Source organism: Chenopodium album, chromosome 14 (genome assembly GCF_948465745.1).
Source record: "Chenopodium album chromosome 14, dcCheAlbu1.1, whole genome shotgun sequence".
NCBI classification, from domain to species: Eukaryota; Viridiplantae; Streptophyta; class Magnoliopsida; order Caryophyllales; family Amaranthaceae; genus Chenopodium; species Chenopodium album.
The window spans coordinates 9260105-9332193 of NC_137847.1; the positions used below are offsets into that span (position 1 = coordinate 9260105).

At 33.0% G+C, this 72089-nt stretch overlaps 8 protein-coding genes across 8 annotated transcripts; 5 read left to right on the plus strand and 3 right to left on the minus strand.

The window, feature by feature from the left end:
* Positions 1 to 4534: 4534 nt before the first annotated feature.
* LOC145577738 (uncharacterized) lies at positions 4535 to 6911 on the minus strand. The gene is made up of 3 exons (XM_081635195.1): positions 5689 to 6911; positions 5319 to 5389; positions 4535 to 5007 (listed from the first exon to the last, which is right to left on the minus strand). Exons 1-3 carry the CDS (start codon positions 6909 to 6911, stop codon positions 4535 to 4537), a joined length of 1767 nt encoding a protein of 588 aa, XP_081491321.1.
* Positions 6912 to 14719: 7808 nt separating this feature from the next.
* LOC145577740 (germin-like protein subfamily 3 member 3) lies at positions 14720 to 17075 on the plus strand. The gene is made up of 3 exons (XM_081635196.1): positions 14720 to 15014; positions 15205 to 15238; positions 16368 to 17075. Exons 1-3 carry the CDS (start codon positions 14815 to 14817, stop codon positions 16983 to 16985), a joined length of 852 nt encoding a protein of 283 aa, XP_081491322.1. The 5' UTR covers positions 14720 to 14814; the 3' UTR covers positions 16986 to 17075.
* Positions 17076 to 20541: 3466 nt separating this feature from the next.
* LOC145578836 (germin-like protein subfamily 3 member 3) lies at positions 20542 to 21216 on the plus strand. Its single transcript, XM_081636136.1, has one exon. It carries the CDS (start codon positions 20571 to 20573, stop codon positions 21195 to 21197), a length of 627 nt encoding a protein of 208 aa, XP_081492262.1. The 5' UTR covers positions 20542 to 20570; the 3' UTR covers positions 21198 to 21216.
* Positions 21217 to 33001: 11785 nt separating this feature from the next.
* LOC145578837 (germin-like protein subfamily 3 member 3) lies at positions 33002 to 33737 on the plus strand. The gene has a single exon (XM_081636137.1). The coding sequence runs from the start codon at positions 33008 to 33010 to the stop codon at positions 33632 to 33634; it is 627 nt and encodes a 208-aa protein (XP_081492263.1). The 5' UTR covers positions 33002 to 33007; the 3' UTR covers positions 33635 to 33737.
* Positions 33738 to 40376: 6639 nt separating this feature from the next.
* On the plus strand, positions 40377 to 41003 carry LOC145577741 (auxin-binding protein ABP19a-like). The gene has a single exon (XM_081635197.1). The coding sequence runs from the start codon at positions 40377 to 40379 to the stop codon at positions 41001 to 41003; it is 627 nt and encodes a 208-aa protein (XP_081491323.1).
* An 8315-nt stretch (positions 41004 to 49318) lies between these two features.
* Positions 49319 to 50346, minus strand: LOC145578838 (MLP-like protein 43). Its single transcript, XM_081636138.1, has 2 exons — positions 50106 to 50346; positions 49319 to 49750 (listed from the first exon to the last, which is right to left on the minus strand). The coding sequence occupies exons 1-2, from the start codon at positions 50293 to 50295 to the stop codon at positions 49620 to 49622; spliced, it is 321 nt and encodes a 106-aa protein (XP_081492264.1). The 5' UTR covers positions 50296 to 50346; the 3' UTR covers positions 49319 to 49619.
* Positions 50347 to 51185: 839 nt separating this feature from the next.
* Positions 51186 to 52861, minus strand: LOC145578839 (MLP-like protein 43). The gene is made up of 2 exons (XM_081636139.1): positions 52633 to 52861; positions 51186 to 51723 (listed from the first exon to the last, which is right to left on the minus strand). Exons 1-2 carry the CDS (start codon positions 52820 to 52822, stop codon positions 51446 to 51448), a joined length of 468 nt encoding a protein of 155 aa, XP_081492265.1. The 5' UTR covers positions 52823 to 52861; the 3' UTR covers positions 51186 to 51445.
* A 13538-nt stretch (positions 52862 to 66399) lies between these two features.
* Positions 66400 to 67153, plus strand: LOC145578840 (germin-like protein subfamily 3 member 3). Its single transcript, XM_081636140.1, has one exon. The coding sequence runs from the start codon at positions 66408 to 66410 to the stop codon at positions 67032 to 67034; it is 627 nt and encodes a 208-aa protein (XP_081492266.1). The 5' UTR covers positions 66400 to 66407; the 3' UTR covers positions 67035 to 67153.
* Positions 67154 to 72089: the final 4936 nt, after the last annotated feature.

Here is a 72089-nt window from a genome sequence, read left to right on the forward strand (position 1 = left end):
TATTGGATTGGCTCAGACCTTTTTCTCTCTCAGACTCTGAATATTTGATGTTATGTCAATTGTGCTTTGAGAACGAACTTGCACTATTTTTTCCTGTTTATCTAAAAGTTGTTGAGTATGAACCTTTGCCCTGCACAGACCATTATGCATACAATCAGGACTATATCCAGTATTCGTAAACAATATATATGTGTATATGACATACCATTCACGAAGGATATCTGCTTTTTCTCCTTTTGGATCATGAATAATTTGAGTCGACATACCAGTAGACAATGAGAAACCTCAATTGGTAACAATAGATGTTAGTTATTGAATATAGATAGAACAATATTATCCATGACAACGTATTATATGTAATGACGAACATACACCTTTATGCAAAGACGGTCTTAACGCTGTAAAACCAACTACAGCAAAGATCTTGACACATACACTTAGAGCATCACAAGCAATCTCAGCCAAATCATTCCAAGCAGTTACAGTAAGAGGTTGCGCGTTCCTGAAAGTGAATGTAAAACCAACTACAGCAAAGATCTTGACACATACACTTAGAGCATCACAAGCAATCTCAGCCAAATCATTCCAAGCAGTTACAGTAAGAGGTTGCGCGTTCCTGAAAGTGAAGGCATAAATATGATGGAGTATTGAGTAATGTATTCTTCCTGTAAAGGTTTTTAATTGAAAGGATAAATAGTTAAGCTTACGTGTGATCTGTTAGCACTATTTCTCTGACCCGAAATCCCGACCTTGGCTAGTATTGATCATTCGTAATGTGTCTTCTACAAATAGGACTATACCTAGAACATCTACAAAGAAGAGAGCATACTCTAAACAAAGTACACAGAAATTCAAAGCAAAACCTACTCTTGAAATATGAATAAAGGCAAGAAGCATGTATTTCTGCTTACCATATTTAGATTCTGGTATCATTATTCGAGGTATAGTATGTATAGACTGGAATACTGGACCAGCCACTGGCATTTCATAATTTACCGGGCGTACAACTGTTTGACCTCCAAAGGTCATTTGATAAGGCAACTCACTAGAGTTTGAACACCACTGTTCTGCTATAAGCTTAATAGGTGCATTTGATATCATATACTCACCATTGTAGACTATTACGTCATTGAAACTTTCAACTTGATCCCCAAATAACGCTCCTCTCATTTTATTACCCTAAAATGAATATGCATAAACCAGGGTAAATCTATATTTATGATAAGCACATAACACTACATTCATCTCCAATTAGGTACAATAGCTAACAAAAATGGAAAAGAATAAGAATAATGCTCCTCTGATTGTATTACCCTAAAATTAATATGTATAAACCAGGGTAAATTTGTGTTCATAATAGGCACATAACACTACATTGATTTCCGAATAGGTATAATAGCTAACAAAGAAGAGTAAAAATAAAAAGAGATGTCATTTAGTCCATTGCACAGAACAACCTAATGGTAAAATCAAGATTTTGGGCATATATAATTCGAATTCAGTAAGAGATGAAACAAATTTATTTTGCTTTAAAAAGAATCAAAGTATACGAAAAGACCACAGAATTTTAAGAACACATAGACATGATTCTCGAGTATATTCATAAGCTTAAAAATCCAATTTTTATACTTTGCACTATTAAGTTCGCATATCAAGCAGATGTACGCATAATCATTTAGAATTGCAAATTTGCTGTACCTTATCATCAGAAAGCAGAAGACCCTGATACAGGATTCCTCTTTTAGAAGTTGGCCTTGCCCTTGCCTTTTCTACAACTTTAACCTTCACACTATAAGCCTTAGTGTTGCTGTTCAGTTTATGAAGGTAAATATACCCGGACTCCATATTTATAACCCTACAGAAATTCAAAGAAGTATATGAGCATCAAATCTATACCAGTATTATATTCTTCATAAGATTTGGGTATTACACTGGATAACAAGTAATATACAAAATGATTTAAGTTATTCTAAAGTAAAAGTAGCACTGCTGAAGTATAATTTTACATGGATCCATTCTGCCTTTGCATAGACCATGCACAGATGTCTGAATTTTGGTTTTCTAATTTAAAACACTACATTTTATACTTAATAGTACTTTGAAACATATGTGGTCAAGCAAATACGCTACAGCTCTACAAGCATACGGGAATTTGTATACTAACAATTTTAATCAAACAGCAGGCACATATAAATTGTAAGAACTTCAATGAACAGACATATAAAATAAAGTGTAAGGGAAAACCTATTATGATGGAGAGAAGTTTGAGGTGTGAGAATGTCTTCTTCTTATGGATGGAATGAATGATGAATAAAACATGGTAGCATAATTATATATATATATATATATATATATATATATATATATATATATATATATATATATATATATATATAGAGTTGAAATAGACAGAAGGCCTCACGTAAGAACAAAAATGCTGTTTCATTTCTGATCACAGATAAAAAAAAGAAGTTTATTTCTTGAGCTTCACGGTATAAGCCATTGATGTCAGTATAGTATAAAGTATGCCTACACTCCATTTTACAGCCATATGATTGAATAGGACAATCTGTAGTATATATAGACACTTAAATATACCTTATTTTTATATTCTATATGCATATTACCTGGCATAATCTTATAACATAAGTTGAATATTTTATTATTATATTTTATCTACATATTTAATTTTGTTATCATTATTCAGTATTCCGTTTATAATAGAAAGTTTAGTAACTCTCAAGGAGAGAAATAAGCCTACAATTTAAGCAGAATTAAAATGAAATGTGTAATCTGTAGTTTAATAAATTTAAACAAAAATTGTTCATCCATAGTCGTTTATCATGATGTTCTTTGGTTTGCCTAGCTAGTGAAACAACTACATAACTCTAAAAAATAGAAATTCTTAGCCATAGCAAATATGAGTGTTGCAATAGGTCGTTAAAGCAACAGATATGTAATTCAATCAAAAGACATACAGTGCACTACTTATCCTGAGTAAAGTTACAGATGTTTAACTAATTCCTGCCAACCGTAGCACATCATAACAGACCACATTCCTTGTACATGTCGAACCAAATGGTTCTGGAGGTATGGTTGAAAACACAGTGACATCTTCTTTTTTTTTGCTCGTGAAAGAGCAACATATAACTGGCCATGCGAGAAACAAGGTTTTGGCAGGTATACTGACACTCGGTTTAGTTTTTGTCCTTAAGCTTTATTTATTTTCATAGCAAAACTAAGTTTCAAAGGGAATTGCTTTCGCTCAAACTGAAACGGATATCTAGCTGAAGTAGAAGGTCGTAAATTAATACGTGGTATAAACACACAGTTACCTTTGTACTGTCCAACAGAAATAGCACAATGCACAACATTTGGAAAGAAACCCTTACATATGAGACGCGTTCCATTACATAGACCAGCAGATGGAAGTAAATTCCGCAGTAAAATCACCGGACAATCTTTTTTAAGCACAAGTTCATGAGGACTTAATCCACCTGGACAAAGTGTATTCAAGAACTCTGTTGGATACACATCACATGTGTCATTCAACATTGTATCAAAACTTTTGTACACTACTGGATCTCCAGGGAAGTGATTGATAAGTATACTGTTTATAGAATCGACATTATCATTCAAAGGAGTTAATATAGCTCTTTCTGTAAATAAAGTGGAACTGAAGTCTCTCTGTAGAATTCTGGAAAAACTGCCCGTGTTACCTCTGACACTGGGTTTTCATTAATCGAGAAAGGCCTCGATATATCTCCAGGTAATTGTACATATACATTTTCAGATTGTTATAACTCACCATTTCCAAGTGCAAGTAGAAACGAACAAAACTCTGGATCTTCTTTGGCCCTTTGATTTTTGGTTAATCTAAATTTTATGAGTTGAGGCCACACATATGATGTTACTATGCTAGCTTGGACAACTTCTCTTTGAGTTTTGAGAGGTACAACTGGTAAGACTTGCCGAAAATCACCTCCTAAAACAACCAATTTCCCACTAAACAATTTCTGATTCCCACATATATCTTGCAGTAAAAGATCTAAAGACTCAAAGTTGCTCTTATTAGCCATTGAAGCTTCATCCCAAATGATGAGTGTGGTCTCTTTTAAAAGAGCGGCTAAACTGCCTTATTTCGGAACATCACATACCAAGGAGTTCTCAACATCAATTGGTATTTTAAATCTTGAATGAGCAGTTCTGCCAGAAGGGATATTAGCCGCTGCAATACCTGAAGTAGTTGTTGGCAAGAAAATTTTATTCATCAGCCTAATTTCTGCATATAGAGCATTGTATAGGAACGTTTTTCCTGTACCACCAGGCCCATCTATGAAAAAAGCACCAGGTTTCCCTGACCGTACATGGTCCATTGTGCAAAATTGAGCTTATCTATACAATCAATACATGATTGCGGAATAAGGGCATCCAAAGCATCAATTATATCTTTAATTAGTTTGCTGAAAACCATCTTCTTCACCATAACACAATTCACTCAAACCTACACTGTTCAATGATTTCCCCATGGCTTCTAAATATTGTTCAATGGAACGGATAGTGAGCTTCTTGACTTTGTCAGGATGTGCTGGAAATCTTCGGACAAATCAACAAAAAATTTATTCCATAAAGCATAAAGGTCCTTGGGTTGACAGAATATCAGAATTGTGGCAAATAAACGCCGCAAGGCAACAGGTAACTGGCTTTCCTTTGCCTCTAACATACACAAATCATCTATGGCTTCATCTTCAAGCAAGCCTAATTTCAAAGCAGCTTCTTGGAATGTTGCAAATACATGGCCATGCACAGTCCGCAGATCTTGAAAAGATGTAGGACTCCGAACATTAATCAAAAGCAATCGAAGAAAGAAACGTTCTCCTTCGCCTGGATAAACAAATGCTAATCTACCAACCACAATCCTTTTCGTCTGTCGTTCAACCCATTGCTTTTTAGATGCATTCCATCTAAACCGTTCGCAAAATTCTCCATATAAATACCCTGTCCCACCTGTACGCATTACTCACACCAAAAAAATTAAGAAGTGAGTCTGTGAATGAACTATTAGTGAACGTGTGCATGGACAACCATGCCTTCCACAATGCATGTATAATCCTAGTTTATATGTACTATACTAACATCAACATGTACCTGTTCAACAAACTAAGGATGCAGTTATGAAAAGTTTATCCATAATACATAGGGAGGACATACAATTGTACTACATAGAGATGGCATACAACCTGTATAATAGATATTTCCAACTGCACCTTTCAAAACTCATCAAAAAGTTTATTATCTGTAGCTAGAAGAAAAATCACAAGTTCCATATAGCACTGCTGATCTACCAGGTTCAGCATTCCATATTAAATAACTATATCTGAAGTCCTGCCTGACAAAGATCAGTATAAGAAATATACAAATAAGCACAACCAATGTACACAACCCAATCATCACCATTTCTAATTCATATGTCTAAGGTGTTGACCTAGTGAATAGTGAAATGTTCATCATAATGTAAATCTAAGTCAGCATAAAACAGTACGCATTGGCTATTAATTAATAAAATGAAAATGATAGGCATAGTGCTGACGCATAGACTTCTGGGTAAGATAACAATCCTACATACATGCACAGTGAGAGAAATTTCAATTCAGATAATGAATACCAGTAAGAATGAAAAAAACATACAAAACACTCTTATCAATAAAATCTTTATCTATGACATTGGCAGGGCAGGTAATACCTGGTACAGCAGCATTAGCTGCAAAGAATTCGATTGATGGAGTTTTACTCCGTTTATCATCTGAAACAACATTGTTGAGTCGTTCATCAGACCTAAGTAAAATGGTCTGCATATTCGGCAAATGTACTGGCAGTGGGAACACTAATGGATACATTTCAAACAAATCGAAACTAAAAATTCGCCAGGCAGCTTCACACGGAGATACCCATCTCCCAGATTGATATTCTTTAATTTCATCCACTATGTTGTCCTTTTGAGACAGAATATTATATTGGATACGATCATGACCCTTATATACATATTTGTATAAATATTTCACTGCTTTAATAGTCGAACACACCTCAACATTAATATGAGAATCAAACAGTAATGATAGATACGGGTTATACGGAATTACCCAACAATTGTCAAGTTGAGCCCCCCGTATTTTCACACTTTCCCCTGTATTGCTCCTTCTATATAGAGGATACCCATCTTTATTAACATTGGTTTCATCACAGAACTGTCTAGGATAACCATACTTGCAAGACACTTGCATTCCAGATCTTCTCATGCATGAACATTTAGGATCCAAACTTCCACACGGACCGTGCATCATATACCGAAGTACAATCTTTCGTAAAACAGGTGAAGTAACAGGAGGAATTTCTGCGCAGACAAATTTATCATAATCTTCAACACACTTCATCTTGTATTCTGGTTTCAAAATTATTAAGAAGTGAGCATGTGGAAGTTCACGTTTCTTAAATTCAACTACATATATCATAGCAGCAACCTCACCGAAACATTTTGTTTCCATAATTTGTTTTTTAAAAGCAATTAATTTAGCATGGAAAATACGTGCCACTAAATCAGGACGATCTTGTGCTTGTTCCCGGCCACTCAATTCATTTTTGATCTCTGGCCAATTAACATTACATGTCATGGTCACAAAGAGATCTGGTTTACCAAACCTTTGAACCAAAGCCATAGCATTGTAATATCGCCTCTTCATATCACGTGGGCCACCAATATATGTAGGAGGTAAGATTACTCTCCGACCAACATTAGCTGCTAGAGTTTCACCGCAGTCCAGAGAATCAAGCACACCTTGGTATAAATCAGCTCGTATAGTACTCTGGTTGTTACGGAAGAAATCAAGATGGGTGTTCTCTATTTTTACATACATATCAACAATATATTGCTTAAAACACCGCCCAGCCCGAAGAAGCAAATTATTCAGTCTAATCTGTAACTTATAGGCATAATACTCCCTTGGTGACACATATTTATCCGCCCTTGTATTTTTCCTTATAGAGCCAACATTATACAAAGGGAAAGTATTCAGATGTATCTCAAGACTCTAACAATATAATCATGCAAATAGATACATATACCATTTAATTGAACTTACGAGATTTTTCTACTGTAAGTAGCTCCTCTGTAGTGTGAACAACACAAGACATCACAAGATCCACTTCCATGCTAGCTTGTTGCCTCCCACCCCATGTTTTTTTCTTAAGCCCTTGAGTCCATCCACACTCGCCTCTTGGGAATAGAAGTGGATATTGCAACGGATCATAACACCCATAATAATGCTGAATTTGATGTGACTCAGATGACTTCCCTCGAACAATAACATGAGGGCTAATGCTTTCGCTAGAAGACGCACTATCTGGCCAAATTCCAGCAACCTCATCAGTAGATGGAGCATTATATACTCGCTGATTTGGTACTGTATTCTTTTTCAGCACTATGTTGTGGTTTCATCGATAGGGATCTCTTGTAAAGTTCTGAAAAACCTTGCATATGGATTATTCACACTTACATTCATCAACATAACAACAATATCTTCCCTTACCTCTGAAAAACTTTCCGTGCGTTTAGTAGATTCATGCAATCCATCGTAAAAATACAGCTGCAGATATTTTGCATTCCCATCAACTGGGACATTACGATACATCTGACCCTGCACCTTAAATACAAATATTCCTTTATGACTCCCAACATCAAACTTACCACCTAATGAACTAAAGGCAAATAAATTATTGTATAACCGCGCATATTTCTTAAAGTGCAAAGCATCTTCCTCATCACTTGTAAAAAGTCTTTGTAGTTCTACAGGGTATTCATTCAAGGCTATTTCAATTTCACCATTACCATAACAAAAATGTAAGCTTTCAAATGCAAATCTCTTTGCATTGCATTTTCCACAATGATAAGGACTGGGTAGCTGAATAGGACAAGGAGGCAACTGCAACCCAATAGTTGCTACTGGTACAGCTGCATCAAACATAATCTCTTAACTACTGTCTAGCCAATGTCATAACATAACGAACAATTTAATCTATACACATAAGTAGAACGAAATCAGCAAATACCTATGCTGCTTTTAGTCTGGCAAGTCCGTCGTTCCCTAGGTATTATAGGTCTGTTCTCAAAGAACATAGAATGTAAATATCTGTACATGTAACTGATAAATATATATGTATACACAGAGCTAGTGTAAGATACTTGATGACAGGATTACCTCACAAGTTCTGAGTTAGACATCTCTTCAATTGATCTCAGACGTGTACTCTTTCGTACTCCGATGTTGCTTTCAGCTTGATGTGTTCGTCGTTCCCTAGCTACTCTGGATCTGTTTGTATAGATGACAATATGTAAATAAACATACGTATGAAACTATCAGATATACATATAAACACATTGAATCTGACCAAGTTTAATGTCAAGATTACCTCACAGGTTCTGAATTAGATACTGATTCAGTTGTTCTCCTCCTTGTGCTCGTCCGTTGTCTAGATATTATGGGCCTGTATCCAAACAAGATAATAATATATACATATAACAAAAACATAAACACATACACACATTTAGGCTAAACATGTATCACATGAAGATTACATCATAGGTTGTAAATCAAACATTCCTTCAATTATTCTCATGCGTCTACTCTTCCGTTCTCCATGCTGTGATATTACAGTTGGGTTAGGTACCGAAGGCAGATCAACAGCTGCCTTTGCTTCATCTGCAGCAAGAAGAACTCTATATAGTCAAAACTATTCTAATAATATAGGAACTATGCATTCCTACATACCAAGTATTCAACTTCAACACACCATTACCAATATTAGTCAGAGACTGATGCTTCAATTCACTATGCATCCTAGTTCTACAGTTATAATCCATAATACATTAGGAATGCCTCAGTCAATATAGAAAAACCTCTAGACTTTCACATCTAAACTACAATACACGAATACATACATTGAAGCAGTCCTTCTCAATGACACATCCATCTGAATATCAGGTCCCGCTGTATCTACATCATATATATATATAAGTACAATAACATGTCATATTCAAAATTTGCATCATGCCCCATTTCACAATTAGTAGAGCTGAATATTACTAGTGATATTAGCCAACGATTCAGCACGCAGTTGCCTAAACATTATACCGTTCCTACCGTTTCCACGTCTACCCACAGACATCAATAACAATATATCTCAACACCTCATGTATGTACCACAATCAACACAATAATTAATAACTATCAGAACTCAACACCACATATAACCTCAAAACTGCAGATTGAGACATAGCTTCTATTCCACGTCTACGCGCACTCGTACTTGGTAATGATCTTGACATCTTGTTAAAAGCAACAGCTATCAAATCAAACAATATTAAATAATGCTAACAGGTTAATTGATTACTTCGACATAGTACCATCTTACACCACACAACAAAAGTAGTGCATAAATAGCATAGTATATCTAAACTACATCACTAAACCATAAACTTTACAAAAGCCTTAGTATCCAAAAACAAAAGTATAATGACAACAACAAACACAACATCGTGTCACAAATGGAGAACATAAGCAATACACAGGCTAAAGAAAAGTAGCACCAATTACCACTTATGCCTACAAGCCCACTATTGTAATGAATCAATTTATTCATGTTATTTTTTACCTAACAATACTAACCAAACCAAATACATGAATTTTAAAGTCCCAAATATCAATTCCCAAAAACAAAGAAACAACATTACTTTCCAATTGACCACTCCATAATAATATATCTCTAAACCTCCAAAAAAAACCCAACACCGTCAGTAAAATCAACAAAATTGATTAGTGCAGTAACGATTACTCCCAAAAACCAACAACATTTAATAACACTGATAATGAACTAATAACTAATCTCCCTAAAATCAACCACTAATGTATCTAAAATCAAACACTCGTCGTAAGATTGGTGGCTTAATTAACTAATAATGATTGGTAATTGACATACTAATTTATTAGCACTTGCTTCCCCCTTTCTCTTAATTTTAATTTTAATTAATGCAATTGTTGTTTCAATACGGAGTACCATAATAAGAAACCTGGGTCATTTGCTTTTTCAACAAAATAATTTTTGTGTCTCCCTTATACTATCTACATTAAATCAATTCCAAAAAAAAGTAAAACCGAAGAATAAATCAAATCCATACACATCACTAACCTCATGTTTCGCTCCTTAAATCGACCTTTCGCAATCCAGAGACAATCTTCTTAATTGTGGTATTGTATATAATCTAAGAATTAACAAAAGAGAAAACCAATTGAATGACCAGCTCCTCAGATCGACTTTCACATAAAGGCAATTGGAAGAACCGTTCCTCAGATCCACCCTCACAAACCAGAGACCAGCCAATAAAGCTTACTGTTGTTTCATTTTAAAATCAAGGGCAGAAAGGGGAACTAACTATTCATTTTCAACAGTGTTTATGCGCACTGTTCATAAGCACAGTGTTCAGCGCGGTACTGTTCATAAGAATAGTAGCAATTGTTTGCATTTTTAAGAAAAGAGTTTTAGATTAGTACTCCGTACAATAATAGTAATAGTAGTATTTTAAGCTCTTTTCAACAATTATTGTATTGATTTAGCATGGATTTGATGATCATCAACTAATTTTTGCGTTGAGATGGGAACGTTTTACACTACTTAGCTTAAAACAAATCATATGGAAGATCAATTATTCTCAGTAAATCATGTAAATGGCCGAATACAAAACAATCAGTAATGTTCCTAAGGAAGCAACAAAAAAGAAAAGTTTTAAAGGGTGAATGGAAAATTTGAGTTTGAATCCCAAATGGATTGGGGTTTTTCTTCTTTTGGGTGCAACACTAGATCAAGGCACTGAGACAGTTACGGGGACGGGAACGGAAACGGCAAAATTAAAAATGTAAAAAACGGATACGGCAAAAAATAATCTAAAAATTCAGAAATTTAAATCCATACTTAAGTCATTACCACAAATTCAAAGGCAATTCAGATTTTAGTGTTGTATGATATGTTAAACGAGCCCCTACCCGTGCTAGTGTGCTGCTACCTATATTGTGAGAGTCCATTTAGGTAGCTACTTTATTATTTTTAAAAAAATAAAAAATCTTAAGCTGAAAAAAAAATTAAAAAAACGGTTTTTTCACCAAATGTCCTTGATCTTTCTAAAAATTCACCAAATACCCTTAAGTTTTTCAAAATTCACCAAATACCACTGACGTTTGTTATTATTTATACCATGATCTCAAAATGCCCCTGATGTTTAAGGTCCGTTAGCAATAAAATTTAATTAACCAAATGCCCTAACTTTGTTAAATAATTCACCAAATGTCCTAACTTTGTTAAATAAAATTTAATTCACCAAATATTGAATGACTAGTTTGAAATTTAGAAAACTAATCATTAGTTTTGGTTTTTACCCTTTTTTACATAAATACTCATACATAGCAGCCCTCTTATTTTCTTAACCACAAATTTTAATACCATGACTTATATGTCTAAATCCTCTTCCTTAATGTATGAGTGCGTCAGAGTTGCAAACAACCTCTATTTATAAAAAGAAGTGTTGGAGACCAAGCAAACAGAGGAAAAAAAGAGGTCAAATGAAGTAGAGATGATAATTTTGCAGGCTTGGGCAGGAAACGGACCGGGCTTATAGTTCATATATTTTCCAACGGGATTAATATAGCAAACTCAAGCCCCTTTTATGCGGGCTTGACAATTTGTTCATACCCGCCCTAGTAAACGGTCTAGGCTTGTCCGCGAGCTAACGGACTTAGAGCTTCTAAGAGTACTCATACATTAAGGAAGATGATTTGGACATATAACTCATGATGTTAAAATTGTGGTTAAGCAAATAAGAGGATTGTTATGTGTTGAGTATTTATGCAAAAAAGAGTGAGAATCAAAATTAACAGCTAATTTCCTAAATTTCAAACTAGCTAGTCGTTGTACCTCAAAAAATAGAGGGTATTTTGTGTAATTATTCAATAAATTTAGGGAATTTGGTGAATTAAATTTTATTGCTAACGGACCTTTAACGTCAGGGGTATTTTAAGGTAACGGTGTGAATGATAACAAATGTCGGTGGTATTTGGTGAATTTTGAAAAACTTGAGGGTACGTATTTGGTGAATTTTGCAAAAGATCAAGGGCATTTGGTGAAAAAGAAAGTAGTTTTCGCAAAAATAAAATAAATAAGAAAGTAAAAACAAAAGAAAAACAAAAGCAAGAAATCAAGAAGCAGAAGAAAAAGAAAGAGACTATGAATTGCCGAAGACGGAAGATCTGACCGGTGTTTTGTCCTGGACTAAATTGCGTGCCCTAATTAAAATTTTCAAGTAAAGTAACTAATATTAGGCCCTTCTTTATTGTTTTGAATTGGGATTGGCGTCTTGAAATTGCTCTTAAGGGGACGTCTGAAAAGAGGTGAACCGTACCCAAGATGTCCCTAAATTTGCACAGGTCGTACCCAACTTTTATTGTCCTACCCAATTTTTTGGAAACGTCCCAGGGACGTATTTTTCCCGTCCCCTAGTCGTCCCCGGTACGAGAAACGGCCATAAAGTGCCGTACCTGAGTTTCCTAGGTCCAACAATTTAAGTTTCCATGTAAAATCTATCATTTACTGTTACTAGTTCAATTCCTTCGTTACATTATAATTTCCACATAAAAATTTAGAACACCTGTTCCTAGTTCTTACTACCGTTTACCCTAACCCATGGCCTCTTCCCTCTTGTAAAGCCCTAGTTCAGTTCACCTTAAGAAAATAATATTTAGCAAAAAATAAGTTCAGTTTAAAAAAATAAGTTCAGTTCAGTAAAAATAATTTCAATTCAGTAAAATTAAATTCAGTTCAGTAAAAATCAGTAACTCGATCTAAAGAAGAAATATAATAGAGACTTAGTAAAAATAATTTCAGTTCAGTAAAAATAATTCCAGTTCAGCAAAATAATTTAAGTTTAGCAAAAATAATTTAAATTTAATAAAAATATTCTAATTCAGCAAAAATAAGATAAAGTGAATGGGGCCTAAATATTTCATCTAAAAACTAAAGATGGGCAACGGGCCGTGCCGTGTCGGCTCCACAGCGGGCCATGCCGTGCCTAAATTTGGCACACCCCAGCCCACGGCACGGCCCACGTGCTTGGCGGGCCGTGCCGTGCCAGGCCGCGAGCCAGACCGTGCCACTTTTTTTTATTTTTTTTAATATATATATATATAAAATGTAAATTAAAAACGATATATATATATATATTAGTACAACTTAATTTTATATAAATAATGTTATTAATTTATGTTTATGTTAATGTTAATTTATTTTGTTTTGAACAACTTTATTTTAATTAAGGTTATATAAATTATTTATCTAATTATGTTTAAGTTTATATAAATAATTCTATTAATTTAGCAAAAAAACAATACATATAATAAAAAAAAATTATGAGTGTCGTGCCAGACCGTGCCCGACCATGCCACATGCCGTGCCGGCGTGCCGACCCACGGGCCAGCCACCGTGCCGCCCGCCGTGCCTCGTGCCGTGCCCGTGCCGATTCCCAGATTTTTGTTCACGGCACGGCCCACGGCCCACAGGTGGGCCGCCGTGCCGTGCCGGAATCGTGCCGCCCGCGTGCCGGCACGGCCCGTGCCCATCTTTACTAAAAACCAAATCTATTTGCATACACATGTTATAACAGTATAATTGTTGAAGATTATGCTTGGGAAGCTTTAACTGCTAGAAAGTATTTGCATTTTTTACTGTTTTGTAATAATAAAGAAAACTCTTTCTCAAAAAAAATAAATAAATAAATAAATAAAAAATCTAGGAAATATTGCAAGCAATTGTAATTTTAACAGACCACATGCATCAATCACTTTTATTTGGTTGGAGCTACATACCTCATGTTTTGAGAGAAATCTTTCAAAATTTTACTATTTTATTTACTACATATATATCCCCACATATATATAAATTAAATATCCCCACGACAAGTTCATAATACGGAGTAATAATCTAACAAGCTATCCTAAATTATTTATTATTAACTAGTTTTATTGGTTAACTACGAAATTTTTTCTTTTTTAAAAAAAAAAATCCTACATACTGATGCAGGTTACTACACCATATGTAGATATGGACCATATTTAACTCTCTATAACCCAAATCAAGTCATCATGCAATTTGGTAATTGGTAGTCTCGTCAACTTGACTTGGTCTTATATACATGCTTGCAAATTAATGTAATAAAATACGAAATGCAGGCAAGAATTCCTGAGCCCTAGAAGCTTGAATGTGGTATTTGAAGACAAAATTTTAATTTATAATGAGTATCCTAAAGTCCTAATCAAACCCATACAATTTAATTGAAGATAATACAGTACCATTTTATTAAACTCATACATACCATTTCGAGAAAGTTTAATTGAAGATAATATAATATTCAAGACAATAAAACAACAACGCTGACAAAAATTAGAGTTGAAAAAAGATTTTCAGCCGCATCTTAAATACAAACACGTATTTCTTTGACTTTCATACCAAATAAAGAATATCACATCCATTATGAATTGAACAAAACAAGCAATATTGACCAAATAATGTTTCCTCTATATAAAGGGTACCAATTGCCTCTAAGAAAATAAAACAAACCAATCTACAACATTATATCTACACTTCAATACTTACATTAGTATCAAGTTAACGATCTAACACCACCATACACCACCACCTTTTTAGCTATTAAAAGCTTTCACAATGAACAATCTTTCATATTTTGTCGTCTTTTGTCTCTTAGCCACTCTGTCTTATGCCATAGAGCTTGACTTTTGTGTTGGGGATCCTAGTCTTCCTAGAGGACCTCAAGGATATGCTTGCAAAGATCCCGCTAAAGTCACACACTACAAGAAAACGCTCATTTACCGATGGGATTTACCGATGGCTAGAAAAATCCATCGGTAAAAAAATAATTTACCGATGGTTTTACTTAGCCATCGGTATTTTGAGAATTACCGATGGCCTGGCTATCGGTATATTTTTTCCGATGGCTTTCTTCCATCGGTAAAATATTATATTTTAAAACAAAATTTAAAATTTTTACCGATGGCTAAAAACCATCGGTATAAAATAAATACCGATGGCTTTTAGCTATCGGTATTTTACCGATGGTTACAAGCCATCGGTAATTTTTAAAAAAAAAATTAAAAAAAAATGAAGTAAAACCCTTTTCTATTTTTCTATCTTCTTATCATCTTCTTTTTCTCACGCCTCTCTCATCTCTTTCTCTCTCCTCTCTCTCTCCTCCTTCCCCCCTTTTGCTCTTTTCGTTCTCCTCTCACTCTTCCATTCCCTTGTTTCTTTTTTTCTTTTCCTCATCACTCATCTCACTTCTCTACCCTCCCTCTAAGTTTTGTTCTTTCTCATGGTGTTTGTGGCTTTGTTCGACGGTGTTCATGGGCTATTTGTGGGTTTTTCGGCGGCAATGTGGTTTTTTTTGTCAAATTCGACCATAAAAACTCCAGATCTGGAGTTTTGATGGTCGAATTAGACCATTTAAACCTTGAGAAGTGAAAAGAAAATCTAAAGGTATGTTATTTGTGGTTGAATATTCGTTGGTTTTTTTTGTTTTTCGTGGGTTTTGTTGTTGATGTTCGTGGGTTTTGTGGTTAATTTCATGGGTTTTGTGGTTGATTGTCTGATTTTTGTGGTTGGTTTTTCTGATTTATTTGGTAGATTTTCGAGGGAGTTGTGTTTGATTTTCCTTGGTTTTTGGTTGATTTTCGATGAATTATTGTGGTTGATTTTCGATGAATTATTGTAGTTGATTTTCGATGAATTATTGTGGTTGATTTTCATTGGTTTTTTTGGCTGATTTTTGTTGATTTTCGTTAGTTTTTATGGTTGATTTTCATGGATTATTGGTTGTTTTTCTTGAATTTATGAGGGTGGTGGTGGTTGCGGTGGCTGGAACTTAGGTGGTGTGGGGTGGTTGGCCGTTTGGATAGGGGCTAGTAGCCAGTAGGGGATTGGGCCATTGGGGTGGGGGACTGGGGGTAGGGGTATGGGGCTGGGGCAGGGGCAGGGAGTAATAAGGTGGGTAGGTGGGTTTTTAATTTTTTTTTATTTTTTAAAAATAATTACCGATGGCTAAAAACCATCGGCAATATTAATATACCGATGGTTTTCCGCCATCGGTAAAAAAAAACCGATGGTTTAAGCCATCGTTATTTTAAAAATCACCGATGGAGTTTGGCTATCGGTAAAACCATCGGTATTATTTTTACCGATGGCTTTTCCATCGGTATTTTCAGATTTTCCGACGAATTGTTATCCGATGGCCAAAATACCGATGGCAGCCATCGGTAAACGTGATACCGATGGTTTTTTATATATTTAACGATGGATTTTGGCCATCGGTATTAGGATTTTTTCTAGTAGTGACAACTGATGATTTTGTTTACACTGGCTTCCGTGGTGAAAAAACTCCTAATAATGTTTTTGGAAACAATGTAACATTAGCCTTTTCAGATGTGTTCCCAGCCTTTAATGGTTTAGGCATATCCATGGCCAGGTTAGACTTCGCCATAGGAGGAATAATTCCAGTAAACTCCCATCGCACATCTGAAGTTCTTATTTTGGTTAAAGGTTCAATCATTGCAGGTTTTATTGATACCAACAACACCGCATACTATAAAAGATTAGAGGTTGGTGATGTCATGGTATTTCCACAAGCCATGCTTCACTTCCAAATCAACGTTGGGGAAACTCCGGCTACTGCGTATGTTAGTTTGAATGGAGCAAATCCTGCACTACAACTTACTCCTACCGCCTTATTTGCTGGGAACTTACCTGCTGACATTGCCCAAAAAATTACACTTTTGAGTAAAAGTGAAGTGATGCGGATGAAGCGTATATTCGGCACAGCTTAACAAAATTTTGTTCCCGAATCATTCTAAATTTAAATGTAATAAATTAAGATTTTTTATTTTTTATGTTATTTTTTTTTTTACAATGTATGTTCAATCTATGTCCTTTGTATTCCTTCATCTTTTTGTAATTAATAAATACTCCTTACATATACTTTTGTTATTTATTTTATGTTGGATAATGGTACATACTTTTCGTCGAAAAAAAAATACAAAGAATAACAAATTCCCCTTTTCTTTGATGGTCATCACTGGGCAGAAATAAAATCACTCTTGCAAAATTAATACGTGTAGGTTAATTGATTAATATTTAGACGTGATTTGCATTAATGCATGTGAGACCCAAGTCCAGGTGCATGTTAATGTGCTTTGTACTGCCATTTGTCATTTGCGACTCGCTATACACCAATAACATACAAACATAATTCCGCTTGTAGCTTGTTGCTTTGTGGATCTCATCAACATACATTAATACTGTTAGGGCCGTCGCACACGTTCACACATCCACTAGTATGATATTATTCGCTTTGAGCCGGTAAAGCCCACACGGATTTGTTTTTGGGCACAACCTAAGGCATTGTATATTAAAAATTGATGCATGTACTGTCAGAATAATTTTAAACATATTTGTAAGGAGTATCATAATGATTTATATCAATAAACTAATGATGATGAGAAATTTTTTGATTATAAGCTGAAACAATTCAAGAATTTCTTATCCCCTAAAACATTGTGTAGTTATGATAATCAACTAACTTTTTCGTTGAGATGGGAACGTTTTACATTATTTAGCTTAAAACAAATCATGGAAGATTAATTAATCTCGGTACATCATGTAAAGGACCGAATACAACAACAATTAGTAAAGTTCCTAAGATAAGAACCCAAAAGAAAAGTTTTAAAGGGTTAACAGGAAGCAGTTTCATAAAAGAAACAAATAACAGTTGTTACAGTTCCCAAATAGGAACATTGTGATTAGTATATTACATTGTGGGGAATTTAATTGAGTCCAAAATAGTTGTTAGTTGTAACAAAGGTGTTTCCCTATTATTTATTGAAGTTTAAGTTTGAGTTTGAATCCTAAATGGATCGCGGTTTTTCTTCTTTTGTGTGTAACGAATAATTGAAATTTTCACGTAATTATCTATCTTTTACTTTTAGTATTTTACTAGTTTCTTTGCTTACCGTTTAATTTCCGATACAAATTTAGAACAACTGTTCCTCTTACCATTTACCCTAGCTCATGGCCTCTTGTAATATAAGTATTTAATCTAAAAACCTATTGCATTGCACTTTTGTTACACATGGAACAACAATAATTTATTTATTTTTTGAACGAAAATGGAATAACTATATAACTATTGAGGATTAGACCATCTCCATTAGTGAATTTCAAGTTTGAGTATTGAAATACAAAATGAGTTGTTATTTTTTTACCTTCAATGGTAATACCTAACTCACTTCTCAATTTAGTAACCCATGTAAAATCTAATTCTCCAATGGTGAGACAGCTAAGACCCCTTAAAGTATACTAATGTTACATTCAATTTATGGCCCACCATATCCATATTTTTCAAAAAATATATATAAAAATAAAACTTAAATAAATTACAAAATATAGTATAATATTGATAAAGGCCCTACACTTTTTGTCAAGCAAATGAGATTCAAAGTTGAGTATCTAAACTTAGCAACTTTCTTTTGGAGGTGCTAAGTTTAGATACCAACTTATTGTTATTCTTTGCCAAAAATACTTTTTCCTTAAAAAATCTCCTCAAGTCTGCCCATTAGAGATGGTCTTATGCTTGGGAAGTACTTCCTTCGTTTTTCATTTTTTTATTTGCATCACTTTCCCTTTATAATTTTTTTTTTTTTTTTTTTTTTTGCATCAATTTTATATATAGTAATTTTATACTATATTTTATTATTTCTCTCTCTTACTTTAAACTCCACACAAATTAATTTATCATTTCTTTCTCTCATGCTCCCCACTACTCTATTTTACATACTTTTCACTTTTATGGTTCTCACATTACTTTTACCATAATAAATATTCATCCACTCACATTATATACCAAATTAATTCTCCTAAAATTTCGCGCATTTGCAAGTGATGCAAATAAAAAAAAACGGAGGGAGTATTAATTTAATAACTTTGTGGAAGTATTTTATTTGTAGATTTTTTTTACCTTTTTGTAATAAAAAGAATTGAACGAGGAAATATTGCTAGCAATTGTCATTTAACAGACCACATCAACCACTCTAATTTGGTTGGAGCTACTTCATATATATATATTTATAAGAGGTTTGAGAAGGTTTGAGAAACCAAAAATTAAATAAGAGGAAGCCATTTTTTTTATGAGGTAGTCATTTTTTGGCTAATAGCTAACTCTTAGCAGCTTCACTATTCTTATAACAAAGATAAATGTGATTAGGTATTAGTTCCCTAAGTTTAGCTTGGTAAAGGTAAATTGGCATTGGGATATGTTGTATATCCCAATTGATTGGTGAGATGAATGTGCTCCAATCAATATACACTATTATTATTAAAACTAAAAATAATAAATAAAAAAATAAAAAAAAAATAATAATTAACCCTCTACAATATACTCTTTTTAATTCCAAAGAATTATTAAAGTGCTCAAGAATTTTTTGAATCGTATATTTATAAACTACTATGCTCGACTATTGAGTTGCATATTAATAGAAACTTTTATATTTCAAATAACATTAATTTTAAAAACTGAACATGACTCAGGAATTATATAGTGCAATTCTAATTGTTAGCTATTTACCATAGCATAATTATGTATCGAAATATTGTGAAAGAAAAATAATTCATAATTATAATATAATAAGTTCTCCTAAAACTATTATTGTTAACTAGCTAGTTTAATTATTTAACTACAAAGTATTTAGATAAAATTCTACATATGGATACGGGGTCCTATATATTGTGTCATAGCCGGCCACCCTTTCTAACTCTATATAAGACTATAACCAAAAATAAGTCATCATGCAATTTGGTAGTCTCGTCAACCTTGACTTGATCTTATATACAAGTTATTATTAAGAAATAAAATGCGAAATGCAGGCAAGATTTCCGGATCCCTAGAAGCTTCAATGTGGTATTTGAAGATAATATCTAAATTCCTAGTAACACCCATACAATTTAATTGAATTGGAGATAATATTATTTTATTAAACTCATACATACCATTTCGAGAAAGTTTAATTGAAGAAATATTCAAGTCAATAAAACAACAATGCTGACAAAAATTAAACTAAAAAAATTAAAAACAGATTTTTCAGCTCGAGTCACTTCTTAATTAAATGCAAACACGTATTTCTTTGACTTTCATATCAAATAAAGAATATCACACCCTTAACGAATTGAACAAAACAACGCATAGTGCCATACTGACCAAATGTGTTTTCTATATAAAGGGTTCCAATTGCCTCTCAGAATATCAGCAAACCAACCTACAAAATTATTATATCTAGACTTCAATACTTACGGTATTAAGTTTACGTTCAAACACCACCTTACAAGTTACAACACCTTCTAGCTATTAAAAAGCTTACACGATGAACAATCTTTCATATTTCTTCGTCTTTTGTCTCCTAGCCACTCTGTCTCATGCCATAGAGCTTGACTTTTGTGTTGGGGATCCTAGTCTTCCTAGAGGACCTCAAGGGTATGCTTGTAAAGATCCTGCTAAAGTCACAACTGATGATTTTGTTTACACAGGTTTCCGTGGTGAAAAAACTCCTAACAATGTTTTTGGAAACAATGTGACATTAGCATTTTCAGATGTGTTCCCAGCATTTAACGGTTTAGGCATATCTATGGCTAGGTTAGACTTCGCCGTAGGAGGAGTCATTCCAGTACACTCCCATCGTACGTCAGAAGTTCTTATTTTGGTAAAAGGTTCAATTATTGCTGGATTTATTGATACCACCAACACCGCATACTATAAAAGATTAGAGGTTGGTGATGTCATGGTGTTTCCCCAAGCCATGCTTCACTTCCAAATTAACGTTGGCAAAACTCCAGCTACTGCGTTTGTTAGTTTGAACGGAGCAAACCCTGCACTACAACTCACTCCTACCGCCTTATTTGCTGGGAACTTACCTGCTGACATTGCCCAAAAAATCACACTTGTGAGTCAGAAGGAAGTTATGCGGATGAAGCGAATATTCGGCACAGCTTAATAAAATTTCTTTCCTGAATTATTCTTATTTTCAACATAATAAATTATGATAATTTGTAATTAAAAAAAAATATGTATAATTATTTTATTTCCTCTTTTTTCTTTCATCTTTTTGTTTTCTCCATACTTGTATTTTTGTTATTTATTTTAAGTTGAATAATGATACATACTTTTCGTCAATAAATTCCCCCTTTCCTTCAATGCTCATCATTTCCTTGGATAATAACACTAATGCTCTCTAATTACACACTACGTATTTGGCATAAACTTTGTTCAATCACTAATTTCCAATACCGCATTTTCATATTATTAAGTCATTATGTATCATAAATGTTTAGTTTGATTCCTATATAATAGTGTACAATATAGCCGACTATAAGAGGGAGCAGCCTGAGAGACGGCTCAAGGCCCCCTTTTTTGATGGGCCCTGCGTTGATAACAGAGGTTGAAGATGACCAAACTCCATTCAAGCTAAGCATTGAGCTTGTTCGTAGGGAAAGAACATAGAAAGAGAAAGAGAAGGAAAAGAGTTGGGGAACTTTAATGCAAAGCCCATAATTCCACCAAATTAGTGAATTCTTATCTATAATATTATTAAAATATTAAATCACTAACCAGATACTGAATTTACATTAATCACACACTAATGGTTGTTGATATTTTGGATGCTAACAATCTAGATTCAATATCAATTAAGCAATTATACAAATTACTACATAATATTTACTATTTTTTTTTATTTTTTTTTGGCAAAAGGTAATATTATAAAGTAAAGTGAAAAAACTAATACCCATTAATCTTAAATTTATTATTATATTTTAATTCACTTATAAATATTGTTGGACACTAACCTTTTAAATTTATTTTTGTATCAAACTCACAAATTTATAGTAATAGGGGCGTCGCCTGAGCCAATAACTAGTTATGCATGCTCCAATAAATTCTTTCTTTGAAAATTTAAAAGAGGTGGAAAATTTTTATTATTCATCATCTGCAATAGATTACCTATAGCTATATATTTATACAAATATATCTATTCAAATAAATCTATAACAACTATATACTAAAGGCGAATCTAAAATGACACGTGTCACCTCCTGATTAAATATTTTCTCGCTTTTTTTTCCTTTCTTTTTTTGACTTTTCTTTTGGTCAAACCTCAATAAATATAGTAGTTTCTTTTCATATTAAGGTACTATATTATCATAATAGTATTTTTAGCCAATAGCTATGTATAATCATTCTTTTTTTTTCCTCCATTTTTATTATTTTTGGCAATAAAATCTATTTCAATTAGAGAAGAAAATATTTTAACAACATATACGAAGTACAAAATGTATATTCTTTACTTCCTGGCCTGGGTTTACTAGGAACAACCACCTCCTTGTTTGCTGGAAATTGACCTTGTCACTTAGCCAAGGCTGCCGAGCAAATCACACTCTTGAGTCATAGGGAAGTAAAGCGGATGAAGAGAATGTTTGGCACATCAGCTTAATGGTCCATACTTACGTCGTCATACATTTAGGGTTTGTTTGGTTTAATATTAGTAAAGGAAAAGAAGAGAAAGGAATGGAATAGAAGGGAAAAGAATGTGTTTTTATTTTCCAATATTTGGTTAATGAAAGGAAATGAAGGGAAGAGAAAGAAAATTTATAAAGGATATTTTTTTTTTTAATCTTTCTAGTCGAATTCCTCAAATTTTAGGAGGAAAGGAAAGCTATAAATTTGTAATGGATTTTTCCTCGCACTTCCCTTCTTTTCCTTTTGAATTTTCATGTTATCAATTCAACCAAACATGGAAATATGATTAAAACCCTTTTCTTTCTTTACTTTTCCATCCAATTCCCTTCAACCAAAAAGGGTCTTATTGTGTTGTAACACTATATCATCTTTGCTTCTATTTATTTTCATGCCTAAATTTTCTAATAAAGATGATAAAACTGATTGTTGACAATTTAATGATGTATGTTAAGTTTCTAAATAATAAAATTTTAAAAAACCCCTTGCTCATTTGCTACTACGTATTATTACTTCCGTCGTCCTATAATATAGTCGCACAATTAATGGCTAGAATAGTTTTGTAGCCCTTGTAATTCTTGAATCTGAATAACAAGGCTATAATTTATTCGAATACATAATACTAGTCATGATAAAATTAAAAAAATAAATAAATAAATAAAATAAAATAAAATATTTATTCTACCAATATCTTTTCTTTCTTCTCTTTCTTCTTTCTCCTCTCATTAGGGTTTTAATTTTCTTGACCGTTTTTCTTTAATTTAATTTGCTTTTTTGTTATTTGATTTGTTTTGCTTTGTTTGTTCTCTCTGTTTGTGAGAGTCTGTCCTAATTTTTTTGGGTTTTTCTCAATTTTTTGGGACTTTAATTATTCTCATCTATGAATGAGAATTTTTATTTTTAGGGTCGGGTGTTAATAATAATTGAGAAGGTGATTTGGATTCATATGGTTTAGGGTTCGCCATCAACTCTACAATCAAAACATCAGGGCAGATTGCAAAGGTCTCTACTTGGAAAGATGCAAAGATATCAAAAATTATTGCTCGCGTCAAGTTTGAAACAGTGAAGTGTGAGCTATACCCGATATGCAAAATAGTTATGATTTGATTGTAAAAGCTATGTTATTTTCTCTAAATCTGTGATTTACACATCTTTTTTACTACCTCCATTATATATTAGTTGCAATTTTGGGGTATTATTTGTGAAGCATAAAATGTTATTACTACCTCCGTTTGGCTATTTATTAATAATATTATTCTTCTACCTGTCAATAAAAAACATTACAATAGTATTAGATTTTAATCCAAAAAACAAGTAATATCTTTGGTATAGAAAAAAAAAACACTTGTATTAAAAATAAAATAAAATAAAATAAAATAAAATAAAATATAAATTAGGTGAAAGACAGATTGATACCTTCATTCTTCCTTTTTATATTGTTTAGCTATGATTCATTATTTTACACTTTGTAGTTTTAGTCCATGTTTAGTGGTAGCGTTTGAGGTATCGGTTAGAATTTTCACTAATCAAAACACTACTAGAAAAAAATATGAGAGTGTTTGGCAAGGTAGTGGTTCGAGCAGCAGTTAGCGAAAGACGTAGCGTTTTAGTAGCTTTTCTCAAACGTTAAAAATAGTAGTGTTTAGAAGTAGTGGATAGCGTTTGACAAATTTTTTTACTATTTAAACAAAATATATATATGAATTTTGATATATTTTAGTATTGCAACTTCTACTTTTGTCAAACACTCATACTATCAACCGTTACTTTGACAGCCAACCTTTACCCACTATTAATTAACAACTACTTGTTACCTTAACAGCTACCCGCTACTCGACCGCTAAAAGTTATCCTCTATCACTACTCTGTCAAATAGGACCTTAATGGAAAGCATCAAAGACCTATGATACAACTATGTTGAATTAACGTTATAAAGTACGGAGTATAACACAAATACAACAATCAAGTATTAGATTTGAGACTACAGTATACTAGCATATACTTTAAGAGAAACTTTTGTTTGAGGTTTGTCTCACCAATATCTTCATGAGGCAAGACTCAAAACAACAATTTCATGTTATTGATGATATTATATAACCAATAGATGATATCATCCAACCTATAGATGATATAATCTAGGAAATAGATGATATTATAGACACGATAAATGATAGCATCCAATCTATATATATAGATGATATCATCTAGCTTAAAATGATAGCATCCAATCTATATATATAGATGATATCATCTAGCTTAAAATGATATCATCTAGCTTATAGATGATATTATATAACCAATAGATGATATCATCATCTAGCTTCTTGTAGATGATATAATATAACCAATAAAGGATATTATCCACATCAAACAATAGATGATATCATAGACACGATAGATTATATCATTCAGCCTTTTGATTATATCATTTAGCTTATAGAAGATATAATAGAAAGAATAATGGATATCTTTCAGCTTATTAATGATATCATCAAGGCAATGGATAATATCATAGGCACAATAGATGATATCATCCAGCTTATTAAAAATAATTGATGATATCTGATAATAGGTTGAAATATAGGTCGTTTACTATCTCCACCTTATCAAATAGTATTTCTAATTCCTAAATTAAACTAACCTTTAAACGAGTTTAGGGGCAAGTTTCGGAGTCAAACCACAAGGACTAAGGGTACAAATTTGCGTTAATTAAACAATTAGGTCGGATGTGAAATTTGGAGAGATGGTTAGATAACACAAGACGAATAAAATCAAGTGATAAAAGCACGAGGGATAAGGGAATCGAGGCATATTGGTGAATTCAAATAACTGAATGAGCATAAATTATCATGATCTTATAGGAGAAATTAACATAATTAACTTACTTTTGCACAACCAAACATGCTAATTAACTCGGGTAAATTTATTCACTACCGTGCAATTAAACTAGCCTCAACGTGGATGAAATTATACCCTAAATTAACTCACTGCCGCGCAATTGATTAAGAGCATGATAAGAATCAAATGGGCAATTAGCTAGATAAACCCTAAGCAATGAAGTCATCATCCATATTCACAAAGTAAACCTCAATCACAATCTAAACACAATTAATCAATTAATATCATCAACATTCTCTCATCCCCTTCCTTAGATTAAAAACCTAGCCTAGCATTGTTTAAGGTAAAAATACCCTTGATGTGTGGACCAATGCCACAGCGACACGTGTCTGTAAGCTCAACGCTCAATGAGCCAATTAGAGCATGATACATGTCACTCAATGATAGAAGGGTAAAAATGGGCTTTAAGCCCATAACCCTAGAAACCGTAAAACGGTGGGAAGCCAATCTACTTAGGTTAAATAACCTAAAAGGCACATGTCCCAATACATTATACATACTGATCATTTACATCAGTTGGGATACAATCAATATCCTCCAAGGGCAATGACTCCCAAAATTACTCTCCCTTCTCTATACTTTCTCTCTCTAAAATACCTTTCCGGTCACTAACTTGATCATCGGAGGCGAACCTCTGGCACAACGGAGGTTCGTTGTTTTGCAAGTGACCAGGACGTTCGAGTGTTGCATTATGGATCTGTCTCCCGCGGGACGTACACACCCTCCTCTCGGGTACGTACAAAAAACCCCAAAACAAGCATAATAAAATAGAAGAAGAATCTAGCTAAAAAAAGCAACTAAACTAAGCATTAAGGACAAATAAACAAGAAATAAGCAAAGATTAACAAGTAATTAATAAGCTAAAAACAAAGATTAAATTAATGAAACAAGTAAATAAGAGCAATAAATAAGAGGAGAGAAGGTGAGAAATGCTAAATAATTGACGAATCTTTCTTCCAATTGCTTTTGTCATCAAACAATCTTCAAAAGCTCCAATCTTTCTTTGATCTTTCTCACTTTCTCTCTTTAAAAACTAAGAACCCTAAAACTACTCCTACAACTAAGAGAGATAAAATAAAAGAGAGGCGGCTATCTAATTCTCATATAATCTAGGGTAATGAAAGTTCATAGAGTATTAACCTTAATGGGTATTTATATTACAAGCTTAATTAAAAAAAGAGAAAGGAAAATTAAGTAGAATAAGAAAGAAAGAAAAAGGAAATAAAAAGAAAAATAAAACAAATTAAAAAGAAACAAAACCCCCTACATTTAAATCCCCAAACCGACCCCCTGGTTCTTCTCGAGTAAATACAAGTTTATCACGTTGATAAGCTTGTAGCGTTTATCTAAGGCTATAATTGTCCATTCGCATATTTAAGTATGGATAAGTTTGTAATTTCAATAATTAACATCGTTAAGCTTGAGGAAAGCCGTTATTGATGGAAATTAACTTCGACAGCTTCACTAAGAATTTCAGAAACTTCTAGCTATTACAGAAATTTAAGCTCAGAGAAGCTTCAATAGAGGAAAATGTCACCCCTACCCTTTGGGGTTGACTGTAGCCTTATTTTCTCCCTTTTTCTTTAGGGTTTTCATTTAGTTTGGCGGTGAAGCCGCCATAAATGGTGGTCGGTATGTCGGTGAAAGGTGGGTGATCGAGGATGAAGAAGAAGAAGAAGGTAGGAGGTGAAGGAAAGTTTTGGGTCCTTCAATGGCATACCAGTGTGAATTGGGGAGGAATAAGATGGATGAAGGGGTTAACATCATCCATTTAATTATAAAGCTCATAAAAAAAATAAATAAAAAAAAAGGAAAAATGAAAACTAATAATCCCATCTTTGCTATTTCTGCTCAACATAATCTCACCTTTAACCCCCATCTTCTCAAAACAGTCCTTTAACTGATTTGTGAAATTAGTTACCTACTTAGAAGGTGACCAGCTACGTGTCACCTTCTGATTAGTCTTTAGACAAAAACAAAAAAAAAAATAACTAAAAAAAAAAATCCCCTTTCCCCTTCCCGATCCCATCTGAACCAGGCTAGCCCCCATTTTGGTAATCAAAACCCAAACTCAACCCCTTTTACGAATACCACTTGGTGGTAGCCACCACCCAAAACTTGCTATCCTTGACAATGGTCGGCCCTATATCCTCAACCTTTTCCCCACCATATCTCCTACCCCCGACTTCGAACTTGCCTTTCTTTGACACCGCCGATGAAATCTATGACATTGCCTGGTCCAAATCGTGTGAGGGAGGCTTGAACCCTCTTTTATTCGAGTTCGGGCTTTTGGGTGGGGTCCAAATCAAGCGAGGGAGGTTTATAGGTGTGTTGGCGGTGGAGAAAGAGAGTAAGTGGGTGGTTTAGCGGTTGTTGTGGTGGTATTGAGGAGGTGGTTGGCGGTGGTGAGATCGAGAGGAAGTGCAGTGGCAAGAAAAGGAGAGAGAAAGATGGTTGGGGTTAGTGGTGGGCTAGTGGGTGGTGGGGGTGGAGATTAGGTGGTGGTTATGTTGGGTTACCATGAAAGAGGGTAGTGAGGTGGGAGGAGAGAGATTAAAGAAAAAAATTTTAAAAATAAAAATATTTTACCTGTTAAACAAGTTATAGGTAAAAGGGACTATTTTGAGCAAATGAGGGTTAAAGGTGGGATTATTTCCAGATTTTTAAGAGGTGGGATTGTTTGAGCGGAAATAGTAAAGGTGAGATTATTAATTTACATTTTTCCAAAAATAAATTATTTTTTCGGAAAATTTGCAGGAAGTTCCTTTTAAGTGGTCGACCTTGTGAGGATGACCCTTTTATATATATATATTAAAAAAAAAAAGGTAGTACAAAAGGTCTCTATATCTCAATTGGGTTGTGTGGAGGGTTCGTTGACCAAACTCCGACGTTGACTAAAATTTTTCTGCCAAAAAAAATCACATGTATAGCAAGTAACAACTTAAGTTACCTTTTTTTTTTCCTTTTCCCTCTTCTTCCCTCGATTTCCCCCAATTTGAAGGATAAGATAGAATTCAAGATTTGTGATTACTTTGGGTCTGAAATTAGGGTTTCATTTGGGGGAAAAGGGGGAAATGAAGGGAAAAGGAAAAAAAAAAAAGAAATAAAAAGGTAACTTAAGCCGGAAAATTTTAGTCAACGCCGGAGTTTGGTCAACAGACCCTCCACACAACCCAAATGAGATATAAGGACCTTTTGTACTACCTTTTTTTTTATAAAAGGACATTTCTCACAAAGTCGACTACTTAAAAGGGGACAGTTTTGCAATGGTTACAATAATTTTGTAGCCATTGTAACTTTTAAATATGCACCATTGATATGCAATATTAAATCATGGCCATTCATTTATTTGATTATACAATTCTATTAGTAATAAAATAAAATTTTAAAAAAATACAGATCATCTTCCCTCAGTTGCATCAAAATTTAGATCATCTTCCTTAGCGAGATACTCTGTTTTTAATGCAGTTTGTAGAACTTGCAATTTCTGTTTAAGACTATTTTGCGCGGAGTTCGTCTTTCCTAGCCTTATTGGTAGATTCTCTGTTTGTATGAAACGTTTAATGGCATTAGCCATTAATTAGCCATCTAATATAATTCTTAATTCTATTAGAAAAGAGTTAGAATTAGTGACTAGTGTAAGTGAATGAAAGATCATATAATACCTTCTTTGATAATATTCCATCTTTATTTGTGTTAGTTTATGGTTTTGTCTTTATATACTTCAGGAAGATGATGGTTTATTTACTAATTTTGATGGAAAAATAGTAGATCTTAGATATTCCTATGTTAATTATTAATAACACAACAATCAACATTTAGACTTATGACTGCATGTCTGCATAGTGCATACTAGTATCCTCAATTTGAACACTGCGCTGAAACTTCAATAACAATGGAGATTCGATTGTAACAATCAGTTTTTTTTTTTTCTTGCTTTATTTTATATTTAAATAATTTTTAAAGTCAATTGACTGAATGGACAAGATTGATTTTTGTAAATAAAGGGTCTAGATTGAAAATAATTACAATGGCTACAATTTTATTGTAGCCATTGAAAAATCTTTCCTTAAAAGGACATTCCTCACAAATTTTCCTATAGTTTTCCTATTTTTTAAATACTTTGACACGATTCCCAATGCAATATGTTTACTGTAATCCCATTGACCCATTAGATAAACGCCTCAAGATCAACTGGGGCTCCCCCCTTCTTCTCCTTTCGTGGTTGCTCTGATTCATTTCTCATCATTCAATCATCATCAACCATTAGCTTCACCATTAATCAGCATCATCATTATCAAGCAGCATGAAACCGCAGCCATAGGATTAAAAAACCTTAAGCATACACGAGCAAATCACGTAAATTTTAATGGAAAATCGGAGTGATCGCACAACAAATCGAAGCGTCGGCTCCATACATTCTGCCTCAAATCAATGAAATTGAACCTTGGAGGAGTAACTGCGTCTAAAGAGGGAGCACTCGCTCTGAATTCAAATCGAATCGGGGCTAAATTGAAGCTTGCGGCTGCGGGTTATGGGCTGTTCTATTCGCGGCTGGAATGGTGGTTGTGGGCGATGATGTTCGCTACTATTGGGAGTTGCAACAGGGTAGTTGAGCTTTGTGAGGTAGGGGAGTTGGGTTTGCGTGGGTTGGTGTAGGATAGAAATTTGGTGTGGTGGAGTATAAGGTAGGGAAACAGGGCATTACATAGGCAATGAGTTATTTGTTGCCTTAGCTCAATTCCGGACCTCAAAACTTGAACCACGAACCTTGAACGACTGCCTAAACAGTAAAATAAGATAAAATAAAACGAATTACAGTAAAATGGTAAACTAAAATAAACATGAAAACGAGAGAAGTGAGAAATTATTATTTAAAACTACGAAATCAAAATAAAATTTTTGAAAATACTCAAAATAAAGATTAAATAAAGAAAATAAGAAAGTGAGATAAATAAGGCCTAAAACTAGGGAGACTGTTAGAAACTAAACCTAAAAACAAGCCTATAAATAAAACCCTTAAAAGTGACATAAAAGTCAATAATCAATATCATCTAACCAATGGATGATATCATTGAAACAATGAATGATATCATCCATATAATTAATTATATATCATCCAAATAATAAATGATATTATCCATACAATTAATTATATATCATCCAAACAATAAATGATAATACCTAACCAATTAATCATATCATCGATATCCAAACAACGCGTTATATCATCAAGCCTATTCAAATATATATATAAAAAAAAAATACTATCATCCATGATTATTAATAATATCTGATAAATAATTAATCATATTATCAAAACAATTAATATATCATCCAATAAACGAAATAATCAGAAATCAAAATTTTCAAAACCTTTTTACTTCAACTTTTTTCTGCTAAAGTGATTGAAAGTAGAAATTTCTGAAATTGTTCAACCATCTAACAATAATTTTAAATTTTTGGAAAAATTAACTGCAATAAGTTGAACTTTGGGCGGTCTTCCAATATTAAGTTTAACTATAATTAATTCAAAAATAGCAAAACTTTATGGTCGCTCTTCCAATATAAAGTCATGACCTGTTGCATGGGTTATATATAATCAGTTAATGTGTCACGTGTCAAAATGTTAGTGGTGATATTTGTTTTAAATATTTTTTTTAAATTTTTTTTAATTAAATCCTTGTTAAAACCTTACTAACACAATTAACTAATCGATCTAACCACTTTACAATAAAAATAAAAAAAATTTAAAAAATTCTGAATAATAAAAACAAAAAAAAATTCCTAATAAATAAATAAATAAAGGAAAAACATAGTCATCCCCAATTGCTGGACCCTAACCTCCGCCGGCAAACCCCACCAACCCACCTTTCCCGGCGAACCTCGCCTAGTCCCATACCTGTCGGCAAATATATATAAAATCCCACCTAGTCACTCCTAGCCAACAAACCCCACCAACTCCTACCTTGCTCATGAGTCACGAAACCCCTATATTGCCCCTGACCTAATCAACCTTTCCCACGAAACCCCATCCAATCCGCCGACCCAACCCCCACCCAACTCGCCAACCCAAAACCAAACATTAACGACGACCCCTCCTAGCCCCACCTCCAACCCAAATGCACAATCCTGAATCCTGACCCGCGCAAATCCCCACCCTCTTGCGAACCCCATCAACCCTCCTCACGAACCCCAACCAGCCCTACCCTGCTCTTGTCGGTGAACCTCCACCCAGCCTCTACCTTAGCCAATCGAACCTACAACCTTCCTAGCCGGTGCTTATCGCTACCCATCCCTCCACCCAACCAGTAACCCAATTTTTTCTTATTACAATAATTGATTACTACCAAATAATTGTCAAGGGAGTCATTGTTTCTGTTCTTGATAAACAAAATTCGTTTATAAAAAGGTGAAAATTATAATATCACAAGCAAAATCACTTGAAATAGCAGTTATATCAATAAACAGTGGAAAAAAGATGCATTAATTAACAAATTTTTCTATTGAGAAACATATTTCGTTTATGAATTCATAATAAACCCGAGCAATTAAATGTTATAGACTGGACAAAAATATTCTTGATGGGATATTAATCATATTATCTCTAATATATAAAGTATAAGTCAATTCCTAAGGAGTTTTTCGTCCATATACAACACAACAAATGTGCTATCCTTAGAATCAATACGTTTATATTGAACTTTATATGACAAGTTGACGACTACGTGAATACTACATAAAAATAGTCTAGTCTCATGCATTTAGTCAAGGTTGTGAGGAGATATTAAATTTCCATAATACAAAAAATAAACTATCTTTGATTTGAAAATCGAGGTAAGGCAAGCCCCACGCAAAAACTGTACTACAAATATATAATTTAAGCACATACGATCAATACAAGAAATAACTAAGTGCCAAAGAAAATTTTTGGCCATTAAATAAAATTGTCAACGAAAATTGAAAGTTTACATATATATGTTATTTAAACCACAGTTTGAAACTTAATATTCTAAGTAATTAAATAAACTTTATTCAAAAATCAACGAAATACATTCAATATCCTCTCTAGAATCATAAATACTCGTACACATAAATTCAATAGAGTATAATGTTAAAAATTCTATCATTGAGTCAATAAAATCATACCCAAAAATTATTGAAGATTTGAATCGGTAATACCGACGGCGGATCTAAAAAATATCTCATTTCTCAATTTGTAAACAAGTCTTAATCATTTAGAAAGAGAGTTATATTATCTTCTTGCTAGCTCTGCAAAATTCTATATAAAGGGTGTCAATTGCCGCAAAGAAAATACAATTATTCTACAATACAAATCCTACTTGATTTATCCACTGCACCATCTCTCCTACGTGCCTATTTCTATCTTACACCATGAACAATCTTTCAATTTTCACCATCTTTTGTCTCTTAGCCTCCTTGTCACAGGCCATAGAGCTCGACTTCTGTGTTGGAGATCCTAGTCTTCCTAGAGGGCCTCAAGGATATGCCTGCAAAGACCCGGCTAAAGTCACTGCTGATGATTTTGTTTACACAGGTTTTCGTGGTGAAAAAACTCCCAATAATGTTTTTGGGAACAATGTGACATTAGCATTTTCAGATGTGTTCCCAGCCTTTAATGGTTTGGGCATATCTATGGCTAGATTAGACTTTGCTGTAGGGGGAGTGATCCCAGTACACTCCCATCGTACGTCAGAAGTTCTTATTTTGGTAAAAGGTTCAATCATTGCTGGATTTATTGATACCACCAACACCGCATACTATAAAAGATTAGAGGTTGGTGATGTCATGGTATTTCCACAAGCTATGCTTCACTTCCAAATCAACGTGGGGAAAACTCCAGCTACTGCCTTTGTTAGTTTGAATGGTGCAAACCCAGCACTACAACTCACTCCTACCGCTTTATTTGCTGGGAATTTACCTGCTGATATTGCCCAAAAAATCACACTTTTGAGTCGTAAGGAAGTTATGCAGATGAAACGAACATTCGGCACAGCTTAATATTCGTCTATCTTAAGCTAATCCTATATTCTAAGCTCCCGATTGATTAAATGTCCAATATAATTATTTTTAAGTTTAGTGTGATAATAAATAAAGGTAAATATGCCCCTTGTATTATTGTAGCATATTTCTGTCTGTAACATGTTTTGTAGCAATTTGTTGAATTTCATGATTGTATGCTTCTAAATTCTTATTTTCTCATGATCAATAACATTGTACTTCGTACAATTGTTTTGGTAGTGGAGAAACAATAGTGAAATAAAAATATAAAATTGTCCATATGATTACAAACATGATTTAAAGAATACAATGTTAAAAGTAAGGGTAAATTATTGGATGGATATTTGTATTATGAACAAAGATACTACGTGTTTGTTATCCTAAAACAGATATGCTCCATTGAATGTAAATAGATGAAAATATATGTTCATCAACAAGATCGAGTAGTTGATAAGAAGTGCGTTAACAAAAAATGTCGAGGTTTGGTTGTGCGGAGAAAAGTGTTCCGAGAATATCATGTTGGTAATAATATGTATATTAATAAATTATGTGTAGGTGATGAGATGTGCATCACAAATTATAACGTCTAGCAAGATGTGAAAATTAAAGAGGAAGATTGCAGGCTCTTCTAAAATCGAGTTTGAGGTTAAGTGTTCGTTTCGAGATTGTTAAAGTGTCGAGTTCAAGTCGAGGTCCATTGTCGCAAGTCGTTGAAGGTAGCAGCAAGCTGGTTTATTAATTATGTTTTACTTTTGAATCAAGGACGAATGTTGGGAAATTGATTCAAAAATTAGTTATTATTTAGAATTGTTAGTGTACGTGGGTTTATCATATTTGAATAATCTTAGGAGTCTAGTTGAGTGGATTGTTATGAATTAGTCAAAGGGTATATTATGGGTGTTAGTGGGTCACGTATTCTGTTTGTATTGTTAGTGGGTAAATCTAGCCTTAAAGATAGGATTTTTAGTTAGCATTATTTACTATTTAAAGGATTGATGTACTTAATCAGTATTATTGTAATTTCAAAGTCTTTTGTTATATCTATCTTTTCTTTGTTCTTCTTTCTTTAAACTTCAACAAGCATAACTTTAACCTATAATATGTTTTAACTCCATACTTGTAAAAATATCAACAAATTGATTTTATAAAAATACATAATTAAACGAATCTAAACATATTTCATTTAACATTTTTTTTATCTTACATATAAATTATAATATAATGTGGTCAAAGTTGTTAAAGTTAAACCAAATGAATAGTAAATGAGAAGATATATATATATATATATATATATATATATATATATATATATATATATATATATATATATATATATATATATATATATATATATATATATATATATATATATATATATATATACACATATATATATATATGTATATATATATATACACACAATATATATATATATATATATATATATATATATATATATATATATATATATATATATATATATATATAAGTGAAGTAATAAGAACTATTCTAAATTTCTAAAATCAAGTTCTTAGAGAAGTTCAAAAAAAAAAAAAAAAAACAAGGCCTTAACTTTTTTTTTTTAGGAAACAAGGCCTTAGCTTAGTACTTCCTTTATTATTATTATTATTATTATTATTATTATTATTATTATTATTATTATTATTTTTTGGCAACACACCTCTTCAGCGTGGAATTTAAGAAAAAGATGATTAGAAGAGGTAAATGGATAAATTCAATAGAGGTAGTAGACAATTTATTTTCTAAGCAAACTCTATTCACAAACAACGGAATATAAATTCAATAGAATTAGTGATTTGATATTTTGATGAAACTAATTTCTTTTAACGCCGCGTACTACAACAATTTAGTTGGTAAACGATGTCATCTCATGTGATTGAACAAGTCTTAAGTATACTTAATTAAGAGAGCTACAACGTAAGGATGCAAACTCGCAAAAATTCTACATAAAGGTTGTCATTTGTTTGCCACAAAGAAAATACAACCAAGTGAACCAACCCATCTACTACAAAATCCTATCTCTTAGTAATTACATCTTTTATTGACCATTTGTACCACCTAATTAAAGCTTAAACAACGAACAATCTTTCAGCCTTCTCCATCTTTTTATCTCTTAGCCTTTGTCTCACAAGCCATAGAACTCGACTTTTGTGTTGGGGATTCTAGCCTTCCTAGAGGACCTGAACCTTTCCAATGATAGGTTGTGCTACTATACTATGTGCACACCCGCTTTAGATTGTGTTGTTCCATACACCCCGGCCCAATCTATAATTCATGTTGTTGAGGTCAATTTTGCAAAAGAAAAAAGAAAAAAAAAAAAAGGCCCTGTTAATTGCCATTTGTCGCGTTGATAATCAATCAGCTTCTTAGCCTCATCAATCTCTTCTACAGTAATCTTGGTCTGAAAAGCATCCCACCTAAAAATAAAGAAGACAAAAACTGGATCAATTTACTTTATAAAATAATGATTACTAAAATGATGTCTGTACAATGGACCTTTATGGTTTCCTAGCAAACACAAGTAGTGGCTCACAATGAAAAACGTGTAACATCTTTGATCTTACTGATCTAATTTATCATCAATCATTTTGACCGATATATATACAAAATCACAGTAGATTAAATTGCATATAATTGCTCTAGTTATATTGTGTCAATCTTTGCCAAAGAATCTAAGAGCTATATGATTGGTAAATGGTTTCCAAATATGATCTCTAAACTGTATCTATAACATATATATAAGGCTCTATTTTTTTTTCATTTTTTTTTTCTCTTGAACTAGATTGAAATGAACTAATAAACTACAAGTATATTATAATGAAGAATGTAATTGAACAAGACTTCATTTAAATAAATCAGACTGATCTAAACAGGAATTAAATCCAAGAACAAAAGGTAAGTGACCAAAGTTGGCTTAGCTTGCTATCCGATGCGTGCAACTAAGAAAAAAAAAAATTGACATCATTAATTAAAACACACTATTATATATAATATAATTGAAGTCTTGGCCTAATGGTTATGATTGAGATCGGCTCACATGCAACAACCAAAAAAATAAAACAAAACAAAATAAAATAAAATAAAATGAAAAAGAAAAAAAAACATATATTATATTGAAAAAATACACTTTAATAATCCCAATTTACCCAATTTATTTTAAATAATCCCAACTATTGATTATTTTGCAATAATTCCAACTTTCACATGTATTTTCTTTCCTCAATCCTAATTACCGGTAATCGGAAGGGAAGTTAATTTTTTTTGTAAAAAATCAGAATTGCCACGTGTCACTATTTTATTGGTTCAAAAATGTTAAAAAGTTAACAACTTTTTTCTTATAAAAGAAATAAAAAAACTCAAAACACCAAGCCTGCCAGACCACCGCCAATGGCCATGGCCTCCCCAGTCAGCGAGCCCAATTTCCAACCCTAATTTCCGACGCCGGCCACCAATTTCTGCTCCCTTCCCCATCCCTTAAACCTACACCCACCGCAACCTAGCAAGCCCCAAATCTTAGTCCTTGACTCATTAGCACCGATTTCGAAGTTGGGGGAAGGGAAGGGGTCGATTTCTGGATTGGGGCAAGGGAGGGAGGGCTGGTATTAGTGGTGTGGGAAGGGAGGAGATGGTTTCCGAGGTGGTGTTGGGGTGGAGGACCGATTTACGGTGTTAGGGGCAAAGTGATGGTGGTGCAATGTTTGATTTGGTGAGGTTGCTGCAATGTGATGTAGCATGTTTAAATATTCTGCACTATAAAAAAATGATTATATGATCGTATTTAACATTCAAGCCAAAAGGTTTATCCTAAAACTAAAAAAACAACTTGGGCATCGCCAAGGGCACAAAACTAGTAAATAACGTAGGCATTTTTTAAGAGCATTCGGCGCGCCACATAAAAAAAGGTATTATTTTGACCAATTAAAAATTAGATTTGTATTTAATTTTAGATTTAAAAAATTCATTTGCCACTTAAGCAAAAGCGACGAATGAGATTTGAGGGAAAAAAAACCCATCCACTCATCATTTATCATTTATCCCATTAAAAGATTAAATACTACATTAACAAATTTATTATATTAAGTTTATCATATCTAATGATAAAATTTTATCACCACTTTAAATTTAGAATTTTTTCAATCCTATATAAACTCATCTATGTCTCACACAAATAAACGTATAAATTTTGTAGGCAAGAAACATATTTTATAACCTCAACATCTCGATATTCTTGAATGTGATGAACGGTGATCAAGTCAATAATAAATGTTAATGGATGGTGAAGGGTCATCATCATTTTCATCATGTATACAATTTGAAAAAAGTTAACACAATTTATTTTCTTTCTATTTTTTCTTTAAGAATTGGTTTATTTTGTTGTTTAAACGAAAAAATTTACAAAATATGTAGTGTTTATATATGTGTTAATTTTAATTGTGTAGGTTTAAAAAAAAAATTAGTAGTACTTTGTATTAATATTTGTTATTATGATTAAATACTAAATTTAAATTATTAATAGAGACATATACATCACATGGGCTTAATTTAGTATACATGAGATTTAAGAATTTATTTTATACATGAGATTTAAGAATTTATATTCAATTGACACGTAGTTTAAAAAACAAAAAATGTGATCGAGAATTCAAATTATTTTAAAAAAAAAACAGAGAAATTTATCTTCTGATATAGAGACTTCATCCAGATATTCGACAAATATAATGTAGAAACTGATAATTTAATTACAAAAAATCTTTATAGCCTAGATCAGGATTTTTTTTTTTTTTTTTAATGTATAGATCAATAGATTAAAAAAATTACAATAAAAAAAGTGCATGACATGGGCATATGAATTAAGACATTATATCAAGTTATCAACCAATAAAAGAAGAGATTCACATTTTATTTTGGAATTTAAAAAATCAATCCCCATAATATAAGGAAAATAAACGAATAAGATTGGAGATGATTTTATTTTAATTTTATGTGCCAACGATCATAAATTGTGAGATTTTTTATATATATAATTGTACAAAATTATTAGTATTATTTTGACCAATTAAAAAAATCAATCCCCACTTAACGTATACAAAAATCATAAATTGTGAGATTTTTTAGTTTTTTTAGTACAAAATACTATAAAATACTTCCTCTGTTTTTTTTAGTTGACACCATTCTATTATCACGCTTGTCAACACATGTTTTTTACGATTAATATCTCTAACTATCAACCTTGTAAAATTATAAAAAGTAGATATTAATAAAATATACATTAAAATGATTCAAACAAGATCACACATGAATATGTTTTATCGTATCTATAAACCATAAAAGCAAGTCAAAGCGTGTTGTGTGAATAGTGTAAAAGTCAAACGGTGACAACTAAAAAATACGGAGGAAGTAATAATTATCTTTTTCTAACTCACAATAGCAAGTTAATAAAATATTATAGGATATATTTAAGAAAATAATCCTTTTAAATCGTTAAAAATTCAATCTTTACATAAGCAAAATTAACTAATGAAATTTGAGAATTTAATTTAAAATGTAAAAAACAACAAATAGTGATTTTTTTTTATGTCAAACAACTAATAGTGAATTTATTTATTTATAATTTATTTATTAATTATAAATTATCCTTTCATAAATATTAAATGTATAAACGATCGTGTATCACACGGCAGGGGCGGATCTAGGGGGGTTCAAGAGGGTTCATTGAACCACAGATTTTTTTTGAAAAAAAAATTATAAGTTTTAATCATATGTGTAAGTCTGGTGCATTGGTAAGGGAGTGACCATTAGAGCAACAAGGGTCCTCTTAAATCCTGGGTTCGTTCCAGCCGCCCTCATTTTTTGTTTTTTTTTTTTTCGAGTTCTTCCGTTCTTTGTGAGTTCATATTCCTCTACTCCTCTTAATTCTTAAATCTTTATTTGTTTGTTTAATTTTTTTTAAATTAGTGATAATTAGATTAATTACTGATTTGTTTAATTGGTTTTGATATAATGTTGAATACTTGAATTGTTGACAAATTGAATTGTAGAATTTTAGAATTTTAAATTTTTACTTGGTCTTTTATTTGACAATTAGAAGTTTACATTGTCAAATTTGTGTTTATTGGGCACTTGGGATTTTTGTTTTATGGGTGATATTGATTTTTTGCAATAGAATTATAGATTTATAGAATTAGTAATGTATTACCACGCTTTCAAAGTATGAAAACTCGAAAAAAAAAAAATTTAATTGTGTAATCCATCCATTTGTAACAAAAAATTTAAACTTATGTATTCAATATTTAATTAATATATGATCATCGTTTTTTTTAAGATTCCCAACCCACACTTCGAATTCCTGGATACGTCACTGTCGCACGGGCTTTCATGTAGTACACACAAAAATAGACAAATTGATGACTACGTGAATACTACACGCAAAAATAGTCTTGTCTCATGCATTTAGTCCAGGTTGAATCGGTTATGCCGGCGGCCGATGTAAAATATTTCTTCTTTCTGAATTGGTAAACAAGTCTAAAATCAATTAGAAAGAGAGTTATATTATCTTCTTGCTAGCCCAGCAAAATCCTACTATATAATGGGTGTCAATTGCCGCAACGAAAATACAATTATTCTACAATACAAAATCTATCTTATTTATCAACCGTCTCCTTAAAAAAATAAAAAATAAAAAAATATCAACCATCTCAACTACGTACATATTTTGTACGCAATGAACAACCTTTCAGTTTTCATCATCTTTTGTCTCTTAGCCTCCCTGTCACATGCCATAGAGCTCGACTTTTGTGTCGGTGACCCTAGCCTTCCTAGAGGGCCTCAAGGATATGCTTGTAAAGATCCTGCTAAAGTCACAACTGATGATTTTGTTTTCACAGGTTTTCGTGGTGAAAAAACTCCCAATAATATTTTCGGGAACAATGTAACATCAGTATTTTCAGATAAGTTCCCAGCCTTTAATGGTTTAGGCATATCTATGGCTAGGTTAGACTTTGGTGTAGGAGGAGTGATCCCAGTACATTCCCATCGTACCTCTGAAGTTCTTATTTTGGTAAAAGGTTCAATTATTGCAGGATTTATTGATACAAACAATATTGCTTACTACAAAAGATTAGAGGTTGGTGATGTAATGGTGTTTCCACAAGCCATGCTTCACTTCCAAATCAACGTTGGCAAAACTCCGGCAACTGCCTTTGTTAGTTTGAATGGTGCTAACCCAGCAATACAACTCACTCCTACCGCTTTATTTGCTGGGAATTTACCTGCTGATATTGCCCAAAAAATCACACTTTTAAGTCATAAGGAAGTTATGCGAATGAAGCAAATTTTTGGCACAACTTAATTTCCATCTATCTTAAGCTAATCCTATATTCTAAGCTCCCAATTGATTTCAATGTCCAATATAATTATTTTAAGTTTAGTGTGATAATAAATAAAGGGTATTTATGGCCCTTGATGTATTGGTTGTACCATATATCTCTCTATTACATGTTTTGCAGCAAATTGTTGAATTGCATGATTGTATGCATCTTAATTCTTATTTTATTATGATCAATAACATATGCTTTGTACAATTGTTTTGGTATTGTAAAAAAAGAAAGATAAATAAAAATACAAAAGGGTAGACACCCAAATGTCTCTCCCCAAAACTAAACCCAGTGATGAATACCTTTTGCGTCGAATGATTATCGAACGAGGTGAAAGTGTGAAAGGTAAAGTGTTGCGGTTGGTTTTTATTAAAAATTCTTTCTTTCTGTTTTCGAAAAACAACTCTATTTTATGAAAACAGTCAATCCAGTTTAGTTTGGTCCACGACAAGGGTCCAATAATATTATAGTTGGATGGGGCTTGCAAAGAGCTTTCCAACGATATATTATAAGCCCAATTCTGATGAATAATGAGAAAGTTATGGCCAAAATACTCAACTGGGCCCGATTGATCTTTACATGCGGCCCGATGATCTAGGGGTGGGCCCAATGTTAATTGTTAAATCTAAAGTTATTAGAATTAATTATAGTCTTCTAGAATTCTCTAGAAAGTTCTCTTTAATCCTAATAGATTAGAATTAATAATTATCTTTTGATAAGTTTTATTTGGAATAAAATATTATTTTATGAAAAATACGATTTCAGTTTTCATACGGACTTTACAAATTGATTTTGATTGATAAGTGGACTCCGTGTTTGAAAGTGCGTAGGAATCCAGGCTGTCGCCAAACGACAGGCGTGTCGCCACGCGACAGACCCTGTCGCCAAACGACAGGCCTGTCGCCACGCGACAAGCCTTGTCGCCACGCGACAGAGCTTGTCGCCAAGCAACGAGGTCGGTTTTGCAGCGACAGAGTGGAATTTTATTCCTTATCAAATTCTACCTATTTCCGGACTGTTTTCTTATAAATAGGGTCCTGAACCTCCGTTTTTTTCATCTACAATCATCAATCATCAATTCACAATCTCTTTTTCTCTCTAAAGCTAGAAGCTTTCTCTCTCTATTCTTTTTCTAAACCTTCCCTCTTGCAAAATTCCGCATTCACGAGATCTAGACACACCTAGCTAAGTTCGAAGTTGCCTTCGCCCTAGACGTGAAAGGTTATAATTTCTGAGGGTTTGGTCCCTAATCTCTTTTTAATCTTTATTTAATTTAATTGTTTATTTTATACTTTTCCTTGAAGTTACTAACGTGTGTATTTTGTTATTAGAAAGAGGTACGAGGCATCAAAGTATGTAATCTTATTGCTCTATTCTTGTAGAAAGCATGTTTAAATTTGTTTAATTCCTAGTATCATGTTAGGATGTTATTATTGCTTTCTATTATCATGTTTAGGGTGCTTCCTCTTTTCTAATATCATGTTAGTACCATGTTAGGTTTAAAGCTTTGATCTTTAATGCTTAGTGACATGCTAGGATTTGTTATTAATCTTGTTAGTATCATGCCTAGGATCTTGCTATTATATTTAAGCTTTATTATTAACATGATTATAATTGTTATGGTTATTATTATGATGATTATTATGTTTCTTGATATATATTATTTGTTATTGCTTGATCACGCCTTTTATGCATGTTTAAAGAGAATTTGTACTTGTAATCACGCTTAATAAGATAATTAATAATCTTGTTTAGGGCTAATATGATTATAATTCAAGTGATCGCCAATAATAGATTTGCTTGTGCATTAAATTCAACCAACATAGATAAACAAGTTTAGGGTTAACTTATTGATTGCATGTTAGTCAGAAAGCGCACATAATACGAGAAGAATAAAGTAGAGGCCTATTTAGGGCAGGTTCAATCTCTTTTAGGTTGGATTTGTACCTTCATCCCCGAACACCACTCTTGGTTCCAAACCTATTGGAGTTGACGATCTCATTGATCGTTAAGGGGTGTAACCTTCACCCTGTGAACGGTTTACAAGTTCCTAAAACTTGTTGGCGACTCTTTTGCTCTAGCTTCCTTCCCTTTGGACGCCACCATGCTTAAGTGTATGATCACAGTGGGGTTCAAGCTTAGGGTTAATGCTTGAAATATTCCCTACAAAAAGTGTCTATATGATTATTGGGGACATAATCTAAAACTTAAGTATCCCTGAGGTAATTTGGTATTTGTAGTGTGAACATAAATACTCTATTACTCCATATTTATTTTCCTTAAACAAACCTGGTGTAAATCTTTCTACAAAAGCAAGTCATGCTCTATTTAAAAATTGGATCAGAATGGTAAGTGGTTTCCAAATACGATCTCTAAACTATATTATAACATTTGAGGCTCTATTTTTTTTTTCTATTGAACTAGATTGAAATGAACTAAACTACACTATAGTGAAAAATGGAATTGAATAAGACTTTTTAAATGAATAAGACTTAATTTAAATAAACTAGACTGGACTAAACTGGAATTAAATCCAAGAATGAAAGGTCACAAATTTGGGGAAAGAGAGAATAGAATGGCTTCTTTATTATTCATCAATAGGTAGTGTATTTATACAAAACCTACGCTCATAAGATAGGAAATAATCTTCCTAACAGATATACTAACATAACCATAAACCTAAAGATATATTTACAATATAAATATTAGGAAATTTTCTCAGGAAACAACTTTTAAAGCAACCTTTTTGTTGGAAAAACCTTTTAAATTTTTGGAAAATTTGCCCGGAATAACACCACCTTTGGGCGATCTTCCAATAATACCACGACCTTTTGATTATTCCATAATAACACCACCTTTCACATGCATTTGCCAAAAATGAAACAAAAAACAGGTAAACTATTTACAGGTAACCCTTGTACACGTGTCCTAGTCTGATTGGTCGATTTTTTTTTTATTTTAAAAAAACCTAAAATAAAATAAATAAAAAATAAATAACCCTCCTGGTAGGGGTGAAAGTTCGGTTTTCGGTTTAGTTTTTTGCCCAAACCGAACCACCATATTTCGGTTTCTTGATTTTGGAAACCACACCGCACCACTTTAGCTTTGAAACCGAACCAAACCAAACCACCTAAATTTCGGTTTTCTAAAAAAAAAATCAAACCGCACCGAATTTTCCTATCAACCAACATAAACATCAAATTTAGCAAAAAAAAAAAAAAAAAAAAAAAACGGAACCAAACCACACCAATCAAAACTGAATCAAACAAAACCACACCCCTAACCTACATCCGCAGTTCCGCACTGGCACACCCACCACAACCCACCTTATTTCACCACCCTTCATCCCTTCCACCCAAGCCCTAACCCTAGATCGACCCAAAAGGCCAAAACTACCTACCACCACCACAATTCAATCACAAACCACCATAAAAATAAAGTAGAAAAAAAAACTTAAACCAAATTAAACGAAAGAAAAAGAGAACATACCTCACGTCCTCACATTCCACCAAAAAACGTCAATTTTGGGTTTTAAAGGTCAAATTCGACCATGAAAACTCTAGATCTAGTGTTTTTATGGTTGAATTAGACATGAAAACCGTTGATGGTGTTCGAAATGGGCTAGGGTATTTTTTGAGTTTGGGCCTAAATTTAGGTTTGGTTCGGTTTTTTCAATTTTTCACTTTCTCGAACCGAAACCGAAATATAATTTTTTTCAAAACCGAAACCAAACCACTTTCGAAAAAAACCGAACCATATTTGTTATTCGGTTTGATTTTCGGTTTGGTTCGGTTTTAAATTGAGTTTGTTTCACCCCTACCCCCTGCTTACCCCCTTTCACCGGCATCCACCACCCCCACCTGAAACCACCGGCCCCCTTCCTAGTTTCCGGAACCCCCTCCCCTTCCCGACCCATTTTCGACACCTTGCTCCCCTTCCCAACCCATTTCCGGCACCCCCACCCCTTCCTAACACCGTTTCTGACACCACCTCCCCTTCCCGACCCTTTTCCAGCGCCCCTCCATTCCCCTATCCCGATATCATCCCCTTCCCTTCTTTGTTCCCGATGTCAGCCCCCTTCCCTTTCCCTTAGCAAATTTCGACCCCCTCCCTTTATCTTCGCCGATTTCGAGCCCCTCCCCTCTACATAAAGGCATTTCCGATGGGTTAAGGTTTCGAGGAGGTGGTTTTGGGGAAGGAGAAACGTAGTAGGGGGGCCGGAAATTGGGGAGGGAAAAGAAGGGGAAGGTCGTGTGCATTAAAAATTGAGAGAGTGTGGTGTTTTCCAGTAAACTAGGGGGCTGGCAGAGGGGGGCTGGGTTAGGAGGCTAGTGTTTTTCGGTGAATTGGGGGGTTGGGCAGTGGAGGGAGGGGGGAGGGCTAGGTTGGGGTTTTATTTTTTTTATTTTAAGGTTTTTAAAATTATTTTTTTAATGTTTTTCTTTTATTTTTAAATCAAAATTCTTTGAAAAAAATTAACCAATGAGATTGTGACACGTGTCTCATGTAACTTGTAAACCAGGTTACCAACCGGTTATGTACCATTTTTGGCAGATGCATGTGAAAGGTGGTGTTATTTTGGAATAATAAAAAAGTCGTGCTATTATTGGAAGACCGCCCAAAGGTGGTGTTATTTTGGGCAAATTTTCCTAAATTTTTTTGGCAACTAAAAACCAAATTGTAAATTTTTTTTGTTCAAAACAACCAAGGCTCACATTTCGGCATTGACTTGGTTATTTCCGGCATTGACCCCCATGTGCAGGTCACATAACCTTTTTTTTTACTAATCCCACCCATTTTCTTCTAATTCCCCCCTAATTCACTTTAACCTCAATTGTATGTTTTTAATCTTTCCCCTTTTCTTCTAAGTGTCCCCCATCTTCTCTCTCCTCTCTTCAAAACTGAGGTAATAAATCATCTTCAACCTATTCTCTGCCATGGCTTCACTCTAAACTTGTAAATTAATCAATGAAGATATGAACTGAAGTTAATTTACACCTACCCTAATAGTAAGCAAGTTTAATTAATTCATTGTATTTAAATGATGTTTATTTCCTTATTTAGGTATTATTTTATGAAATTTTGCTGTAATTGCTCTGCCATGGGTAAGAACAAAGCAAGGAAGGAAGCTAAGGAGGAAAGGAGTTGCATCATGTCTTATGAAGCTAAGGGTGACCTACAAACGCTACAAGAAACAAGCAGTTTTGCGACAACCATAATTTGTCGCAAAAATAGCAAAAAATGTCGCAAAAAATAGTTATGACAGCCAACTGTTGTAATCAGTTTGTCGCAATCAGACTTGTCGTAGAATATAATTTTTGCGACAGTTTGACTATCGTAAAGAATTATTACGACGGTTTTACTAATTTCAGCGACAGTTTTATATTTTGTCGCTGTAATTAATCAACGACAGAGAAATACCGTCGTAAGTTACGATAGCTAAAATAAACTGTCGTGAAAACGAATTTACCGACGATTGGCTGTCGTAAATGGCCGTCGCAAAAAATTTTAAAAAAATAAAAAAATAAAAGCCTTTCCTCTGCCCCTCGTTCCCTCTTACCCAATCCTCCCTGCCCCCTGCCCCACCCACTGCAACCTTTAGCACCACCACCATCACCACCCTATCATCACCGACAACCCCCTCAACATAAACAAAGAATTACAAAAAAAAAAAACAAAAAACATTAAGATATAAAAAATACCTAAAAATACCAACACATCAAACAAGAAATACAAATTAAAAAATACCAATATATATCAAATAATATTAAAAAAAAACCCACAAAAAAACGAACAAAAAATGAATAAAAAAAACAGGAATTATCCAAAACACTACAAAATTCGAACAAAAAAGCAACGAAAAAAATCAAATGAAAAGAAAAACCCATAAAACATCCACCAAATTGAACATAACTAAATGAAATTAAACACATAAACAATAATAACCTTTAAATAAAGGAAATTCACCCCAAAAATCAAAGTTAACTTCAAATTATAGAAAAATAGATACAAATAACCAAAATAAAACGAAAATTAATGAAACAAAAACGACAATTCAAGCAAAAAATTATGAATTTAGACCAAAAAAATCAGAAAACAAACAAAAACCACAATAATAAAAACGAATAAATAAAACAAAAACCACATACCTTCGAAAATTTCCTCTTTTGATTTTCATGGTCAAATTCGACCATAAAAACTTCAGATCTGGAACTTTTATGGTCGAATTTGACCAAATGAACTCCAACATCACGAGATTGGACCTTAAAACATGATATTTAATAAACCCAAAGAAATTTGACCTTGAATTTCGTTTCTTTTCATATTAGAAACAAAGTGGAAAGAGGAAAATGGAGAGGAGAAGAGAAAGAAACTGAGAGAAGGTTGGGAAGAGGAGAGAAAAACAGAGAAAAAGAGAGGGGAGGAGAGGAGAGAGAAGCTGAGATGGGAAATAGGGAGGAGAAACGGCGGAAAAATATTTAAGGTTTGGTGTGGGCTTGTTGAATTGGTATTTAAATACCAATAATTTAAAAATAAATCAGCTCTACGACAGCCATAAGCTGTCGCAAATTGCGACAGTTTAGAAAACCGTCGTAATTTGTGACAATTTATAGCTGTCGTAAATATTAAATTTTTTTTTTATAATTATTTTTACAGTCTTTTGCGATAGTTTATTGGCTACAAATTGTCGTAAATATTACGACATCTATAAAATCCGTCGTAGAATTAAAATATTACGACAGTTTTGCTAGCTGTCGTAGAAATACTGTCGTTATATGCCCGTATTTTAGTAGTGAAAGTTATACATAAACCCCGATATTTGAATAGAACCATGGATGCTACACAATGGAGATAAATAGATGTTGTCAGTGCAAATTAAAAAGGGGCAAAAAACCCTAAATATTCAAATTCTTGCAAAATTGATGAAGTGAGTAACAATTACAGAAAAATGTAACTGTATCCTTGGTCGTAATTAATTTTCAAAAACAATTACTACAATTAATTTAAATTACCATGCTTGAAAGACCTTCAATAAGAGAACAACCTAGCTAGTAAGAGAGTAGAGAGAAGGTGGGGGAAATTAGAAGAAAAAGGGGAAGATTAAAAACAATAGAGGTTAGAGGGAAATTACAAAAAAAAAAAAAAAAAAAAAAAAAAAAAAAAAAAAAAAAGTGGGATTAGTAAAATAAGGTCATGTGACCTGCACATGGGGGGTCAACACCGGAAATGATCAAGTCAATGCCGGAATGTGAGTTTTCGTTGTCTTGAACTAAAAAAATTACAATCTGGTTTCTAGTTGCCAAAAAAAATTTAAAAGGTGTTTCCCGACAAAAAAGTTGTTTTTATAGATTTTTTCTGACAAATTTCCTAAATATTATTCTCTAAATGATATCCACGGAAAATATATCACATATATCTCATGTCTCTAACAAAAGGTAAGTGACCAAAGTTGGCTTGCTTTGACCAATGCGCACAACTAAGAAAAAAATTTGACGTCATTATATATATATAATGTCGATCTTGGCCTAATTGTTAAGAACTAAAGATTGAGGTCATGTAAATGATAGATCACTGGATGGAATCCCTCATCCCAATTGTAATGTATGTAGTACTGCCATTGCGGTCCTTGTGGCTCACTTACAAAAAAAAATAAAATAAAATAAAATAAAAATAAAAGTATTATCATATAATTATTGCACAAACACAAACTTTCATACTCCATCCGTCCCAAATTACTTACAACGCTTTGACTTTTTGCACTATTTATACATCTCACTTTGACTATATTTTTTAGCTATTATATGAAAACCAATGTAAGCATGTAAGATATTATTGGATCTATTTTAATGTATATTTTTTTAATATAAACTTTTTATACCTTATATAAGTATATAATAAAAGACATTGACGGTCAATCTTGTTCATCGGTAAGCGTGTCCAGTCAAAATGTTGCAAGTAAACTGGGATAGAGGGAGTATGTGGTTAGCCACACCGTGTGGCCAGCCACAATTTTTTTTAAAGAATGGTTAGGGTTACTTGGTCATGGTTGCTCGGTCAGGCAGGGGTTATTCACTCGGTCGAGGGGTTACTCGGTCAGTTAGGGGTTACTCACTCGGTCAGAGGTTACTCACTCGGTCAAGGGTTAATCAGTCAGTCAAAAGTTACTTGATCATGAGTTACTTGATCAATGGTTATTCGTGAGTTAGCTACCCACACGGTGTGATTAGACATACACAAAACACGTTATTGCACAAATACACACCAAGTAGTGGCCGCGGTACATGATTTACGAAGCAAATTATTCCAAGCAACAATTATAGCATACATCTTGGTACCACAAAGCAAACACGTTTACATAACGGATGACTTGTGACATAAAAGCCTTATTATGCACAAAATATACTTTTAAGACATGTATGTATAACAAATCTACTGTATAGTTTACTTCTTAATTCCATGGTGATGATCAGCGATGTCTTTGGCAGCATTAAGCATGTGATCAAGCAAAGCAGTTGGTTCAGGGGCACCGGGATGGAGTTTTTCGTATTCGAGTGTCCACCTCACTATGCTCGTTTCGCTGTCCTTAGGTATCACCTGGCCTGTTCCGGAAATGGTCTTGTAATCATCCAGCATATCACACCTTCAATACATTTATGCTTCACTAATTTCTTCTCCTTGTCAATTTCTTCAACTAAAATTTTTGCTACAAGAGGTTTCCCACCTATCATGATAACCAAAACGAGAAACATAAGCGTTTTAGCATACTAATAAGTTTAATGCCTCTCTATACCTAAAAATTGCATAGTAATCGTTTGAAATATGACTCTAACATAATAAATTATCGTTTTTTTTATTCTTTATACAAAGTATAAGGAGTTGAAATATATTTTGGTAATATTGGTATTATTTGTACTATGAGAGGTAAAATATTCAATTGTTGCAAGTATTGTGATATACAAGTATATCTTTTGGCATAATTTTACTAGTGATAACTTTACTAGTGATAACTTCATAGTGAATAACTAAATATAAATAATTAAGAGTATAACGAAAAGCAGTCAATTTAGTAGTTATACCTGTTTTGTACTTCCAAAGTATGATAGAGCCAGGCTTATCAAATTCACCCTCAACCACATCACAACTTTCAACGAAATGAGGAGCAGCATGAGATACATGGTGAGGTCTACTCTCGTATATTTCATGGTACACATCTCCTGCACCTGCTCTTATCTCTACCTCGCCCTCGAGCTTACGCTTAAGACTCATCTTTTTAATCGAATTCTTACTTGATTATGATTTCCAATTTATACTAACAAATTTATACTTCGTATATTCGTTCACATATTAATTAGTATACCGTTCTTGATCTTTTTATAGGAAAGTTGAGGATGAAATTAGGATTATTATGTGATGGTTAATCAATAACATAAAGTAGCCACTATATAATAACTTTCAATATGGACCATTAAATAATAATGATTGATCTTGTCTATGTACTTAACAATAAAGCCCCGAACAAAGAAAAGAAACAAAGATGATGTTTTTTTGTATATTCTTGATTTTTTTTTTTTAAAAAAAAAAATAATAATTTTCATGACCCCTTGAATTGGAATTGAAAACAAATTTATTACTAGAAAGAAATTATCAAAGCACACATGTTTTAGAAACTTTTTTGTTAAGTCTCACCACTCCCTATAACTGCTTGAAACAGAGGAGTTACGAAATGGGGAATGAATGGAGGGAAAAGGAGGAAAAAATAAAACAAAAGTGGGGTTAAGTGGGTCATGTGAGATGCACATGCTAGTCAACGCCGGAAATGTAAGTCAATAGTCAGAATTCGGAGAGTGGTGGAACTTAACAAAAAAAAAATCAACAAGGATTGGAATTGCATGCAACGCTAGCATTTCAATATTTTATTATTAGGTGTTAGATGTTTAATGCATAGCACATGGAAAAGTAAAGATGTTCTTAGAGCACTCTTATCCGTGACCTATATTATTTTTATTTTATTTATTATTTTTTTTTAAAAAAAAAAATTAGGAAGCACTCCTAATGTATCGTGACCAAAATAATGATTTATGAGGATAACCATGTAACAATTCAGATGTGCCTATACAAATATTACATAAATTGATAGATACTAAGATGTGCCCGTACAAATTATTACATAAATACTAAAATGTGCCCATACAAATATCACATAAATACTTCGTACTAAGATGTGCCCATACATATATTTCATGGATTCTGAGATGTGCTCATACATCTTATACATAGATAGATACATACTCATTCATGCAGATAATACAAGCCTTATTTAGTTTAGCTACTCAATGAAACAACATATATTAGAAGCAATAGCACACGAAAGCTAGGGGTGAATTATAACATAACACCCTCGATCATATACATTTCTTTACTTCTTTATGCCGTGATGATGATCATCGATGTCTTTGGCGGCAGCAAGCAAGTTATCGAGCAAAGCTGTTGGTTCAGGGACACCGGGATGGAGTTTCTCGTACTCGAAAATCCACTTCACTATGCAGGTTTCACTGTCTTTAGGTATCACTTGACATGTTCCAGTGATGGTCTTATACTCGTTCATCAAATCACCTTCGAAACATCTTTGCCTCACCAACTTCTTCTCCTTGTCAATCTCTTCAATTATATTCTTTGCTTTAAAGGGTTTTCCACCTACATATGAACATAAAGTTATAGGTAAATGTATAATCATCTATACAGACTTACTATATGACCATCCTTTCTTTATTACAAAATATAAGGAATGTCTTTTTTATAGAATTTTTTCAAAGTTATACAATGTTACAAAATTTAATAGGTTATATATACAGAGTCTAACAAAGATCAACTAGCTATATATCAAAAAACCATTTCAACTAAATGCTTAAACTTTTAATTAGCTAAGACTTAAAATTAACATTAATGCTCTATCACTAATTATATCAGATATCTCATGCTACAAACTTATTACAATTACAAATTTTATATGACCACACCGTATGACAGGGTTTACTTGTAGGGGGTTACTCGTTTGGTTAGGAGTTACTTATTCAGGGATTACTCGTTTAATTTGGTCAAGAGTAAATTATAGAGTTACTTATTCAAGGATTACTCGGTAACCCCACAAGTAACTCCTGAGTAAATAAACCCTACAAGTAATCCTTGAGTAAGTAACCCCTGAATAAGTAACCTCTACAAGTAACCTTTACCACACGGTGTGGCTGCCAGCCACACAGAAAATTTGTTGTATTACAATACTCATTGGTGTATATATGTTCTTAGAAATAGATCAGGGTGCATTCTCTTTAATTTATAAGATCTAAATTGGTATGTTCAGAACTAATCTGATTTGATTTGTTCAAATTTTATTAGATCTTATAAGTTTTGATTTTATTAGATATAATAAAGCTTATATTATAGATAATAAAATCAGATTTAAAATGGAAAAATAAGATCCAAGCCAAAATGAGTTGAAGAGAACGCACCCCAAAGAATTTTCACGTGATAAAAGTAAAATAAAACTTAAGTACTAGTACATTAAAAAAAATAAATAAATAAATAAATGGTCTAGAAAATACTGACCTATTTTGTGGTTCCAAACAATGATGGAGCCAGGCTTACCAAGCTCACCCTCATGCAAATCACAGCTTTCTACGAAATGAGGAGAAGCATGGGAAACATGATGAGGTTTACTCTCATATATTTCATGGTACACATCTCCTGCACTAGCTCTTATCTCAATCTCACCCTCTAACTTACGCTTAAGACTCATATTCTTATTTCAATTATTCTTGCTTTATTAACATATATATGCAATCTATGCTAATAATTGTATTAACATATGAGTGGATCACCCCCATTTATAGGGATGATATGAAAGTCATGAATTATTATAATGACAAACTACGACGTACCCCATCTTATTAAAGCTCAGACTTAATTATGATGACCCCAATATGGATGCTGAGATTAAATATGCTTCTTTAATACTCCGTACAAATTTACTCTTTTTAATTTATCTACCATTAATTTAAAGTTGAAAATACAATACTTCACATTCATAATTGTCTCTATACATTAACTGCTTTGTAGTCATATACTCCTTCTATCCCTAAATTACATTTCTATTTTTAGCATTTATTCCTCAAATAATAGAGAAAAGTAGGAATGTAATTTAAAGACGGGGGTTGTATATGGTATTTAATGAAACTAAAGTACGTGGAGGGAAAACTGAAATTACAATTGTAATCTCAATTACTCCTTACAATTATTTATAGTGGAACCAAGCTTGAACTAAGTTTTGACGAAACCGATTTCAGACCGTTCACGAACTATTATTAGGCCGCCAATTAGGGTCAGAAAGTTGTACTTGATTCATCTATCCTTAAACTATAAATTCAAACATTTTATATCGATTAGTCGTCATCACTTTATCTTTATAGATGTTTAGAGAGTGACTATCTTTATAGCATTTCACTTTCTTAAATGTTGGATAAGTATATATATATATATATATATATATATATATATACACGTCACAACACTCCCTTTAAATTCATAGTTATTTAATGTGGGACAGTTACATGTGAGATGTTATGAGCTCAACGATTTTATGAGTAGAGTATGAACATAATCTCGAACAAAACACTAGTCTGCAGTCCATATTGAAGCTTGTGAAAATAAGAGTATAACTATTATAGAAAATGATAAGAGTTAAGCAGTTAACCCCTTGCACCAAAAAAATCTATACTAATATATTAAAAGGCGTTTATAAAAACGTCTATGCGCCACGTAGCCTCTTCCAAATTACGCCACGTCATTTCACCAACAATTCATGACGCCACGTCATTTCACAAACATTTGACGGCGCCATGTCACCTACCCAACATCTCCACACATACCACACCATCACTAAATAAAAAAAAAATGATGATGAGAGGATTTGAACCCCAAACCACTTATAACAAAATTGACTCTTTAGCCATCTAAGCTAATTATCAAACACGTTATAATTATAAAAAGAAATATATATAACTTTAAACCATATGGTTTTTTTTGAGTGGAAAAAAAAAAACCATATGGTTTAATTATTATTAAAAAAACAGATATTTATTTCCTACTTCACTCTTTATTCCCTACTTCGTACTCCGCATATTAAAAAGCGTTCCTAAACCTCTTATTACACATATTATTATTTAACCATCTAAGCCAATATCAACTATATTATTTGTATAGAAAAAAATTCATATAAGTGCAAACCACAAGGTTAAAAAAAAAATAAAAAAACTATATTTAAAGAATAACTCAATTTTGGTTTGACAATGACAATTGCAGTTTTTAAAAGCCTTCTAAAAAATTTATTGATTGTACGTCTGCAACAGTAGCAACTCGGGGCAACGCCCGGGGTCACTCACTAGTAAATAAATAAAAAGTAGATAAGAGTAACTCAGCCTTTCCATAGTTGAATGTGATTGGTCACAAAAACATTATAACTTTTTAATTTTACACATTCTCTCTCTTCATTTAATTATATTTATATACTTGAAATTTTTTTTGTACAGGCGCATCTAAAATTTTGATAAAAGGCGGAATGAATATATAGTTGTTTTGTAAAAAAACATATAACTGTTTTGTAAAAAATATAGGAAAAATTGTCGCAAATAATACAAACTTTGAGCGGTCCGCTAAAAACAAGTCAATCTTTTAATTATTTCTAAATAATACAAACGTTGAGGGATATCCGCTTTAAACAAGCTATTTTACCTACAACTTATTTAGCCGGTTAATTTTTTTATTTATCTTATAAAGTTGTTTAATAATTTAAAAAAAATAATACAATGTCACATGTTGCATATAACCTGTTCGTGAGGTAACTAATTGGTTTTAACTTTTTAAAAGCGGATACCCCTCAAAGTTTGTATTATTAAAAAATAATTAAAAGTTTGACTTATTTTTGGCGGATTGCTCAAAGTTTGTATTATTTTTGACAAATTTTCCAACAATATATAGCTGTTTTACAAAGATCATCCAACTTTAATTTCTTTTTGTATGTTTAAAAACATCCATAATATTAATAAAGAACATGATAATATTATGTAATGAACATTATTTATATTCACCCACCATGATATACAGAAAAAATTTAAAGAACATTTTGCAATAAACAATGAATAATATGTCTTTAATAAAAATTCATTACACTAACAATCAAATAACACGGAGATAAAGAAAATTATTTTACAGTGTGCTCTTTATAAAATAGTGTCAAGTTCATTGTTATTAATAGCTATATGTTCTTTTTTTATACCTCTTATGTTCTTTTATCACGTTCATTTCATTGTAATAGTATGTTCTTTTCACTTTAGATATATGTTCTTTACAATTTTATACCATGTTCTTTTCATTTTAATTAAATATTTTTTACATTTCTATACAATATTCTTTCCCTTTTTTTTTTTTTTTTTTTTTGAACACATGTAACATGCGCATGGTACATCCGCCTCTATAAACCACTGATTATTATATACTCCCTATGTCCCCTTTTATTTCCACCATAACCCCACTTTATGTGAGAACTTTATGAGTCAGGTGTATAAATGTATAGATTGTTTAACCCTTAGGGCTAGGGTTTAGAGTCACCAAACATTTTCCAATTGTTAATATGAAACAAATGCAGTGCAAACTTAAGAACATCTGATCTTTGTCACTTCAACTTAAAATGCCAAACTAAATAAATAAATAAATAAATGTGTATTGCATGCTTTAACAAAATGATGAGGAGGAAATTCAACAATTGATTAGCTAGTATATGATGGGTATCCGCGAGTCCATCGTCCAAGACATACCGCAAACTCCCCAACTGCCAACGACATTAACTACGGAGTATATGTTATTTTGAAAAATTGACAATAATAATCTTAATTTTGCCTTATTTGCTCAAAATTATTTCAACTTTCGATTAATTTTTAATAATCCGAATTTTAATATCAATTTGCTTCCAATAGTCCCAATCGGTCATTTAACTTGTTATAATAAGTTAGTTAACACGTGTCAGGAGGTAATTAGTAAAAAAATTAAAAAAAAAAAGAAATTTTAAAAAAATTATAAAAAAAAATTAAAATTAAATAAAATTCAATTAATTTAATCCACTAAAGACCACCACCACCACCTCCCGACTGCTCTAGCCACCCTCCGTTGCCACACTCCCGCCGCAGCACCAACGGCCAGAGCCACCTCCCCCTCATCGGTCGGCAACGTTGCTGCCCTTCCGTTGCTCCTGGTCATCGTCCGCCATCCCAAAACCCCCGAAATCCCAAAACCCACGAAATCCCTGAAAAAAAAAAAACTCCCCGCCACAAAACCCCCAATTTCCACCTCGTCCATCCTCGGAAACCTAGCGAATAGGGGTTTTGAGGGTTGGGGGGAGGGGCGATGGCAATTTAAGTAGTGGGGAATTTTTTTTAAGGATTTTGGTGGGAGAGAAGGGGTTTCGTGGTGGGCCTATGGTGGTTCAGGGGGAAGAGAGACGGTGGTGGCGAGGCAGGGGAGTGGATCTGGGAGCGGTGGGGGTGACGGCTTGCCTGGTCTGGGCGGTGGGTGGGGGTCAGGGAGGTGGCTGGCGTTGGAAGCTGGTAGGTGGTGCTGGTGTTTTTTTTTTTTAAATAGGTAGTTAATAATATTAGTTAATTTTCCTAAAAAAAATATTAGTTAAGATTTAACTAGCAACTAAATTAAAAATTAAACTTAATTTGACCAATCATGTAATGACACATGTACATTAAACTTTTTTTTAAAAAAAATTACTCGTTCAACAGGTTAAAGGTCACTTGGGACCATTGAAAGCAAATTAATATTAAAGTTCGGATTAATAAAAAATAATCGAAAGTTAGAATTATTTTGAGCGGATGAGGCAAAGTTGGGATTAACTCTGTCAATTTTTCCTATATTATTATTGATACTATCTTCGATTCAAATACTTTGTGTCACATTGCAAATAATTTAAAATGGAGGTAGTATATGTTGTCCCCTATTTTTGTCATCTCATGATGTGATATAAAGCTGCCAACACTTAATATGATTAATGGGGAAATCTTGAAAAAGAAATATAATTAAAGGTCTTACACCAATATTAATTATGATAAAGTACCTTTCACCCACTAATTAAATGTGATTCTGTGAATATTAATAAGGTTGTTCATCGGTCCAACACCGGACCGATTCGGACCAGACCGAAAATTTAAATTTCAAGAAAAGAACACCGGACCGATTAAGCTAAGACCGAACCCGAATCGGACCACTTTGGACCGATTTTAGAATTTTATTGCTAAGTTTTTAATAATATTATGGAAAACTCGAAAAACGTATAGGAAAACTCTACTTTAGCGTCTTTTTTTATTATTTTAAGTATAAAAAAGCTCATATAATTAAAGTTTTCAAAGGTTATCCAAAGTAATCTTAACACTTATCTAAGATTTTATGCATAAATTTAAGGAAAAAACCGGTTCAGTCCAAGACCGGTTTCATGGGATTTTGGACCAGACCGGACCGAAAAAATAAATGTTTAGACCTAGAATTGGATCGGTTAATTCGGTCCGGTCTGAGATTGGTCAGTCTGGTCCGGGTCATTTTTTCGGTCCGGACCGATTTTTGAACACCCCTAAATGTTATTGTTGAAAATAACAAGCTAAGGGTTCGTTTGGCATTGTTGTGGTTTTCTGTTTTTTGGTTTTTTGTTTTTTAAAAGTTTATGATATATGCCCCATAATGAATCAAAAATTATTTAAACTTATTAAAATCATGATAATTTTGAAAACTGACAACAGAAAAGTGGAAACTCCTTTTTCTGGTTTCCTATTTTTGGTTTTCAAAAAAACAGGAAACTGAAAACCAAAAGTGATGCCAAACAAGCCCTAAGAAAATCGTTACACCAAATTCAAAACAATATCCTAAATCTCAACTCCAATCCATCAAATAAAACCTTATACATATAAATAATTAGATGAAGCCTGTGCGATACACGGTTTATTTGTATTTTGTAAAACGAATATTTACTGTATTGATGTAATAAATGTTATTTAATTCGTTGTACGTAGTATATTATTTAATATTTTTATTTTAAAATAAATTGTGAATTTCCTCTCATACGTTATATATATTTAGATAAAATTTCTAATTCAAAATATAAAATTTTATATTTAATTAATTTACACTTTAAAATCTCATTCGCCAATTCTTATCAAACTAAAATTATTTTTATTGATTAAAACTTTTTTTTTACTGATTTTTTATTTTTTTAATTAAATAAATTTAATAGCAATGCATTTTGTATGCGGCTAGCCACACCATTTGGCCGAAAAAAGTAATAACCCCTATAAAACTAACCCAGTAACCCTTGTAATAGTAACTGAGTAACCTCTAACACCGACTAAGTCATCCCATTCTATAACATTAATTGAGTAACCATTATAACACTTACCAAGTAAACCATATAGCACTAACGAAGTAACTCTTATAATAATTGATGACATGCTTTGGCCAGCTACTTATAAAATTTTGTGATTAAATATATTATAAATGGATCTTATTTTAAAGAACTTTTTAAAACGAATTTAATGATGGAAATAGAATTGAGTTATAGGATATCTATTAAAAGTTATAATTATTTATGAGTATATGAAATATTAGAATTATATTGATAATAGAACTCTATATACTATAATTTTATCTTAAAAAATCTATAAAAAATCGCTTACTTAGTATCATACGTGACACAATAATACCTATTTATCGCCGAGCGCGACATTTGGCGAAAAAACTGGAATGTCTAGTATCGTTGTCTCATGGCCTAGCTACGAGACCGACTTTATTTATTAATGATATGATATTAGGTGTACATTAATTATTAGTTATTGATCAATATAAAAGTCAAAAAAAAAAAATCAATACTTGCATGAGATTATCTTTCAAGCATGTTGTATTCAACTTTTGTGCGTGGTTGACTACATCGTGTGGCCAGCTAACACAAGAGTAATCCTTGACCAAACGAAAACCCTCTGACCAAAGAAGTAACCTCTGACCAAGTTCTTTTGACCGAGTAACCCCTGACCAAAGAAGTAACCCTTGACCGAGTAACCCCTGCCCAAGTAATCTCTAACCGACCGAGTAACCCCTAACCAACCGGGTAACCCCCGAGCGACCGAGAAACCCCTGACCAAGTAACTCCTGATCGAGTGAGTAACCCCTGATCGAGTGAGTAACCCCTAATATGATTCATCACCAATTCTCTCATTCACATTTCTAAGAGGAAAGTTACATATTCAAATAAAAAAATCTATTAACTATTAATAAAACAGAATTTTGCGGACATCATACACCCCCCTCCCTATCCTAAGTGTCGCTTCCGCATTAAAAATTTTCCCACCATTTTGTTGTATGATGTCATCAATTTTTTTTTTCAGAAAAAACTACAAGCATTGTATTAGACAAAGTATTGTATTAGATAATAATGCATAATACGGTTGTTGGTTGCCTATAAATACGGAATATTAAATTGCATAACATAATCCATTCAAAAAATAACCTTTGTTAATAAAAAATAAATAAATAAATAAAAGGCTATGAATACAGAAATTACCAATGATGAAAAGTGACTGACTTTTGGCCACAATGCCAAAGTGAATTATAAGTGTAAATAAAAAAAAAGCAACAATTATTCTAAATTCCCTCTTATTTAATTGTGATGATAAGTGTAAATAAAAAAAGCAATAATTATCCAAAATGATTGACATTTTGTTTTAATATATATTTATATGTTGCATTTTATTTCAACATTACCTTTTTTCAGTGTGTGTCTTATATATTTGAAGGTATGAAAATATTTTTCTTCCACATTTCAATTTGCAATTTAGTTTTACTCAGATCATATTGATGTCAATTATTATGATTATTCGGTAGTAACTTTTCTAATCATGCAGGATATATGAAAATATATGCACAACAATATGAGTTCATTGAAGACATAATTCCAATGAAGGAAAATATGATAATTAATTAAGATACGAATAATACGCTTATGGAAGCCACCAAGCTTTGATAATACAAATGACTATAATAGCATTGAGATGGTATTTCTTGATGAAAAGGTATTAATAATATATTCAAAATAAATTCTTAAGTCACATACAAAACTATATTAAATTCTATTTTTTCTAAATGTCTGTTTTATGATTACTTCAACATACTCATTTGATTATGAAATAAATATAGTAAAAGAAGAAAAGAACAAGTAAATGTTTATAATCCCACTAAGGCTTTGTTTGGTTCGATATTAGTAAAGGAAAGAAAGGAAAAGGAAGGGAAGGGAAGGGAAAAGAATGGAAGAGAAGGGAAAGGAAATAAACTATATCTTCCAATTATTGATTTGATATTAGTACAAGAAGGGAATTGAGAGGAATCTATTATTTGGTATGACATTAGTTAAATAAGGAAAGAGAAGGGAAAACTAATTTTAAGTTTATAGATTTAATTTCTTTTTTTCCTCCCAAATTCCTCCAATTTTGGGAGGAAAGAAAAGGGAAAAAAAAATGTGAAGGGAGCTTTCCTTCCATTTCCCTTCATTTCCTATCAAATCCCATATAATTTTTAAAACCAAACATAGGAATCTATATTTTTCCTTTCCTTTCTTTTTCTTTTCCTCCCAATTCCTCCCAACTTAAAAGGGCCTAAATGAAAAACATATGATAATGATTAATCTCATTTAATATAAATTAGGTTAAATATTTACCATCATCGTGTATGGCACGGGTACTAATATGGTAAATAAATAAAAGATGATCCATCCAACAATTTAGATGGATGCATATTCAATGGTTTGATAAATACCCCTGACCAACAGACGCTTTTTTCACTGCATCACCAATTCTCTCATTCTCTCTCTTCCAAATTAAATCATCCAACTTCTTTACACTCTCATCGTCGACATAACTCATTCAAGTGTTTGGGGAGCTTGTTCTTGAGGAAATTCTCGAGCGATGCGATGAAAGTACTCAAAATTAAAGTTAGGGTTTGTTTTACATATAATGCAAGATTGTGTTTCAAGGAGCCTCTTGGCTCAGGAGTATCGAACTTTTATTCACTCTGACGTTCGTCGTCCTTTCTCTGGGTCGGGTGAGGGACTTGTTTCTTGTTTCCTTCGCGGCTTTGTTTCAAGATCGTTCGACGCCTGCCTTGTGTTTGATGGTGCTTGTAAGGTTCAGGAATGTGCTGCTGGGGCTGGTTGGATTTTTCGATGTCCAGACTCTGCTCAGATCTTAGGTGGAAGTTCTAGGGCTTTTCTTTCTTGTTCGGCTCTTCATTCAGAGTTGCAGACATGCCTTTGGGCCCTCCGGGCAGCTACTAAGCGTGGTTTTAGGAACTTGTTGATCTACACTGATTGCTTGACCTTATTTTTCTTCTCCGGAATGATGTTGAGCGGGATATTTCTTGTGTAAGGTTGCTACAGGATATTCGGTCTTCTCTACAGAACTTTGAAGTTTGCGAACTTCGGAAAGTTCCTCGTCTATTGGTTACTCCTGCTCATTGGCTAGCGGCTCAAGCTCGTCGTCGACAGTCCCTTTTTTGGTCCTTTTAGTTTGTTTCAGTTGTTCTTTGGTTTGTTTTTTCGTTGTCAGTTCTTCTTGTAAAAAAAAAAGGTAGGAGAGCGAAAGTGAAGGAATAGTGGGAAAACAAAAAAATAAAATAAAATAGGAAAATTGGCTTAAAATAATACCAACTATCAACGGTGTGTGTAAAATAATATGAACTCAACTATTTGCAATTAACGGTACCACCTTTTTACTATATGTGCAAAATAGTAACCCGATAGACGATAGTCGGTAGTTATCGGAAAAAGTGTCGTGATAAATATTCCATCTATATTTTTTTTTTGTTATTAATTTTCTGTTTTCTTTTCAAAATACATGTTATGTTAACATTCCTTTACAATGCAAAATAAGCGCAAGTTTTTCAATTAGTCTGTTATAACTAGTTCGTTGTAAAGTTGTATAAATAGTTCACTTAGATTTATTGAGTTGTACAATTAGGATTTTGTAAGCCTTAACACTTGACAAGTTGTTGAGTGTGGCAGTAATACCTCTGATATAGGTTGGTGTATTTGCAATTTTATTCAAAGGTTGTTTATTTTTCCTTTAATTCTTGTTTATTAGGAAAAATTGGCCTCAACACTCTGAGCTATCACTTGGGTGCACTCAGCACCTTGTACTTTGCTTAGTGGCAAAAACACCACAAACTAATGACTTGGGTGCAAAGAGCACCTTTGGTGAGTTTTCTGGCCACCATTCTCACCAAAGCCAGTGAATTTTTCGATTTGCTTGCCGAAAAATATCTCATAAAGGTTGTGGGGGTCATTTTGTTTTTTAAGGATCCAAATTGGACTCAAAACAAGCAAAAAACTAGCGTAAATGACTCAATTCAGCTTAAAAACAATGACACGCAAATTGAGATATTTTATAACATGCTAAATGAATCATGTACGTTATTTTTTTTGCTTGTTTTGAGCTCAATTTGGACTTTTAACGGTCAAAATGACCCCCGAAAACTTTACGGGACATTTTTCGGCACGCAAATCGAAAAAATTCACCGACTCTGGTTAGAATGGTGGCCGGAAAACTCACTAAAGGTTTGGTTCGTACCCAAGTCATTAGTTTGTGGTGTTTTTTCCACTAAGCAAAGTACAGGGTGTTGGGTGCACCCAAGCCATAGTTTAGAGTGTTGAGGCCAATTTTACCTATTTATTATTAGTTATTAAATTGAGGGTGTTATAGCCGGGTTATGGGCCGACTGATTTACTACTTGAAATATCAGGTAATCTCTTTTCCGAGTACTCAATTAGGAGCACCTTAACTTGGAAACTAGTCACCTCTAGCCACCCAACCATTCAACCCCTGAAACCTAGCCACCCAACTAACCCAACCAATGAAAATCCTAACCACCCCGGAAACACCTAAATCCATGAAACCTAGCGACCCAACACCTGAAACCTAGCCACTCGAAACCCAACCACCCAACCCATGAAACTGTAGGTCGTTAAAGGGCGTAACACCATCACTGCCCAAAAAAGGTGGTGGCTGGCTAGTGGGAGTAGGCTGAACAAAGGGCAACCCATGAGTTAAAAAATGGGGTTATTTTGGTCGAGAAATTGAGATTAGTGGTGGTGTTGATGGTAGTTTTAGGTGTAGTGGTAGGGTGGGTGATGCGTAATAAGTTGGGTTATTCGTAGTTGTTAATTTTAGAAGTTTGCTTACAAGTTTTTATTTCTCAATTTGGAAGGTTTTTCTTGTTTTAGCCTTACGATATATTTTTGTTAGTTTTCATGAGTTCCATTTTTTAGATTGTTACCTTAAGATAGAGTTCTTTTTAAGAGTTTTTACTAGGATAGAATTATAATTAAGCTAGGATATCTTTTTATATTTTATTAGCTTATTTATAGTCGATGTTAGTATTTAGTTTATTCATAGGAGATTAATAAAATTTTGATTTATTGAGAATTATTGTTAGTCGAGAAGATGAGCAATTAAATCGAGAAAGCAAATCCTAGTCGAGTGTTAATCCGAGAAAGATTAATAATCTTCAATTCATATCTTCTGTTACTTACAATCAAACACATAGCCACCAAAATTACAAATGTAAGGCCAAATAGTCAATACTCACGCAAGAAACATACAACACTATCTTCGTTAACTAAAATATTTGCCTTTCTTGTTTAAAGAAACGCACCAGTGGGTGGGAGGGAAATAGGTGGTCAAAAAGGTGAGGGGAAGGGGGAGGAGGGAGAGGCAATCCGAATAGTGAGGGGAAGAAGGAAGGGGAGGGGCTGTATAGAAAGGGAGGAGGAAAGGGAGGGGTTTTCGAGAAAGGGAGGGAGAAGGGGGTGATTAGAGGGTAAAGGGTTGCTAGATAATATTTAATGGAGGTAGCTAGAGGAGGGGAAGGGGGAGGATCTAACGAAGGGGAATGAGGAAAGAAAAAAAAATTTAAAAATATTCTTTTTTTATTTTTTACATTCAGACGAATCAAAACATGACACGTAGCTAGATGACTTGATATTGTTGGTTGGTGACCGATTTGGCCTAATAAAATTGAAGACCCCTCCCCTCCAAAAAAGCTTGGACTATTCAAGAATAATCAAAAGTTTAGATTAATAGATTTGAATGGGCTAAAGTTTGGATTATTCAAATTAATTTTTCCATTAATTTGTAGTCTTACAAATCAGATCAACACTAGAATTTTGTTTTTATTAACAATAAACATATATTTTTGGGTCATGCATGGTTTTTCCGTCAAAGTCATCGAAGAATGAATTATCCCCCATAAAAACAAAACAAGAATTTAAGGGCTAGTTTGACATTGTTTTTTTTTCATTTAATGATAACTGTTGTTGTTTTTTTAATTTAAGAAATAGGAAGAGAAAGTGGATGAATTACATTAATAAAAGTGAAAAGTACAATTCTAGACAAAAGTTAGAGAGATAAAGTGGAGAAAAGTATAAGGCATGTGCAAAATATAATTCAAGAGTAATGTAGGAAGTAGAATGAATAAAGTTAAAATAGTGAGGGTATAATGGTCTTTACATATTACCCAAAAATAGAATCAAGAACAATATTTTAGCTCTCCAAAATAGGAAAACAGGAACTATATTATGGGACGGAGGGAGTATATCTTAAGTAATTTTTTTATAAGGATTATTTAAATTTATTTTAATGATAAATATTTTTTATTATTGGTCAAAAGTCGAATAATGAATGGATAAGATGAATTTATTAATTGAAGGGTTGAGATTCACTCAAATAATGACCACAATTATAATTTTGCAATTACTCTCTCCGTTTTTAAATACTTGCTCCATTTCTTTTGGGCACATATGCCGATGTAAATATTTAATTAATAATATCTTTAATTATCAATAAATATAAATTCTAACAATTGAAAATTAATAATCTATTCATTGACACAACACTATATTTATTCTTATGTAAAAATCACAAACATTAGTCAAAGTGTGACAAATAAATTTTACAAGAATTAAAATATAGTAAGTATTTAAAAATAGAGGGAGTACAAAACTAATTTGTATAATTGACCCGGGTAAGACTTAACTCATTAAGTTGTAAGAGGCATTCAATTCATAAAGGCCACAAATTATAATTTACATTTTTTTTTAAATCCAGAAGAGGAACAAAGCCAAATTAAAGAAAAATACAAACAAACAACAAAATAAAATAATCTACGACGGAGGGATAAAGCGTAGTAAAGCCACATCCCTAGAGTCCTCAAAAATTCTACTAAGCTTTAACGGAACTTGATAAATATCTAGTTGAGAGTCTTGAACGACACCGTAATTGGTCAATCAATCTGCCGCACGGTTGTCTTGACGATAAACATTGCATATAATTACGATAACATTGCTTGTTAAAGGATTAAAAACATCTTGAATATAGGACCAATGGCCAAACATTGGACAAACTATTTTTGACGTTATATTATATCTAATATGTATGTAGATTGAGTATAAGCCAATTTCTAAGAAGTATACACTTAATGACTTGATCTAGTATATTATTTATATTGTACTTCGTATGAAACTATGACAAGTTGACAATTATGTGAATTGAGATAATAAAAAAACAGTCAACTTTGTGGGGCTAAATTCCCAATATACAACAGTCAACTTTGTGGGGCTAAATTCCCAATATACAACTATACGAGTATTGAATTTATATTTGAAAAATAAAGACAAGTTAGAAGCAAAAAATGTACGAATATATTTTAAGAATATTTTACACATAAATGTATACAAGTAACTAATGCCAAAGAAGAGAGTGAGGAATAGATCAAGTGGTTAGAGCTTCGTCCCTCTTGATTTCAGAAAACCCCCAAATTTAAAACTTTCTTCTAAGTAAACTCTATTTTAAAAACAACCGATAATGTTTTCTCGAAATTGGTTATACAAATAATTTCAAGACAATATAATAATTCAAACTTAAAAGTCAATAAAATCATACTCGCGCGAGAATTATTTATTTGATAGTTTGATTAATCTAATTTCACTTAACGCCGCGTACTACAACGGTATAGTTGGTAAACGGTGTAATCTCATGTGACTGAACAAGTCTTATTAAGACATTTAGCAAGAGACTAGAGAGCTACCACGTTAACATGCAAACTGACAAACTCGCAAAATTCTATATAAAGGGTGTCATTTGCCACAAAGAAAACACAATCAACCCATCTACATTACGAAAACCTATCTCTTACTTACATCCTTAATTCACCATTTGTACCATCTATTTCTAGCTTACACAATGAACACTCTTTCAGTTTTCATTATCTTTTGTATCTTAGCCTCCATCTCACAAGCTATAGAACTCGACTTTTGTGTTGGGGATCTTAGCCTTCCAAGAGGACCTGAAGGATATGCTTGCAAAGATCCTACTAAAGTCACAACTGATGATTTTGTATACACAGGTTTCCGTGGTGAAAAAACTCCCAACAACGTGTTTGGGAACAATGTGACATTAGCATTTTCAGATGTGTTCCCAGCCTTTAATGGTTTAGGCATATCTATGGCCAGGTTAGACTTTGCCGTAGGAGGAGTGATCCCAGTACACTCCCATCGTACATCAGAAGTTCTTATTTTGGTAAAAGGTTCAATCATTGCAGGATTTATTGATACCAACAACATCGCATACTATAAAAGATTAGAGATTGGTGATGTCATGGTGTTTCCACAAGCCATGCTTCACTTCCAAATCAACATTGGTAAAACTCCTGCTACTGCTTTTGTTAGTTTGAATGGTGCAAACCCAGCACTACAACTCACTCCTACGTCCTTATTTGCTGGAAATTTACCTGCTGATATTGCCCAGAAAATCACACTTCTGAGTCGTAAGGAAGTTATGCGGATGAAGCAAATGTTTGGCACAGCTTAATATCCATCTATCTAAAGCTAATTCTACATTATAAGCCCCCAATTTATTTCAATGTCCAACACAATAATTTTATTTTAAATTTAGTGATGATAAATAAAGGGTATTTATATGCCCCTTGTATTCTGATGATCAAGATATTTGAAGTGTAAATCTTTTTTTAATACTCCCTTAGGTTTGCCCATCTTTAGTAAGTAGCTTTTACTTTTGAAAATTTTAATTAAATAAGTATTTGGCATTTGATTCATCGCATCAATATGTATTAGGGTTCAATTATACCCTGCATGTATAAGTAAGAAAACTGATATTTCTTATATAAAGAATAAAAGAAACAAAACATAAAATAAATCAAAGGCTTCAAATGAAAAAATACCATTACAGAAATAAAGTGAGAGAATATTTGGAAGAACAATGAAGAGTAATATAATTTATAATTGTGGATTATCTATGTATGTCGTAACAGAAATGAATTGGAAGAATGTAATTTAGCGTAATCGAGGTAGTGGAGAGGGGTAAAAATAATTGAAGTGTGTTAATGATGAGTTTATGTCATCATTTTGCTAAGCAGCTTATTAGCTTTCACTTCGAATCAATATTGGCAGTTATTTCTGAATAATTTTGCAAAATCTGATAAAATTTGGAACCCATACAAATTTATCTACCTTGAATTTGGGGAAATTTATTATGTAGTCTCCTTGGAACAAAAATTTACTTTCTCCAACTTCACCATTTAGATATTTAAACTAGTCACACAATCTCCTTTGATGATGCAATGATTTATGATTTATATGTAAGGAAAAAACAATTTTATGTGGACTGTAGTTAGATTCCCATTATAAACTTTCAAATATCATTTTTTTTTTTGGGAAATTTTCTTTTGTAACACTGTATTTTTTATTTTTTTCAAAGGTAAATTGTAAAAATTCTTAATATCCTTGGTAAACTTTAATTAGTTATAATTTTTCAATGGTGAACTTAGCGAAATAATTTATTTAATTCTTAACCATGGTTAGCATATTTTTTAAATAAAAAAACTTGAAATTCCTAAAATATTCCCACTTAATACACTTAAATAATTAAATTCCTAAAATGTCCTCAATCATCAAGATCATCATCTTCATCCTCCCCTCTTTCTTCCTCCTCACATTTCTCAATCACCACCTTCACTCGTCGGCAGCCAGCCACCTCTCTCCCGCCCCCACCCACGCTGGCAATGATGCCCAACCCCTCCCTCACCGTGACCCAGCCTCCCCCACCCCTGTCGCACCTCTCCTTCCCTTTAAACCACCACCGTACCCCGCCTCCCCAAACAACCCCTCAAATCCTTAATCAATTTCTCCTCTGGCCTCAAACGAAATCCACTGAATATGGCTTAAAATCTCCCTAATTTGACCGTCAAAAAGTCTTTCATGCCGAAAAACCTTAATTTGAATTCGATTGAAGCTTAAGGGCCACTAACCAAAAGCTTAACAACCTAGAATTTCTGTAACAATGGCGAACGACTAACCAGACTTCGAGAATTTGTAGGTTTTTAATTAATGGTGTGGAATCGCCGGTGGGGGTGAGAAACTGGGTTCATTTCCTCGGTTTAGGGTCGTGGTGGGGGAAGGGGAGGAGGGCGTCGTGGTGGGGGAAAAGGGGAGTGGGGAATCGGGGGTGGGTCTTGGTGTTGGGCTAGGTCGGCTGACCAAGGGAGACAAATCATCGGCAGGGTAAGATGGGCCGACGATGTCGACAGTGGAGGGGAGGAGAACAGGGTGGCTGGGCTGGTGGTGGAGGATTTTTTTTAAAAAATATTATTTAATTATTATAAACTAACATGGTTAGCTATTTTAATTAAAATAGTTATTCTCTTTGGTAACCAAAAATTCAAGTTTACCAAAGATAATAATTTTTTTCCCAATTTACCATAGGAAAATATAAGAAATTGGGTGTTACCAAAGAGAATTTCCTTTTTTTTATATATAATTTTAATTAAAGTATTATTAAAGATATTAATGGCTAAGCTAATGTAATGCATTGGCAAACGTAAAATACAAAATGGTGCGATTTAAAATATAACGAAGGAAGTATAAGATACCTAGCTAGTCTTACATTTACAATAAATATTTTTTAAATTATTATTTATAAGAAAATTTATTACTTCTCCCGTCCTCGAAAGAACAACCCTTTTGGACTGATTTAGCAGGTATTAAGACAGTGAAAAAGATAGTGGTAAAAGTATATTGGAAAGTTAAATTCATATGGGGTTTGCAAAATAGTAGAGAGAGAAAAGTAATAAAAGTATATGAAAAAACAAAAATTACATGGGGAAGCTACCTTTGCACAAATATTAAGTTAAATGGAAGAGTATTTTAATACAATTGAGATGATCATTTTAGGACTAGATTTAGACCATAAGAATCATTTTTTCGAGATAGAGGGAGTATATAAATTTTCTTTGTTCACATATAAAGTGAGAAATGTGAAAGATTAGTAACACTCTTCAACAAAAACCACTTATTAATTAGTCTAGGGTTGCGCCCATGTCGTCTCTTTTTCCGCTAAAATAGTTTTATGTCCAGTATTATTGATCTATGTATTGTTCTTTTTATGTTTTACATACTTACAAACTTTCATATGTGGCTGACCGAACGTATTATTCTTTTTATGTTTTACATACTTACAAACTTTTATATGTGGCTGGTTACACGTTTGGCCAGCCACAATTTTTTTTTTTTTTTTTAAGTTTTCTCTCTCTTTTCTACTCTCATTTTCTCTATCTAACTCTCTCTCTCTAATCATCAATGGCCGGAGCACCGACTTCCGCCGTCGTCATCTTCGTCTCTGCGTTGTCGTCTTCATCTCCACCGTCGTCGTCTTCGATGTTGAAGCTCCTCGATGCTCCAAACCAACCCAGATCTCCTCGAAGCTCCAAACCCTAACATCTCCCCGAAATTTCAATAGATTGAGGTACAAATTCATCAATTCCATTCTAATTTCCTTTTGATTTCTGTCACCTCCGCCATCGTCTTCGTCTCTGCCGTAGCAGTCTTCGTCTTCGCACGCAAGAAGATCAGTTCTATCTGTGCAGATTCAAGGTATATAATCCCTTGGTTTCTTTATTACAAGAGGGAGTACAATAAGAGGAAGGTGGAGGAGAGAAACTGTCGCCACAATTGAGATCAAAAGGTGGGGAATTCATCTAGTTTTTGAAAATGATGATGATTTTGATGGCTCCTCGAATGATTAACGCCGAAACTACATTGCAAGGAAATTTGTGAAATGTGATTTCTATACTTTATATTAATTTTTTTAATCAGTTTTTTTTGTGTGAAAATTATTTCATAACACTGTATTGAAAGTTACGAGTATTATTAGACTACTCCGTATTCTTGTTATAATTTTGAAAAAAAAAAAAAATATTATGCAATTTTTATGGTAAAGTTCGGGTTACTAAATCCGGTAAGGGGTTACTAGATCCGGTCAGAGGTTATTAGCTAGGTCGGTCAAGGGTTACTACCTCGGTTAGGGGTTACTAGATCAGGTCAGAAGTTACTAGGTCGATCAGGGTTACTTGGACGGAGGGGTTACTTGGTCAGGAGTTACTAGGTCCGTTTAAGGGTTACTTGGTCAAGTCAGGGGTTACTAGATCAGTTAGGGATTACTAGGTCGGAGGGGCTACTTGGATGGAGGGGTTACTTGGTCAGAGGGTACTTGGATGGAGAGGTTACTTGGTCAGGGGTTACTTGGACGGAGGGGTTTCTAGGTTGGTGGGAATACTTTTGTCCTGTGTTAGCTGACCACACCGTGTGGCCAGCCACACACAAAACCATATGAGATTATACACAATTTAAGAAATTATTGAAAAACAAACATAAATCATCCTAGGTTCACGTAATCACGTCCAGACCGGTCTCAACTTACTTTTCGTTAAAAAAAGTTTTATGCTCATTAATTAATACTCCCTTCGTTTCATAATGTCAGTCTCATATGAAATCAATGACATAAAATAAGAAAAGAAATATATTTGGAATCTAACATTAAAGTACAACATAATTCATAATTAGTTTACCTTATTTAATTTTTTTATTTTTTTATTAGGAAAGCATAAGTCATAATTGCTTAATTTAAGGTAAAGATTTCCTTACTTAGAGTCATGTCATCAATCCACAACCAATTAATTCCAAAAAAATCAAGTTATAAATGAAATATATTCAATGTGGGTATATCTTTTTGAAACGCTCAAAATAGTATATGGGACTAATATTATGAAACGGAGGGATTATTATTAGTGATCTTATGCACTATCTATTCTTATATGCTCTAATTACTTATTATAGATATGCAATTAAAGAAATTGTTGTATTTAGAGAGTTGGTGTCAGATAAAATAAGAGAGAACATGTAATTATAAAAGAGGAGTTTGTGTAAGAAAAAAAATGAATAAATTGAAATAGAGAGTATAAAAATATGTAGTTACTGTAGGCTAAGATCGTGAAAAGAGAGTGTCTTAAATAATAAAATAAAGCAAAGCGAGTAGTATATAAAAGAACGACGACCTATGATGGAAAGTGATTAGAACAAAAAAAAATAACGGAAGGAGAGTCGTATGCAATATATAATAACTAACTAGTTTTTAGGCCCGGGCGATGCCCCGGTACATACATATATATATATATGTACATATATATGTATATATATGTACATACATATGTATATATATGTATATATATGTATATATGTATATATATGTATATATCAATAACTATATATACTAAAAGACACACCAGCAATGACACGTGTCATCTCCTGGTGTGTCCTTAGTATTTTATTTTTATTTTTAATTTAAAAAATTTTATTTAAAGAAGTTATTTAAAAGAAAAGTTTTTTTTTTGTCAACCAAATAAACAAACAATAATATATTTACCTTTCTTATGTTATTACCCAATTAAGTACGGATTAAAAAGGAAATAAATAATCTTTTTACAAAAGTGTAATTATGGTGGAATATAATTTATTCTATAAAGATATTAACTTTTTATTTTGTGTGCCATAAATGCATAAATTAATTTATAAA

Coding starts and splice junctions, on each gene's coding strand:
- LOC145578838 (XM_081636138.1), bottom strand. CDS start 50,295: ATGAGTCTTAAGCGTAAGCTCGAGGGCGAGGTAGAGATAAGAGCAGGT. Junction 49,751..50,105: donor ACTTTGGAAGTACAAAACAG/GTATAACTACTA, acceptor TTATCATGATAG/GTGGGAAACCTCTTGTAGCA.
- LOC145577740 (XM_081635196.1), top strand. CDS start 14,815: ATGAACAATCTTTCATATTTTGTCGTCTTTTGTCTCTTAGCCACTCTG. Junction 15,015..15,204: donor ATGGCTAGAAAAATCCATCG/GTAAAAAAATAA, acceptor GATGGCTTTTAG/CTATCGGTATTTTACCGATG. Junction 15,239..16,367: donor CCGATGGTTACAAGCCATCG/GTAATTTTTAAA, acceptor CGGTATTTTCAG/ATTTTCCGACGAATTGTTAT.
- LOC145578839 (XM_081636139.1), bottom strand. CDS start 52,822: ATGAGTCTTAAGCGTAAGTTAGAGGGTGAGATTGAGATAAGAGCTAGT. Junction 51,724..52,632: donor TGTTTGGAACCACAAAATAG/GTCAGTATTTTC, acceptor GTTCATATGTAG/GTGGAAAACCCTTTAAAGCA.
- LOC145578837 (XM_081636137.1), top strand. CDS start 33,008: ATGAACAATCTTTCAATTTTCACCATCTTTTGTCTCTTAGCCTCCTTG.
- LOC145577738 (XM_081635195.1), bottom strand. CDS start 6,911: ATGTATGTAAAAATAGAGAACACCCATCTTGATTTCTTCCGTAACAAC. Junction 5,390..5,688: donor TTTATTGATAAGAGTGTTTT/GTATGTTTTTTT, acceptor GATCTTTGTCAG/GCAGGACTTCAGATATAGTT. Junction 5,008..5,318: donor AGCAGTGCTATATGGAACTT/GTGATTTTTCTT, acceptor TAATGCGTACAG/GTGGGACAGGGTATTTATAT.
- LOC145578840 (XM_081636140.1), top strand. CDS start 66,408: ATGAACACTCTTTCAGTTTTCATTATCTTTTGTATCTTAGCCTCCATC.
- LOC145578836 (XM_081636136.1), top strand. CDS start 20,571: ATGAACAATCTTTCATATTTCTTCGTCTTTTGTCTCCTAGCCACTCTG.
- LOC145577741 (XM_081635197.1), top strand. CDS start 40,377: ATGAACAACCTTTCAGTTTTCATCATCTTTTGTCTCTTAGCCTCCCTG.